Source organism: Spermophilus citellus (genome assembly GCF_964194105.1).
Source record: "Spermophilus citellus genome assembly, chromosome: 14".
NCBI classification, from domain to species: domain Eukaryota; kingdom Metazoa; phylum Chordata; class Mammalia; order Rodentia; family Sciuridae; genus Spermophilus; species Spermophilus citellus.
In genome coordinates, this window is record NC_138194.1 from 18,991,802 (window position 1) to 19,063,890 (window position 72,089).

Here is a 72,089-nt window from a genome sequence, read left to right on the forward strand (position 1 = left end):
CAGTTCGTTGGCAGTAACAGTTTTAATTTTTAGGTTTCACTCTGTTTTCTCCTATATGGATATATGCATTTGGAACTTTAAATCAAAGATGGTTTGTGCTAGCTCTTTGAAACTTGAAACAATAAAGTAGTTCCAAGTTCTATTTCTATGGTTTGTTTCCTATTGATGTAGCCCTAAGCAGAAACTGGGGAAATCACTTCCATGGAAAGGGGTTGCCAAGCTTCCAAAAATCTACGAGTTTCCTGAAATCTCAGCACACATTTTTTCACACAGCCTTGATGACACTTTCAGGTAATGATCAGTACCCCAATCCCACTTGGCACACCAAATTTCGTTCTTCTAGGTTAAAGCGTTCATTGGCAGTAACAGTTTTAATTTTTAGGTTTCACTCTGTTTTCTCCTATATGGGTGCATGTAGTTGGAACTCTAAATCAAAGATGGTTTGTGCTAGCTCTTTGAAACATGACACAATAAAGTAGTTCCAAGTTCTATCTCTATGGTTGTTTCCTATTAATGTAGCCCTAAGCAGAGACTGGCGAAAATCACTTTCATGGATAGGGGTTGCCAAGCTTCCAAAAAACTACGAGTTTCCTGAAATCTCAGCACACATTTTTTCACCCAATCTTGATGACACTTTCAAGTAATGATCAGTACCCCAATACCACTTGGCTCACCAAGTTTTATTCTTCTAGGTTAAACCGTTCGTTGGCAGTAACAGTTTTAATTTTTAGGTTTCACTCTGTTTTCTCCTATATGGATACATGTACTTGGAACTCTAAATCAAACAAGGTTTGTGCTAGCTCTTTGAAACTTGACACAATAAAGTAGTTCCAAGTTCTATCTCTATGATTGTTTCCTATTGATGTAGCCCTAAGCAGAGACTGGCGCAAATCACTTTCATGGAAAGGGGTTGCCAAGCTTCCAGAAAAATACGAGTTTCCTGAAATCTCAGCACACATTTTTTCACCCAGCCTTGATGACACTTTCATGTAATGATCAGTACCCCAATGTCACTTGGCTCACCAAATTTCGTTCTTTTAGGTTAAAGCGTTTCTTGGCAGTAACAGTTTAAATTTTTAGGTTTCACTCAGTTTTCTCCTATATGGATACATGTACTTGGAACTCTAAATCAAACACGGGTTGTGCTAGCTCTTTCAAACTTGACACAATAAATTAGTTCCAAGTTCTATCTCTATGGTTTGTTTCCTATTGATGTAGCCCTAAGCAGAGACTGGTGCAAATCACTTTCATGGAAAGGGGTTGCCAAGCTTCCAAAAAACTACGAGTTTCCTGAAATCTCAGCACACATTTTTTCATCCAACATTGATGACACTTTCAGGTAATGATCAGTACCCAAATCCCACTTGGCACACCAAATTTCGTTCTTCTAGGTTAAAGCATTTGTTGGCAGTAACAGTTTAAATTTTTAGTTTTTACTCTGTTTTCTCCTATATGGATACATGTATTTGGAACTCGAAATCAAACACGGGTTTTCCTAGCTCTTTGAAACTTGACAAAATAAAGTAGTTCCAAGTTCTATCTCTATGGTTTGTTTCCTATTGATGTAGCCCTAAGCAGGGACTGGCGCAAATCACTTTCATGGAAAGGAGTTGCCCAGCTTCCAAAACACTATGAGTTTCCTGCAATCTCAGCACACATTTTTTCACCCAATCTTGATGACACTTTGAGGTAATGATCAGTACCCCAATCCCACTTGGCTCACCAAGTTTCATTCCTCTAGGTTAAACCGTTCGTTGGCACTAACAGTTTTAATTTTTGGGTTTCACTCAGTTTTCTCCTATATGGATACATATATTTGGAACTCTAAATCAAAGACGATTTGTGCTAGCTCTTTGAAACTTGAAAAAATAAAGTAGTTCCATGTTCTATCTCTATGGTTTGTTTCCTATTGATGTAGCCCTAAGCAGAGACTGGCGCAAATCACTTTCATGGAAAGGGGTTGCCAAGCTTCCAAAAAACTACGAGTTTCCTGAAATCTCAGCACACATGTTTTCACCCAATCTTGATGACACTTTCAGGTAATGATCAGTACCCCAATCCCACTTGGCACACCAAATTTCGTTCTTCTAGGTTAAAGCGTTCGTTGGCAGTAACAGTTTTAATTTTTAGGTTTCACTCTGTTTTCTCCTATATGTATACATGTAGTTGGAACACTAAATCAAAGACCGTTAGTGCTAGCTCTTTGAAACTTGACAAAATAAAGTAGTTCCATGTTCTATCTCTATGGTTGTTTCCTATTGATGTAGCCCTAAGCAGAGACTGGCGCAAATCACTTTCATGTAAAGGGGTTGCCAGGCTTCCAAAAAACTACGAGTTTCCTGAAATCTCAGCACGCATTTTTTCACCCAATCTTGATGACACTTTCAGGTAATGATCAGTACCCCAATCCCACTTGGCTCACCAAATTTCATTCTTCTAGGTTAAACAGTTCGTTGGCAGTAACAGTTTTAATTTTTAGGTTTCACTCTGTTTTCTCCTATATGGATATATGCATTTGGAACTTTAAATCAAAGATGGTTTGTGCTAGCTCTTTGAAACTTGAAACAATAAAGTAGTTCCAAGTTCTATTTCTATGGTTTGTTTCCTATTGATGTAGCCCTAAGCAGAAACTGGGGAAATCACTTCCATGGAAAGGGGTTGCCAAGCTTCCAAAAATCTACGAGTTTCCTGAAATCTCAGCACACATTTTTTCACACAGCCTTGATGACACTTTCAGGTAATGATCAGTACCCCAATCCCACTTGGCACACCAAATTTCGTTCTTCTAGGTTAAAGCGTTCATTGGCAGTAACAGTTTTAATTTTTAGGTTTCACTCTGTTTTCTCCTATATGGGTGCATGTAGTTGGAACTCTAAATCAAAGATGGTTTGTGCTAGCTCTTTGAAACATGACACAATAAAGTAGTTCCAAGTTCTATCTCTATGGTTGTTTCCTATTAATGTAGCCCTAAGCAGAGACTGGCAAAAATCACTTTCATGGATAGGGGTTGCCAAGCTTCCAAAAAACTACGAGTTTCCTGAAATCTCAGCACACATTTTTTCACCCAATCTTGATGACACTTTCAAGTAATGATCAGTACCCCAATACCACTTGGCTCACCAAGTTTTATTCTTCTAGGTTAAACCGTTCGTTGGCAGTAACAGTTTTAATTTTTAGGTTTCACTCTGTTTTCTCCTATATGGATACATGTACTTGGAACTCTAAATCAAACAAGGTTTGTGCTAGCTCTTTGAAACTTGACACAATAAAGTAGTTCCAAGTTCTATCTCTATGATTGTTTCCTATTGATGTAGCCCTAAGCAGAGACTGGCGCAAATCACTTTCATGGAAAGGGGTTGCCAAGCTTCCAGAAAAATACGAGTTTCCTGAAATCTCAGCACACATTTTTTCACCCAGCCTTGATGACACTTTCATGTAATGATCAGTACCCCAATGTCACTTGGCTCACCAAATTTCGTTCTTTTAGGTTAAAGCGTTTCTTGGCAGTAACAGTTTAAATTTTTAGGTTTCACTCAGTTTTCTCCTATATGGATACATGTACTTGGAACTCTAAATCAAACATGGGTTGTGCTAGCTCTTTCAAACTTGACACAATAAATTAGTTCCAAGTTCTATCTCTATGGTTTGTTTCCTATTGATGTAGCCCTAAGCAGAGACTGGTGCAAATCACTTTCATGGAAAGGGGTTGCCAAGCTTCCAAAAAACTACGAGTTTCCTGAAATCTCAGCACACATTTTTTCATCCAACATTGATGACACTTTCAGGTAATGATCAGTACCCAAATCCCACTTGGCACACCAAATTTCGTTCTTCTAGGTTAAAGCATTTGTTGGCAGTAACAGTTTAAATTTTTAGTTTTTACTCTGTTTTCTCCTATATGGATACATGTATTTGGAACTCGAAATCAAACACGGGTTTTCCTAGCTCTTTGAAACTTGACAAAATAAAGTAGTTCCAAGTTCTATCTCTATGGTTTGTTTCCTATTGATGTAGCCCTAAGCAGGGACTGGCGCAAATCACTTTCATGGAAAGGAGTTGCCCAGCTTCCAAAACACTATGAGTTTCCTGCAATCTCAGCACACATTTTTTCACCCAATCTTGATGACACTTTGAGGTAATGATCAGTACCCCAATCCCACTTGGCTCACCAAGTTTCATTCCTCTAGGTTAAACCGTTCGTTGGCACTAACAGTTTTAATTTTTGGGTTTCACTCAGTTTTCTCCTATATGGATACATATATTTGGAACTCTAAATCAAAGACGATTTGTGCTAGCTCTTTGAAACTTGAAAAAATAAAGTAGTTCCATGTTCTATCTCTATGGTTTTTTTCCTATTGATGTAGCCCTAAGCAGAGACTGGCGCAAATCACTTTCATGGAAAGGGGTTGCCAAGCTTCCAAAAAACTACGAGTTTCCTGAAATCTCAGCACACATTTTTTCACCCAATCTTGATGACACTTTCAGGTAATGATCAGTACCCCAATCCCACTTGGCACACCAAATTTCTTTCTTCTAGGTTAAAGCGTTCGTTGGCAGTAACAGTTTTAATTTTTAGGTTTCACTCTGTTTTCTCCTATATGTATACATGTAGTTGGAACACTAAATCAAAGACCGTTAGTGCTAGCTCTTTGAAACTTGACAAAATAAAGTAGTTCCATGTTCTATCTCTATGGTTGTTTCCTATTGATGTAGCCCTAAGCAGAGACTGGCGCAAATCACTGACATAGAAAGGGGTTACCAAGCTTCCAAAAAACTACGAGTTTCCTGAAATCTCAGCATACATTTTTTCATCCAATTTTGATGGCACTTACAGGTAATGATCAGTACCACAATGCCACTTGGCTCACCAAATTCCGTTTTTCTAGATTAAACCGTTCGTTGGCAGTAACAGTTTTCATTTTTAGGTTTCACTCTGTTTTCTCCTATATGGATACATGTAGTTGGAACTCTAAATCAAACACGGTTTGTGCTAGCAGTTTGAAACTTGACACAATAAAGTAGTTCCAAGTTCTATCTCTATGGTTTGTTTCCTATTGATGTAGCTCTAAGCAGAGACTGGCGCAAATCACTTTCATGGAAAGGGGTTGCCAAGCTTTCAAAAAACTACGAGTTTCCTGAAATCTCAGCACACATTTTTTCAACAAATCTTGATGACACTTTCAGGTAATGATCAGTATCGCAATGCGACTTGGCTCACCAAATTTCGTTCTTCTAGGTTAAACCGTTCGTTGGCAGTAACAGTTTTAATTTTTAGGTTTCACTCTGTTTTCTCTTATATGGATACATGTAGATGGAACTTTAAATCAAACACGGTTTGTGCTATCTCTTTGAAACTTGACACAATAAAGTAGTTCCAAGTTCTATCTCTATGTTTTGTTTTCTATTGATGTAGACCTAAGCAGAGACTGGCGCAAATCACTTTCATGGAAAGGGTTTGCAAGCTACCAAAAAACTACGAGTTTCCTGAAATCTCAGCACACATTTTTTCACCCTATCCTGATGACACTTTCAGGTAATGATCAGTACCCCAATCCCACTTGGCTCACCAAATTTCATACTTCTAGGTTAAACCGTTCGTTGGCAGTAACAGTTTTAATTTTTAGGTTTCACTCTGTTTTCTCCTTTATGGATACATGTAGTGGAACTCTAAATCAAACACGGTTTCTGCTAGCTCTTTGAAACTTGACACAATAAAGTAGTTCCAAGTTCTATCTCTATGGTTTGTTTCCTATTGATGTAGCCCTAAGCAGAGACGGTGCAAATCACTTTCATGGAAACGGGTTGCCAAGCTTCCAAAAAACTTCGAATTTCCTGAAATCTCAGCAAACTATTTTCACCCAATCTTTATGACGCTTTCAGGAAATGATCAGTACCCCAATCCCACTTGGCTCACCAAACTTCGTTCTTCTAGGTTAAACCGATCGTTGGCAGTAACAGTTTTAATTTTTAGGTTTCACTCTGTTTTCTCCTGTATGGATACATGTAGTTGGAACTCTAAATCAAACACGGTTTGTGCTAGCTCTTTGAAACTGGACACAATAAAGTACTTCCAAGTACTATGTCTATGTTTTGTTTCCTATTGATGTAGACCTAAGCAGAGACTGGCGCAAATCACTTTCATGGAAAGGGTTTGCCAAGCTTCCAAAAAACTATGAGTTTCCTGAAATCTCAGCACACATTTTTTCACCCTATCTTGATGACACTTTCAGGTAATTATCAGTACCCCAATGTCACTTGGCTCACCAAATTTCGTTCTTCTAGGTTAAACCGTTCGTTGGCAGTAACAGTTTTAATTTTTAGGTTTCACTCTGTTTTCTCTTATATGGATACATGTAGATGGAACTCTAAATCAAACACGGTTTGTGCTAGCTCTTTGAAACTTGACACAATAAAGTAGTTCCAAGTTCTATCTCTATGTTTTGTTTCCTATTGATGTAGACCTAAGCAGAGACTGGCGCAAATCACTTTCATGGAAAGGGTTTGCAAGCTTCCAAAAAACTACGAGTTTCCTGAAATCTCAGCACACATTTTTTCCCCCAATCTTGATGACACTTTCAGGTAATGATCAGTACCCCAATCACACTTGGGTCACCAAATTTCGTTCTTCTAGGTTAAACCGTTCGTTGGCAGTAACAGTTTTAATTTTTAGGTTTCACTCTGTTTTCTCCTATATGTATACATGTAGTTGGAACTCTAAATCAAACACGGATTGTGCTAGCTCTTTGAAACTTGACACAATAAAGTAGTTCCAAGTTCTATCTCTATGGTTTGTTTCCTATTGATGTAGCCCTAAGCAGAGACTGGCGCAAATCACTTTCATAGAAAGGGGTTGCCAAGCTTCCAAAAAACTACGAGTTTCCTGAAATCTCAGCACACATTTTTCCACCCAATCTTGATGGCACTTACATGTAATGATCAGTACCACAATGCCACTTGGCTCACCAAATTTCGTTCTTCTATGTTAAACCGTTAGTTGGCAGTAACAGTTTTAAATTTTAGGTTTCACTCTGTTTTCTCCTATATGGATACATGTAGTTGGAACACTAAATCAAACACGGTTTGTGCTAGCTCTTTGAAACTTGACACAATAAAGTAGTTCCAAGTTCTATCTCTACGGTTTATTTCCTATTAATGTAGCCCTAAGCACAGTCCGGCGCAAATCACTTTCATGGAAAGGGGTTGCCAAGCTTCCAAAAAGTACCAGTTTCCTGAAATCTCAGCACACATTTTTTCACCCAAATTTGATGACACTTTCAGGTAATGATCATTACCCCAATGCCACTTGGCTCACCAAATTTCGTTCTTCTAGGTTAAACCGTTCGTTGCCAGTAACAGTTTTAATTTTTAGGTTTCACTCTGTTTTCTCCTATATGGATACATGTACTTGGAACTCTAAATCAAACACGGTTTGTGCTAGCTCTTTGAAACTTGACACAATAAAGTAGTTCCAAGTTCTATCTCTATGGTTTGTTTCTTATTGATGAAGACCTAAGCAGAGACTGGCGCAAATCACTTTCATGGAAAGGGTTTGCAAGCTTCCAAAAAACTACGAGTTTCCTGAAATCTCAGCACACATTTTTTCACCCAATCTTGATGACACTTTCAGGTAATGATCAGTATCGCAATGCGACTTGGCTCACCAAATTTCGTTCTTCTAGGTTAAACCGTACGTTGGCAGTAACAGTTTAAATTTTTAGGTTTCACTCTGTTTTCTCCAATGAGGATACATATACTTAATGATCAGTACCCCAATCCCACATGGCTCACCAAATTTCGTTCTTCTAGGTTAAACCGTTCGTTGGCAGTAACAGTTTTAATATTTAGGCTTCACTATGTGTTCTCCTCTATGGATACATGTAGTTGGAACTCTAAATCAAACACGGTTTGTGCTAGCTCTTTGAAACTTGACACAATAAAGTAGTTCCAAGTTCTATCTCTATGGTTTGTTTCCTATTAATGTAGCCCTAAGCAGAGACTGGCGCAAATCACTTTCATAGAAAGGTGTTGCCAAGCTTCCAAAAAACTACGAGTTTCCTGAAATCTCAGCACACATTTTTTCACCCAATTTTGATGGCACTTACAGGTAATGATCAGTACCCCAATGTCACTTGGCTCACCAAATTTCGTTCTTCGAGGTTAAACCGTTCGTTGGCAGTAACAGTTTTAATTTTTAGGTTTCACTCTGTTTTCTCCTATGAGGATACATATACTTGGAAGTCTAAATCAAACACGGTTTGTGCTAGCTCTTTGAAACTTGACACAATAAAGTAGTTCCAAGTTCTATCTCTATGGTTTGTTTCCTATTGATGTAGCCCTAAGCAGAGACTGGTGCAAATTACTTTCATGGAAAGGGGTTGCCACGCTTCCAAAAAACTTCGAGTTTCCTGAAATCTCAGCAAACTATTTTCACCCAATCTTTATGACGCTTTCAGGTAATGATCCGTACCCCAATCCCACTTGGCTCACCAAATTTCGTTCTTCTAGGTTAAACCGATCGTTGGCAGTAACAGTTTTAATTTTTAGGTTTCACTCTGTTTTCTCCTGTATGGATACATGTAGTTGGAACTCTAAATCAAACACGGTTTGTGCTAGCTCTTTGAAACTGGACACAATACAGTACTTCCAAGTACCCTCTCTATGTTTTGTTTCCTATTGATGTAGACCTAAGCAGAGACTGGCGCAAATCACTTTCATGGAAAGGGTTTGCCAAGCTTCCAAAAAACTATGAGTTTCCTGAAATCTCAGCACACATTTTTTCACCCTATCTTGATGACACTTTCAGGTAATGATCAGTACCCCAATCCCACTTGGCTCACCAAATTTCGTTCTTCTAGGTTAAACCGTTCGTTGGCAGTAACAGTTTAAATTTTTAGGTTTCACTCTGTTTTCTTCTATATGGATACATGTAGTTGGAACTCTAAATCAATCACGGTTTGTGCTAGCTCTTTGAAACTTGACACGATAAAGTAGTTCCAAGTTCTATCTCTATGGTTTGTTTCCTATTGATGTAGCCCTAAGCAGAGACTGGCACAAATCACTTGAATGGAAGGGGGTTGCCAAGCTTCCAAAAAAATTCGAGTTTCCTGAAATCTCAGCACACATTTTTTCACACTATCTTGATGACACTATCAGGTAATGATCAGTACCCCAATCCCACTTGGCTCACCAAATTTCGTTCTTCTAGGTTAAACCGTTCGTTGGCAGTAACAGTTTTAATTTTTAGGCTTCAGTCTTTTTCTCCTATATGGATACATGTAGGTGGAACTCTAAATCAAACATGGTTTGTGCTAGCTCTTTGAAACTTGACACAATAAAGTAGTTCCAAGTTCTATCTCTATGGTTTGTTTCCTATTGATGTAGCCCTAAGCAGAGACTGGTGCAAATCACTTACATGGAAAGGGGTTGCCAAGCTTCGAAAAAACTACGAGTTTCCTGAAATCTCATCACACATTTTTTTCCCCCAATCTTGATGACATTTTCAGGTAATGATCAGTACCCCAATCCAACTTGGCTCACCTAATTTCGTTCTTCTAGGTTAAACCGTTCATTGGCAGTAACACTTTTAATTTTTAGGCTTCACTCTGTTTTCTCCTATATGGGTACATGTAGTTGGAACTCTAAATCAAACACGGTTTGTGCTAGCTCTTGAAACTTGACACAATAAAGTAGTTCCAAGTTCTATCTCTATGGTTTGTTCCTATTGATGTAACCCTAAGCAGAGACTGGCGCAAATCACTTTAATGGAAAGGGGTTGCCAAGCGTCCAAAAAACTTCGAGTTTCCAGAAATCTCAGCACACATTTTTTCACCCAATCTTGATGACACTTACAGGTAATTATCAGTACCCCAATGCCACTTGGCTCACCAAATTTCGTTCTTCTAGGTTAAACCGTTCGTTGGCAGTAACAGTTTTAATTTTTAGGTTTCACTCTGTTTTCTCTTATATGGATACATGTAGATGGAACTTTAAATCAAACACGGTTTGTGCTATCTCTTTGAAACTTGACACAATAAAGTAGTTCCAAGTTCTATCTCTATGTTTTGTTTTCTATTGATGTAGACCTAAGCAGAGACTGGCGCAAATCACTTTCATGGAAAGTGTTTGCAAGCTACCAAAAAACTACGAGTTTCCTGAAATCTCAGCACACATTTTTTCACCCTATCTTGATGACACTTTCAGGTAATGATCAGTACCCCAATCCCACTTGGCTCACCAAATTTCATACTTCTAGGTTAAACCGTTCGTTGGCAGTAACAGTTTTAATTTTTAGGTTTCACTCTGTTTTCTCCTTTATGGATACATGTAGTGGAACTCTAAATCAAACACGGTTTCTGCTAGCTCTTTGAAACTTGACACAATAAAGTAGTTCCAAGTTCTATCTCTACGGTTTATTTCCTATTAATGTAGCCCTAAGCACAGTCCGGCGCAAATCACTTTCATGGAAAGGGGTTGCCAAGCTTCCAAAAAGTACCAGTTTCCTGAAATCTCAGCACACATTTTTTCACCCAAATTTGATGACACTTACAGGTAATGATCATTACCCCAATGCCACTTGGCTCACCAAATTTCGTTCTTCTAGGTTAAACCGTTCGTTGCCAGTAACAGTTTTAATTTTTAGGTTTCACTCTGTTTTCTCCTATATGGATACATGTACTTGGAACTCTAAATCAAACACGGTTTGTGCTAGCTCTTTGAAACTTGACACAATAAAGTAGTTCCAAGTTCTATCTCTATGGTTTGTTTCTTATTGATGAAGACCTAAGCAGAGACTGGCGCAAATCACTTTCATGGAAAGGGTTTGCAAGCTTCCAAAAAACTACGAGTTTCCTGAAATCTCAGCACACATTTTTTCACCCAATCTTGATGACACTTTCAGGTAATGATCAGTATCGCAATGCGACTTGGCTCACCAAATTTCGTTCTTCTAGGTTAAACCGTACGTTGGCAGTAACAGTTTAAATTTTTAGGTTTCACTCTGTTTTCTCCAATGAGGATACATATACTTAATGATCAGTACCCCAATCCCACATGGCTCACCAAATTTCGTTCTTCTAGGTTAAACCGTTCGTTGGCAGTAACAGTTTTAATATTTAGGCTTCACTATGTGTTCTCCCCTATGGATACATGTAGTTGGAACTCTAAATCAAACACGGTTTGTGCTAGCTCTTTGAAACTTGACACAATAAAGTAGTTCCAAGTTCTATCTCTATGGTTTGTTTCCTATTAATGTAGCCCTAAGCAGAGACTGGCGCAAATCACTTTCATAGAAAGGTGTTGCCAAGCTTCCAAAAAACTACGAGTTTCCTGAAATCTCAGCACACATTTTTTCACCCAATTTTGATGGCACTTACAGGTAATGATCAGTACCCCAATGTCACTTGGCTCACCAAATTTCGTTCTTCGAGGTTAAACCGTTCGTTGGCAGTAACAGTTTTAATTTTTAGGTTTCACTCTGTTTTCTCCTATGAGGATACATATACTTGGAAGTCTAAATCAAACACGGTTTGTGCTAGCTCTTTGAAACTTGACACAATAAAGTAGTTCCAAGTTCTATCTCTATGGTTTGTTTCCTATTGATGTAGCCCTAAGCAGAGACTGGTGCAAATCACTTTCATGGAAAGGGGTTGCCACGCTTCCAAAAAACTTCGAATTTCCTGAAATCTCAGCAAACTATTTTCACCCAATCTTTATGACGCTTTCAGGTAATGATCCGTACCCCAATCCCACTTGGCTCACCAAATTTCGTTCTTCTAGGTTAAACCGATCGTTGGCAGTAACAGTTTTAATTTTTAGGTTTCACTCTGTTTTCTCCTGTATGGATACATGTAGTTGGAACTCTAAATCAAACACGGTTTGTGCTAGCTCTTTGAAACTGGACACAATAAAGTACTTCCAAGTACCCTCTCTATGTTTTGTTTCCTATTGATGTAGACCTAAGCAGAGACTGGCGCAAATCACTTTCATGGAAAGGGTTTGCCAAGCTTCCAAAAAACTATGAGTTTCCTGAAATCTCAGCACACATTTTTTCACCCTATCTTGATGACACTTTCAGGTAATGATCAGTACCCCAATCCCACTTGGCTCACCAAATTTCGTTCTTCTAGGTTAAACCGTTCGTTGGCAGTAACAGTTTAAATTTTTAGGTTTCACTCTGTTTTCTTCTATATGGATACATGTAGTTGGAACTCTAAATCAATCACGGTTTGTGCTAGCTCTTTGAAACTTGACACGATAAAGTAGTTCCAAGTTCTATCTCTATGGTTTGTTTCCTATTGATGTAGCCCTAAGCAGAGACTGGCACAAATCACTTGAATGGAAGGGGGTTGCCAAGCTTCCAAAAAAATTCGAGTTTCCTGAAATCTCAGCACACATTTTTTCACACTATCTTGATGACACTATCAGGTAATGATCAGTACCCCAATCCCACTTGGCTCACCAAATTTCGTTCTTCTAGGTTAAACCGTTCGTTGGCAGTAACAGTTTTAATTTTTAGGCTTCAGTCTTTTTCTCCTATATGGATACATGTAGTTGGAACTCTAAATCAAACATGGTTTGTGCTAGCTCTTTGAAACTTGACACAATAAAGTAGTTCCAAGTTCTATCTCTATGGTTTGTTTCCTATTGATGTAGCCCTAAGCAGAGACTGGTGCAAATCACTTACATGGAAAGGGGTTGCCAAGCTTCGAAAAAACTATGAGTTTCCTGAAATCTCATCACACATTTTTTTCCCCCAATCTTGATGACATTTTCAGGTGATGATCAGTACCCCAATCCAACTTGGCTCACCTAATTTCGTTCTTCTAGGTTAAACCGTTCATTGGCAGTAACACTTTTAATTTTTAGGCTTCACTCTGTTTTCTCCTATATGGATACATGTAGTTGGAACTCTAAATCAAACACGGTTTGTGCTAGCTCTTGAAACTTGACACAATAAAGTAGTTCCAAGTTCTATCTCTATGGTTTGTTCCTATTGATGTAACCCTAAGCAGAGACTGGCGCAAATCACTTTAATGGAAAGGGGTTGCCAAGCGTCCAAAAAACTTCGAGTTTCCAGAAATCTCAGCACACATTTTTTCACCCAATCTTGATGACACTTACAGGTAATTATCAGTACCCCAATGCCACTTGGCTCACCAAATTTCGTTCTTCTAGGTTAAACCGTTCGTTGGCAGTAACAGTTTTAATTTTTAGGTTTCACTGTTTTCTCTTATATGGATACATGTAGATGGAACTTTAAATCAAACACGGTTTGTGCTATCTCTTTGAAACTTGACACAATAAAGTAGTTCCAAGTTCTATCTCTATGTTTTGTTTTCTATTGATGTAGACCTAAGCAGAGACTGGCGCAAATCACTTTCATGGAAAGGGTTTGCAAGCTACCAAAAAACTACGAGTTTCCTGAAATCTCAACACACATTTTTTCACCCTATCTTGATGACACTTTCAGGTAATGATCAGTACCCCAATCCCACTTGGCTCACCAAAATTCATACTTCTAGGTTAAACCGTTCGTTGGCAGTAACAGTTTTAATTTTTAGGTTTCACTCTGTTTTCTCCTTTATGGATACATGTAGTGGAACTCTAAATCAAACACGGTTTCTGCTAGCTCTTTGAAACTTGACACAATAAAGTAGTTCCAAGTTCTATCTCTATGGTTTGTTTCCTATTGATGTAGCCCTAAGCAGAGACGGTGCAAATCACTTTCATGGAAACGGGTTGCCAAGCTTCCAAAAAACTTCGAATTTCCTGAAATCTCAGCAAACTATTTTCACCCAATCTTTATGACGCTTTCAGGAAATGATCAGTACCCCAATCCCACTTGGCTCACCAAACTTCGTTCTTCTAGGTTAAACCGATCGTTGGCAGTAACAGTTTTAATTTTTAGGTTTCACTCTGTTTTCTCCTGTATGGATACATGTAGTTGGAACTCTAAATCAAACACGGTTTGTGCTAGCTCTTTGAAACTGGACACAATAAAGTACTTCCAAGTACTATCTCTATGTTTTGTTTCCTATTGATGTAGACCTAAGCAGAGACTGGCGCAAATCACTTTCATGGAAAGGGTTTGCCAAGCTTCCAAAAAACTATGAGTTTCCTGAAATCTCAGCACACATTTTTTCACCCTATCTTGATGACACTTTCAGGTAATGATCAGTACCCCAATCCCACTTGGCTCACCAAATTTCGTTCTTCTAGGTTAAACCGTTCGTTGGCAGTAACAGTTTAAATTTTTAGGTTTCACTCTGTTTTCTCCTATATGGATACATGTAGTTGGAACTCTAAATCAATCACGGTTTCTGCTAGCTCTTTGAAACTTGACACGATAAAGTAGTTCCAAGTTCTATCTCTATGGTTTGTTTCCTATTGATGTAGCCCTAAGCAGAGACTGGCACAAATCACTTGAATGGAAAGGGGTTGCCAAGCTTCCAAAAAATTTCGAGTTTCCTGAAATCTCAGCAAACATTTTTTCACCCTATCTTGATGACACTTTCAGGTAATGATCAGTACCCCAATCCCACTTGGCTCACCAAATTTCGTTCTTCTATGTTAAACCGTTCGTTGGCAGTAACAGTTTTAATTTTTAGGCTTCAGTCTTTTTCTCCTATATGGATACATGTAGGTGGAACTCTAAATCAAACATGGTTTGTGCTAGCTCTTTGAAACTTGACACAATAAAGTAGTTCCAAGTTCTATCTCTATGGTTTGTTTCCTATTGATGTAGCCCTAAGCAGAGACTGGTGCAAATCACTTACATGGAAAGGGGTTGCCAGGCTTCGAAAAAACTACGAGTTTCCTGAAATCTCATCACACATTTTTTCCCCCAATCTTGATGACATTTTCAGGTAATGATCAGTACCCCAATCCAACTTGGCTCACCTAATTTTGTTCTTCTAGGTTAAACCGTTCATTGGCAGTAACACTTTTAATTTTTAGGCTTCACTCTGTTTTCTCCTATAAGGATACATGTAGTTGGAACTCTAAATCAAACACGGTTTGTGCTAGCTCTTTGAAACTTGACACAATAAAGTAGTTCCAAGTTCTATCTCTATGGTTTGTTTCCTATTGATGTAGACCTAAGCAGAGACTGGCGCAAATCACTTTAATGTAAAGGGGTTGCCGAGCTTCCAAAAAACTTCGAGTCTCCTGAAATCTCAGCACACATTTTTTCACCCTATCTTGATGACACTTTCAGGTAATGATCAGTACCCCAATCCCACTTGGCTCACCAAATTTCGTTATTCTAGGTTAAACCGTTCGTTGGCAGTAACAGTTTAAATTTTTAGGTTTCACTCTGTTTTCTCCTATATGGATACATGTAGTTGGAACTCTAAATCAAACACGGATTGTGCTAGCTCTTTGAAACTTGACACAATAAAGTAGTTCCAAGTTCTATCTCTATGGTTTGTTTCCTATTGATGTAGCCCTAAGCAGAGACTGGCGCAAATCACTTTCATAGAAAGGGGTTGCCAAGCTTCCAAAAAACTACGAGTTACCTGAAATCTCAGCACACATTTTTTCACCCAATCTTGATGACACTTTCAGGTAATGATCAGTACCCCAATACCACTTGGCTCACTAAATTTCGTTCTTCTAGGTTAAACCAATCGTTGGCAGTAACAGTTTTAATTTTTAGGTTTCACTCTGTTTTCTCCTATATGGATACATGTATTTGGAACTCTAAATCAAACACGGTTTGTGCTATCTCTTTGAATCTTGACACAATAAAGTACTTCCAAGTTCTATCTCTATGATTTGTTTCCTATTAATGTAGCTGTAAGCACAGACCAGCAAAAATCACTTTCATGGAAAGGGGTTGCCAAGCTTCCAAAAATTACGAGTTTCCTTAAATCTCAGCACAAATGTTTTTAACCCAATCTTGATTACACTTTTAGGTAATGATCAGTACCCCAATCCCACTTGGCTCACCAAATTTCATTCTTCTAGGTTATACTGTTCGTTGGCAGTAACAGTTTTAATTTTTAGGTTTCACTCTGTTTTCTCCTATATGGATACATGTAGTTGGAACTCTAAATCAAACACGGTTTGTGCTAGCTCTTTGAAACCTGACACAATAAAGTAGTTCCAAGTTCTATCTCTATGTTTTGTTTCCTATTGATGTAGACCTAAGATGAGACTGGCGCAAATCACTTTCATGGAAAAGGTTTGCCAAGCTTCCAAAAAACTACGAGTTTCCTGAAATCTCAGCACACATTTTTTCACCCTATCTTGATGACACTTTCAGTTAATGATCAGTACCCCAATCCCACTTGGCTCACCAAATTTCGTTCTTCTAGGTTAAACCATTCGTTGGCAGTAACAGTTTAAATTTTTAGGTTTCACTCTGTTTTCTCCTATATGGATACATGTAGGTGGAACTCTAAATCAAACACGGTTTGTGCTCGCTCTTTGAAACTTCACACAATAAATTAGTTCCATGTTCTATCTCTATGTTTTGTTTCCTATTGATGTAGCCCTAAGCAGAGACTGGCCCCAATCACTTTGTTGGAAAGGGGTTGCCAAGCTTCCAAAAAACTACGAGTTTCCTGAAATCTCAGCACACATTTTTTCACCCAATCTTGATGACACTTTCCGGTAATGATCAGTACCCCAATCCCACTTGGCTCACCAAATTTCGTTCTTCTAGGTTAAACCGTTCGTTGGCAGTAACAGTTTTAATTTTTAGGTTTCACTCTGTTTTCTCCTATATGGATACATGTAGTTGGAACTCTAAATCGAACACGGTTTGTGCTCGCTCTTTGAAACTTGACACGATAAAGTAGTTCCAAGTTCTATCTCTATGGTTTGTTTCCTATTGATATAGCCCTAAGCAGAGACTGGCGCAAATCACTTTCATGGAAAGGGGTTGCCAAGCTTTCAAAAAACTACGAGTTTCCTGAAATCTCAGCACACATTTTTTCACAAAATCTTGATGACACTTACAGGTAATGATCAGTACCACAATGCCACTTGGCTCACCAAATTTCGTTCTTCTAGGTTAAACCATTCGTTGGCAGTAACAGTTTTAATTTTTAGGTTTCACTCTGTTTTCTTCTATATGGATACATGTAGTTGGAACTCTAAATCAAACACGGTTTGTGCTAGCAGTTTGAAACTTGACACAATAAAGTAGTTCCAAGTTCTATTTCCATGGTTTGTTTCCTATTGATGTAGCCCTTAGCAGAGACTGGCGCAAATCACTTTAATAGAAAGGGGTTGCCCAGATTCCAAAAAACTACGAGTTTCCTGAAATCTCAGCACACATTTTTTACCCAATCTTGGTGGCACTTACAGGTAATGATCAGTACCCCAATGCCACTTGACTCACCAAATTTCGTTCTTCTAGGTTAAACCGTTAGTTGGCAGTAACAGTTTTAATTTTTAGGTTTCACTCTGTTTTCTCCTATATGGATACATGTAGTTGGAACTCTAAATCAAACACGGTGTTGGCTAGCTTTTTGAAACTTGACACAATAAAGTACTTCCAAGTCCTATCTCTATGGTTTGTTTCCTATTCATGTAGCCCTAAGCAGATACTGGCGCAAATCACTTTAATGGAAAGGGTTTGCCAAGCTTCCAAAAAACTAGGAGTTTCCTGAAATTTCAGCACACATTTTTTCACCCAATCTTGATGACACTTACAGGTAATGATCAGTACCCCAATGCCACTTGGCTCACCAAATTTCTTTCTTCTAGGTTAAACCGTTCGTTGGCAGTAACAGTTTTAATTTTTAGGTTTCACTCTGTTTTCTCCTATATGGATACATGTTTTTGGAACTCTAAATCGAACACGGTTTGTGCTAGCTCTTTGAAACTTGACACAATAAAGTAGTTCCAAGTTCTATCTCTATGTTTTGTTTCCTATTGATGTAGCCCTAAGCAGAGACTGGCGCAAATCACTTTCATGGAAAGGGTTTGCAAGCTTCCAAAAAACTACGAGTTTCCTGAAATCTCAGCACACATTTTTTCACCCTATCTTGATGACACTTTCAGGTAATGATCAGTACCCCAATCCCACTTGGCTCACCAAATTTCATTCTTCTAGGTTAAACCGTTAGTTGTCAGTAACACTTTTAATTTTTAGGTTTCACTCTGTTTTCTCCTATATGGATACATGTAGTTGGAACTCTAAATCAAACACGGTTTCTGCTAGCTCTTTGAAACTTGACACAATAAAGTAATTCCAAGTTCTATCTCTATGGTTTGTTTCCTATTGATGTAGCCCTAAGCAGAGACTGGCGCAAATCACTGACATAGAAAGGGGTTACCAAGCTTCCAAAAAACTACGAGTTTCCTGAAATCTCAGCACACATTTTCTCATCCAATTTTGATGGCACTTACAGGTAATGATCAGTACCCCAATGTCACTTGGCTCACCAAATTTCGTTCTTCTAGATTAAACCGTTCGTTGGCAGTAACAGTTTTCATTTTTAGGTTTCACTCTGTTTTCTCCTATATGGATACATGTAGTTGGAACTCTAAATCAAACACGGTTTGTGCTAGCAGTTTGAAACTTGACACAATAAAGTAGTTCCAAGTTCTATCTCTATGGTTTGTTTCCTATTGATGTAGCCCTAAGCAGAGACTGGCGCAAATCACTTTCATAGAAAGGGGTTGCCAAGCTTCCAAAAAACTACGAGTTTCCTGAAATCTCAGCACACATTTTTTCACCCAATTTTGATGGCACTTACAGGTAATGATCAGTACCCCAAAGTCACTTGGCTCACCAAATTTCGTTCTTCTAGGTTAAACCGTTCGTTGGCAGTAACAGTTTTAATTTTTAGGTTTCACTCTGTTTTCTCCTATGAGGATACAAATACTTGGAAGTCTAAATCAAACACGGTTTGTGCTAGCTCTTTGAAACTTGACACAATAAAGTAGTTCCATGATCTATCTCTATGGTTTGTTTCCTATTGATGTAGACCTAAGCAGAGACTGGTGCAAATCACTTACATGGAAAGGGGTTGCCAAGCTTCCAAAAAACTTCGAGTTTCCTGAAATCTCAGCAACCTATTTTCACCCAATCTTGATGACGCTTTCAGGTAATGATCAGTACCCCAAAGTCACTTGGCTCACCAAATTTCGTTCTTCTAGGTTAAACCGTTCGTTGGCAGTAACAGTTTTAATTTTTAGGTTTCACTCTGTTTTCTCCTATGAGGATACATATACTTGGAAGTCTAAATCAAACACGGTTTGTGCTAGCTCTTTGAAACTTGACACAATAAAGTAGTTCCATGATCTATCTCTATGGTTTGTTTCCTATTGATGTAGACCTAAGCAGAGACTGGTGCAAATCACTTTCATGGAAAGGGGTTGCCAAGCTTCCAAAAAACTTCGAGTTTCCTGAAATCTCAGCAACCTATTTTCACCCAATCTTGATGACGCTTTCAGGTAATGATCAGTACCCCAATCTCACTTGGCTCACCAAATTTCGTTCTTCTAGGTTAAACCGATCGTTGGCAGTAACAGTTTTAATTTTTAGGTTTCACTCTGTTTTCTCCTATATGGATACATGTAGTTGGAACTCTAAATCAAACACGGTTTGTGCTAGCTCTTTGAATCTTGACACAATAAAGTACTTCCAAGTTCTATCTCTATGATTTGTTTCCTATTAATGTAGCCGTAAGCACAGACCAGCAAAAATCACTTTTATGGAAAGGGGTTGCCAAGCTTCCAAAAAGTACGAGTTTCCTAAATCTCAGAACAAATTTTTTCACGCTATCTTGATGACACTTTCAGGTAATGATCAGTACCCCAATCCCACTTGGCTCACCAAATTTCATTCTTCTAGGTTATACTGTTCGTTGGCAGTAACAGTTTTAATTTTTAGGTTTCACTCTGTTTTCTCCTGTATGGATACATGTAGTTGGAACTCTAAATCAAACACGGTTTGTGCTAGCTCTTTGAAACTTGACACAATAAAGTAGTTCCAAGTTCTATCTCTATGTTTTGTTTCCTATTGATGTAGCCCTAAGCAGAGACTGGCACAAATCACTTTCATAGAAAGGGGTTGCCAAGCTTCCAAAAAACTACGAGTTTCCTGAAATCTCAGCACACAATTTTTCACCCAATCTTGATGGCACTTACAGTTAATGATCAGTACCCCAATGCCACTTGGCTCACCAAATTTCGTTCTTCTAGGTTAAACCCTTCGTTTGCAGTAACAGTTTAAATTTTTAGGTTTCACTCTGTTTTCTCCTATATGGATACATATATTTGGAATTCTAAATCAATCACGGTTTGTGCTAGCTCTTTGAAACTTGACACAATAAAGTAGTTCCAAGTTCTATCTCTATGGTTTGTTTCTTTTTAATGTAGCCCTAAGCACAGACCGTGGCAAATCACTTTCATGGAAAGGGGTTGCCAAGCTTCAAAAAAGTACGAGTTTCCTGAAATCTCAGCACACATTTTTTCACCCAATCTTGATGACACTTACAGGTAATGATCAGTACCCCAATGCCACTTGGCTCACCAAATTTCGTTCTTCTAGGTTAAACCGTTCATTGGCAGTAACAGTTTTAATTTTTAGGTTTCACTCTGTTGTCTCCTATATGGATACATGTAGTTGGAACTCTAAATCAAACACGGTTTGTGCTAGCTCTTTGAATCTTGACACAATAAAGTACTTCCAAGTTCTATCTCTATGGTTTGTTTCCTATTAATGTAGCCCTAAGCACAGACCGGCACAAATCACTATCATGGAAAGGGGTTGCCAAGCTTCCAAAAAGTACGAGTTTCCTTAAATCTCACCACAAATTTTTTCACCCAATTATGATGACACTTTCAGGTAATGATCAGTACCCCAATCCCACTTGGCTCACCAAATTTCGTTCTTCTAAGTTGTACTGTTCTTTGGCAGTAACAGTTTTAATTTTTAGGTTTCACTCTGTTTTCTCCAATATGGATACATGTACTTGGAACTCTAAATCAAACACGGTTTGTGCTAGCTCTTTGAAACCTGACACAATAAAGTAGTTCCAAGTTGTATCTCTATGTTTTGTTTCCTATTGATGTAGACCTAAGCTGAGACTGGCGCAAATCACTTTCATGGAAAAGGTTTGCCAAGCTTCCAAAAAACTACGAGTTTCCTGAAATCTCAGCACACATTTTTTCACCCTATCTTGATGACACTTTCAGGTAATGATCAGTACCCCAATCCCACTTGGCTCACCAAATTTCGTTCTTCTAGGTTAAACCGTTCGTTGGCAGTAACAGTTTAAATTTTTAGGTTTCACTCTGTTTTCTCCTATATGGATACATATAGTTGGAACTCTAAATCAAACACGGTTTGTGCTCGCTCTTTGAAACTTCACACAATAAAGTAGTTCCAAGTTCTATCTCTATGTTTTGTTTCCTATTGATGTAGCCCTAAGCAGATACTGGCCCCAATCACTTTGTTGGAAAGGGGTTGCCAAGCTTCCAAAAAACTACGAGTTTCCTGAAATCTCAGCACACATTTTTTCACCCAATCTTGATGACACTTTCCGGTAGTAATCAGTACCCCAATCCCACTTGGCTCACCAAATTTCGTTCTTCTAGGTTTAACCGTTCGTTGGCAGTAACAGTTTTAATTTTTAGGTTTCACTCTGTTTTCTCCTATATGGATACATGTAGTTGGAACTCTAAATCGAACACGGTTTGTGCTCGCTCTTTGAAACTTGACACGATAAAGTAGTTCCAAGTTCTATCTCTATGGTTTGTTTCCTATTGATGTAGCCCTAAGCAGAGACTGGCGCAAATCACTTTCATGGAAAGGGTTTGCCAAGCTTTCAAAAAACTACGAGTTTCCTGAAATCTCAGCACACATTTTTTCACCAAATCTTGATGACACTTACAGGTAATGATCAGTACCACAATGCCACTTGGCTCACCAAATTTCGTTCTTCTAGGTTAAACCATTCGTTGGCAGTAACAGTTTTAATTTTTAGGTTTCATTCTGTTTTCTTCTATATGGATACATGTAGTTGGAACTCTAAATCAAACACGGTTTGTGCTAGCTGTTTGAAACTTGACAGAATAAAGTAGTTCCAAATTCTATTTCCATGGTTTGTTTCCTATTGATGTAGCCCTTAGCAGAGACTGGCGCAAATCACTTTAATAAAAAGGGGTTGCCCAGATTCCAAAAAACTACGAGTTTCCTGAAATCTCAGCACACATTTTTTACCCAATCCTGGTGGCACTTACAGGTAATGATCAGTACCCCAATGCCACTTGACTCACCAAATTTCGTTCTTCTAGGCTAAACCGTTAGTTGGCAGTAACAGTTTTAATTTTTAGGTTTCACTCTGTTTTCTCCTATATGGATACATGTAGTTGGAACTCTAAATCAAACACGGTGTTGGCTAGCTTTTTGAAACTTGACACAATAAAGTACTTCCAAGTCCTATCTCTATGGTTTGTTTCCTATTCATGTAGCCCTAAGCAGATACTGGCGCAAATCACTTTAATGGAAAGGGTTTGCCAAGCTTCCAAAAAACTACGGGTTTCCTGAAATCTCAGCACACATTTTTTCAACCAATCTTGATGACACTTACAGGTAATGATCAGTACCCCAATGCCACTTGGCTCACCAAATTTCTTTCTTCTAGGTTAAACAGTTCGTTGGCAGTAACAGTTTTAATTTTTAGGTTTCACTGTGTTTTCTCCTATATGGATACATGTTTTTGGAACTCTAAATCGAACACGGTTTGTGCTAGCTCTTTGAAACTTCACACAATAAAGTAGTTCCAAGTTCTATCTCTATGTTTTGTATCCTATTGATGTAGCCCTAAGCAGAGACTGGCGCAAATCACTTTCATGGAAAGGGTTTGCAAGCATCCAAAAAACTACGAGTTTCCTGAAATCTCAGCACACATTTTTTCACCCTATCTTGATGACACTTTCAGGTAATGATCAGTACCCCAATCCCACTTGGCTCACCAAATTTCATTCTTCTGGGTTAAACCGTTAGTTGTCAGTAACACTTTTAATTTTTAGGTTTCAATCTGTTTTCTCCTATATGGATACATGTAGTTGGAACTCTAAATCAAACACGGTTTCTGCTAGCTCTTTGAAACTTGACACAATAAAGTAGTTCCAAGTTCTATCTCTATGGTTTGTTTCCTATTGATGTAGCCCTAAGCAGAGACTGGCGCAAATCACTGACATAGAAAGGGGTTACCAAGCTTCCAAAAAACTACGAGTTTCCTGAAATCTCAGCACACATTTTTTCACCTAATCTTGATGACACTTACAGGCAATGATCAGTACCCCAATCCCACTTGGCTCACCGAATTTCATTCTTCTAGGTTAAACAGTTCGTTGGCAGTAGCAGTTTTAATTTTTAGGTTTCACTCGGTTTTCACCTATATGGACACATGTAGTTGGAACTCTAAATCAAACACGGTTTGTCTAGCTCTTTGAAACTTGACACAATAAAGTAGTTCAAAGTTCTATCTCTATGGTTTGTTTCCTATTGATGTAGCCCTAAGCAGAGACTGACGCAAATCACTTTCAAGGAAAGGGATTGCCAAGCTTCCAAAAGGTACGAGTTTCCTGAAATCTCAGCACATATTCTTTCACCCAATCTTGATGACACTTTCAGGTAATGATCAGAACCCCAATGCCACTTGGCTCACCAAATTTCGTTCTTCTAGGTTAAACCGTTCGTTGGCAGTAACAGTTTTAATTTTTAGGTTTCACTCTGTTTTCTCCTATATGGATACATGTAGTTGGAACTCTAAATCAAACACGGTTTGTGCTAGCTCATTGAAACTTGACACAATAAAGTAGTTCCAAGTTCTATCTCTATGGTTTTTTTCCTATTAATGTAGCCCTAAGCACAGACCCGCGCAAATCTCTTTCATGGAAAGGGATGGCGAAGCTTCCAAAAAGTACGAGTTTCCTGAAATCTCAGCACACATTTTTTCACCCAATCTTGATGACACTTTCATGTAATGATCAGTACCCCAATGCCACTTTGCTCACCAAATTTCGTTCTTCTAGGTTAAACCGTTCTTGGCAGTAAGTTTTAATTTTTAGGTTTCACTCTGTTTTCTCCTATAATGATACATATACTTGGAAGTCTAAATCAAACACGGTTTGTGCTAGCTCTTTGAAACTTGACACAATAAAGTAGTTCCAAGTTCTATCTGTTGGTTTCATTCCTATTGATGTAGCCCTAAGGAGAGACTGGCGCAAATCACTTTCATGAAAAGGGGTTGCCAAGCTTCCAAAAAAACTACGAGTATCCTGAAATCTCAGCACACATTTTTTCACCCAATATTGATGACACTTTAAGGTAATGATCAGTACCCCATTCCCACTTGGCTCACCAAATTTCGTTCTTCTAGGTTAAACCGTTCATTGGCAGTAACAGTTTTAATTTTTAGGTTTCACTCTGTTTTCTCCTATATGGATACATGTTGTTGGTACTCTAAATCAAACAGGGTTTGTGCTAGCTCTTTGAAACTTGACACAATAAAGTAGTTCCAAGTTCTATCTCTATGGTTTGTTTCCTATTGATGTAGCCCTAAGCCGAGACTGGCGCAAATCACTTTCATAGAAAGGGGTTGCCAAGCTTCCAAAAAACTACGAGTTTCCTGAAATCTCAGCACACATTTCTTCAGCCAATCTCGATGGCACTTAAAGGTAATGATCAATTCCCCTATGCCACTTGGCTAACCAAATTTCGTTCTTCTAGGTTAAATCGTTCTTTGGCAGTAACAGTTTTAATTTTTAGGTTTCACTCTGTTTTCTCCTATATGGATACATGTAGTTGGAACTCTAAATCAAACACGGTTTGTGCTAGCTCTTTGAAACTTGACACAATAAAGTAGTTCCCAGTTCTATCTCTATGTTTTGTTTCCTATTTATGTAGACCTAAGCAGAGACTGGCACAAATCACTTTCAAGGAAAGGGTTTGCCAAGCTTCCAAAAAAAACTACGAGTTGCCTGAAATCTCAGCACACATTTTTTCACCCTATCTTGATGACACTTTCAGGTAATGATCAGTACCCCAATCCCACTTGGCTCACCAAATTTCGTTCTTCTAGGTTAAACCGTTCGTTGGCAGTAACAGTTTTAATTTTTAGGCTTCACTCTGTGTTCTCCTATATGGATACATGTAGTTGGAACTCTAAATCAAAGATGGTTTGTTCTAGCTCTTTGAAACTTGACACAATAAAGTAGTTCCAAGTTCTATCTCTATGGTTTGTTTCCTATTGATGTAGCCATTAGCAGAGACTGGCGCAAATCACTTTCATAGAAAGGGGTTGCCAAGCTTCCAAAAAACTACGAGTTTCCTGAAATCTCAGCACACATTTTTACCCAATCTTGGTGGCACTTACAGTAAATGATCAGTACCCCAATCCCACTTGGCTCACCAAATTTCGTTCTTCTAGATTAAACCGTTCGTTGGCAGTAACAGTTTTAATTTTTAGGTTTCACACTGTTTTCTCCTATATGGATACATGTAGTTGGAACTCTAAATCAAACACGGTTTGTGCTAGCTCTTTGAAACTTGACACAATAAAGTAGTTCCAAGTTCTATCTCTATGTTTTGTTTCCTATTGATGTAGCCCTAAGCAGAGACTGGCACAAATCTCTTTCATGGAAAGGGGTTGCCAAGCTTTCAAAAAACTATGAGTTTCCTGAAATCTCAGCACACATTTTTTCACCCAATCTTGATGACACTTTCAGTAAATGATCACTATCCCAATCCCACTTGGCTCACCAATTTCGTTCTTCTAGGTTAAACCGTTCGTTGGCAGTAACAGTTTTAATTTTTAGGCTTCACTCTGTTTTCTCCTATATTGATACATGTAGATGGAACTCTAAATCAAACACGGTTTGTGCTAGCTCTTTGAAACTTGACACAATAAAGTAGTTCCAAGATCTATCTCTATGGTTTGTTTCCTATTGATATAGCCCTAAGCAGAGACTGGCGCAAATCACTTTCATGGAAAGGGGTTGCCAAGCTTTCAAAAAACTACGAGTTTCCTGAAATCTCAGCACACATTTTTTCACAAAATCTTGATGACACTTACAGGTAATGATCAGTACCACAATGCCACTTGGCTCACCAAATTTCGTTCTTCTAGGTTAAACCATTCGTTGGCAGTAACAGTTTTAATTTTTAGGTTTCACTCTGTTTTCTTCTATATGGATACATGTAGTTGGAACTCTAAATCAAACACGGTTTGTGCTAGCAGTTTGAAACTTGACACAATAAAGTAGTTCCAAGTTCTATTTCCATGGTTTGTTTCCTATTGATGTAGCCCTTAGCAGAGACTGGCGCAAATCACTTTAATAGAAAGGGGTTGCCCAGATTCCAAAAAACTACGAGTTTCCTGAAATCTCAGCACACATTTTTTACCCAATCTTGGTGGCACTTACAGGTAATGATCAGTACCCCAATGCCACTTGACTCACCAAATTTCGTTCTTCTAGGTTAAACCGTTAGTTGGCAGTAACAGTTTTAATTTTTAGGTTTCACTCTGTTTTCTCCTATATGGATACATGTAGTTGGAACTCTAAATCAAACACGGTGTTGGCTAGCTTTTTGAAACTTGACACAATAAAGTACTTCCAAGTCCTATCTCTATGGTTTGTTTCCTATTCATGTAGCCCTAAGCAGATACTGGCGCAAATCACTTTAATGGAAAGGGTTTGCCAAGCTTCCAAAAAACTAGGAGTTTCCTGAAATTTCAGCACACATTTTTTCACCCAATCTTGATGACACTTACAGGTAATGATCAGTACCCCAATGCCACTTGGCTCACCAAATTTCTTTCTTCTAGGTTAAACCGTTCGTTGGCAGTAACAGTTTTAATTTTTAGGTTTCACTCTGTTTTCTCCTATATGGATACATGTTTTTGGAACTCTAAATCGAACACGGTTTGTGCTAGCTCTTTGAAACTTGACACAATAAAGTAGTTCCAAGTTCTATCTCTATGTTTTGTTTCCTATTGATGTAGCCCTAAGCAGAGACTGGCGCAAATCACTTTCATGGAAAGGGTTTGCAAGCTTCCAAAAAACTACGAGTTTCCTGAAATCTCAGCACACATTTTTTCACCCTATCTTGATGACACTTTCAGGTAATGATCAGTACCCCAATCCCACTTGGCTCACCAAATTTCATTCTTCTAGGTTAAACCGTTAGTTGTCAGTAACACTTTTAATTTTTAGGTTTCACTCTGTTTTCTCCTATATGGATACATGTAGTTGGAACTCTAAATCAAACACGGTTTCTGCTAGCTCTTTGAAACTTGACACAATAAAGTAATTCCAAGTTCTATCTCTATGGTTTGTTTCCTATTGATGTAGCCCTAAGCAGAGACTGGCGCAAATCACTGACATAGAAAGGGGTTACCAAGCTTCCAAAAAACTACGAGTTTCCTGAAATCTCAGCACACATTTTCTCATCCAATTTTGATGGCACTTACAGGTAATGATCAGTACCCCAATGTCACTTGGCTCACCAAATTTCGTTCTTCTAGATTAAACCGTTCGTTGGCAGTAACAGTTTTCATTTTTAGGTTTCACTCTGTTTTCTCCTATATGGATACATGTAGTTGGAACTCTAAATCAAACACGGTTTGTGCTAGCAGTTTGAAACTTGACACAATAAAGTAGTTCCAAGTTCTATCTCTATGGTTTGTTTCCTATTGATGTAGCCCTAAGCAGAGACTGGCGCAAATCACTTTCATAGAAAGGGGTTGCCAAGCTTCCAAAAAACTACGAGTTTCCTGAAATCTCAGCACACATTTTTTCACCCAATTTTGATGGCACTTACAGGTAATGATCAGTACCCCAAAGTCACTTGGCTCACCAAATTTCGTTCTTCTAGGTTAAACCGTTCGTTGGCAGTAACAGTTTTAATTTTTAGGTTTCACTCTGTTTTCTCCTATGAGGATACAAATACTTGGAAGTCTAAATCAAACACGGTTTGTGCTAGCTCTTTGAAACTTGACACAATAAAGTAGTTCCATGATCTATCTCTATGGTTTGTTTCCTATTGATGTAGACCTAAGCAGAGACTGGTGCAAATCACTTACATGGAAAGGGGTTGCCAAGCTTCCAAAAAACTTCGAGTTTCCTGAAATCTCAGCAACCTATTTTCACCCAATCTTGATGACGCTTTCAGGTAATGATCAGTACCCCAAAGTCACTTGGCTCACCAAATTTCGTTCTTCTAGGTTAAACCGTTCGTTGGCAGTAACAGTTTTAATTTTTAGGTTTCACTCTGTTTTCTCCTATGAGGATACATATACTTGGAAGTCTAAATCAAACACGGTTTGTGCTAGCTCTTTGAAACTTGACACAATAAAGTAGTTCCATGATCTATCTCTATGGTTTGTTTCCTATTGATGTAGACCTAAGCAGAGACTGGTGCAAATCACTTTCATGGAAAGGGGTTGCCAAGCTTCCAAAAAACTTCGAGTTTCCTGAAATCTCAGCAACCTATTTTCACCCAATCTTGATGACGCTTTCAGGTAATGATCAGTACCCCAATCTCACTTGGCTCACCAAATTTCGTTCTTCTAGGTTAAACCGATCGTTGGCAGTAACAGTTTTAATTTTTAGGTTTCACTCTGTTTTCTCCTATATGGATACATGTAGTTGGAACTCTAAATCAAACACGGTTTGTGCTAGCTCTTTGAATCTTGACACAATAAAGTACTTCCAAGTTCTATCTCTATGATTTGTTTCCTATTAATGTAGCCGTAAGCACAGACCAGCAAAAATCACTTTTATGGAAAGGGGTTGCCAAGCTTCCAAAAAGTACGAGTTTCCTAAATCTCAGAACAAATTTTTTCACGCTATCTTGATGACACTTTCAGGTAATGATCAGTACCCCAATCCCACTTGGCTCACCAAATTTCATTCTTCTAGGTTATACTGTTCGTTGGCAGTAACAGTTTTAATTTTTAGGTTTCACTCTGTTTTCTCCTGTATGGATACATGTAGTTGGAACTCTAAATCAAACACGGTTTGTGCTAGCTCTTTGAAACTTGACACAATAAAGTAGTTCCAAGTTCTATCTCTATGTTTTGTTTCCTATTGATGTAGCCCTAAGCAGAGACTGGCACAAATCACTTTCATAGAAAGGGGTTGCCAAGCTTCCAAAAAACTACGAGTTTCCTGAAATCTCAGCACACAATTTTTCACCCAATCTTGATGGCACTTACAGTTAATGATCAGTACCCCAATGCCACTTGGCTCACCAAATTTCGTTCTTCTAGGTTAAACCCTTCGTTTGCAGTAACAGTTTAAATTTTTAGGTTTCACTCTGTTTTCTCCTATATGGATACATATATTTGGAATTCTAAATCAATCACGGTTTGTGCTAGCTCTTTGAAACTTGACACAATAAAGTAGTTCCAAGTTCTATCTCTATGGTTTGTTTCTTTTTAATGTAGCCCTAAGCACAGACCGTGGCAAATCACTTTCATGGAAAGGGGTTGCCAAGCTTCAAAAAAGTACGAGTTTCCTGAAATCTCAGCACACATTTTTTCACCCAATCTTGATGACACTTACAGGTAATGATCAGTACCCCAATGCCACTTGGCTCACCAAATTTCGTTCTTCTAGGTTAAACCGTTCATTGGCAGTAACAGTTTTAATTTTTAGGTTTCACTCTGTTGTCTCCTATATGGATACATGTAGTTGGAACTCTAAATCAAACACGGTTTGTGCTAGCTCTTTGAATCTTGACACAATAAAGTACTTCCAAGTTCTATCTCTATGGTTTGTTTCCTATTAATGTAGCCCTAAGCACAGACCGGCACAAATCACTATCATGGAAAGGGGTTGCCAAGCTTCCAAAAAGTACGAGTTTCCTTAAATCTCACCACAAATTTTTTCACCCAATTATGATGACACTTTCAGGTAATGATCAGTACCCCAATCCCACTTGGCTCACCAAATTTCGTTCTTCTAAGTTGTACTGTTCTTTGGCAGTAACAGTTTTAATTTTTAGGTTTCACTCTGTTTTCTCCAATATGGATACATGTACTTGGAACTCTAAATCAAACACGGTTTGTGCTAGCTCTTTGAAACCTGACACAATAAAGTAGTTCCAAGTTGTATCTCTATGTTTTGTTTCCTATTGATGTAGACCTAAGCTGAGACTGGCGCAAATCACTTTCATGGAAAAGGTTTGCCAAGCTTCCAAAAAACTACGAGTTTCCTGAAATCTCAGCACACATTTTTTCACCCTATCTTGATGACACTTTCAGGTAATGATCAGTACCCCAATCCCACTTGGCTCACCAAATTTCGTTCTTCTAGGTTAAACCGTTCGTTGGCAGTAACAGTTTAAATTTTTAGGTTTCACTCTGTTTTCTCCTATATGGATACATATAGTTGGAACTCTAAATCAAACACGGTTTGTGCTCGCTCTTTGAAACTTCACACAATAAAGTAGTTCCAAGTTCTATCTCTATGTTTTGTTTCCTATTGATGTAGCCCTAAGCAGATACTGGCCCCAATCACTTTGTTGGAAAGGGGTTGCCAAGCTTCCAAAAAACTACGAGTTTCCTGAAATCTCAGCACACATTTTTTCACCCAATCTTGATGACACTTTCCGGTAGTAATCAGTACCCCAATCCCACTTGGCTCACCAAATTTCGTTCTTCTAGGTTTAACCGTTCGTTGGCAGTAACAGTTTTAATTTTTAGGTTTCACTCTGTTTTCTCCTATATGGATACATGTAGTTGGAACTCTAAATCGAACACGGTTTGTGCTCGCTCTTTGAAACTTGACACGATAAAGTAGTTCCAAGTTCTATCTCTATGGTTTGTTTCCTATTGATGTAGCCCTAAGCAGAGACTGGCGCAAATCACTTTCATGGAAAGGGTTTGCCAAGCTTTCAAAAAACTACGAGTTTCCTGAAATCTCAGCACACATTTTTTCACCAAATCTTGATGACACTTACAGGTAATGATCAGTACCACAATGCCACTTGGCTCACCAAATTTCGTTCTTCTAGGTTAAACCATTCGTTGGCAGTAACAGTTTTAATTTTTAGGTTTCATTCTGTTTTCTTCTATATGGATACATGTAGTTGGAACTCTAAATCAAACACGGTTTGTGCTAGCTGTTTGAAACTTGACAGAATAAAGTAGTTCCAAATTCTATTTCCATGGTTTGTTTCCTATTGATGTAGCCCTTAGCAGAGACTGGCGCAAATCACTTTAATAAAAAGGGGTTGCCCAGATTCCAAAAAACTACGAGTTTCCTGAAATCTCAGCACACATTTTTTACCCAATCCTGGTGGCACTTACAGGTAATGATCAGTACCCCAATGCCACTTGACTCACCAAATTTCGTTCTTCTAGGCTAAACCGTTAGTTGGCAGTAACAGTTTTAATTTTTAGGTTTCACTCTGTTTTCTCCTATATGGATACATGTAGTTGGAACTCTAAATCAAACACGGTGTTGGCTAGCTTTTTGAAACTTGACACAATAAAGTACTTCCAAGTCCTATCTCTATGGTTTGTTTCCTATTCATGTAGCCCTAAGCAGATACTGGCGCAAATCACTTTAATGGAAAGGGTTTGCCAAGCTTCCAAAAAACTACGGGTTTCCTGAAATCTCAGCACACATTTTTTCAACCAATCTTGATGACACTTACAGGTAATGATCAGTACCCCAATGCCACTTGGCTCACCAAATTTCTTTCTTCTAGGTTAAACAGTTCGTTGGCAGTAACAGTTTTAATTTTTAGGTTTCACTGTGTTTTCTCCTATATGGATACATGTTTTTGGAACTCTAAATCGAACACGGTTTGTGCTAGCTCTTTGAAACTTCACACAATAAAGTAGTTCCAAGTTCTATCTCTATGTTTTGTATCCTATTGATGTAGCCCTAAGCAGAGACTGGCGCAAATCACTTTCATGGAAAGGGTTTGCAAGCATCCAAAAAACTACGAGTTTCCTGAAATCTCAGCACACATTTTTTCACCCTATCTTGATGACACTTTCAGGTAATGATCAGTACCCCAATCCCACTTGGCTCACCAAATTTCATTCTTCTGGGTTAAACCGTTAGTTGTCAGTAACACTTTTAATTTTTAGGTTTCAATCTGTTTTCTCCTATATGGATACATGTAGTTGGAACTCTAAATCAAACACGGTTTCTGCTAGCTCTTTGAAACTTGACACAATAAAGTAGTTCCAAGTTCTATCTCTATGGTTTGTTTCCTATTGATGTAGCCCTAAGCAGAGACTGGCGCAAATCACTGACATAGAAAGGGGTTACCAAGCTTCCAAAAAACTACGAGTTTCCTGAAATCTCAGCACACATTTTTTCACCTAATCTTGATGACACTTACAGGCAATGATCAGTACCCCAATCCCACTTGGCTCACCGAATTTCATTCTTCTAGGTTAAACAGTTCGTTGGCAGTAGCAGTTTTAATTTTTAGGTTTCACTCGGTTTTCACCTATATGGACACATGTAGTTGGAACTCTAAATCAAACACGGTTTGTCTAGCTCTTTGAAACTTGACACAATAAAGTAGTTCAAAGTTCTATCTCTATGGTTTGTTTCCTATTGATGTAGCCCTAAGCAGAGACTGACGCAAATCACTTTCAAGGAAAGGGATTGCCAAGCTTCCAAAAGGTACGAGTTTCCTGAAATCTCAGCACATATTCTTTCACCCAATCTTGATGACACTTTCAGGTAATGATCAGAACCCCAATGCCACTTGGCTCACCAAATTTCGTTCTTCTAGGTTAAACCGTTCGTTGGCAGTAACAGTTTTAATTTTTAGGTTTCACTCTGTTTTCTCCTATATGGATACATGTAGTTGGAACTCTAAATCAAACACGGTTTGTGCTAGCTCATTGAAACTTGACACAATAAAGTAGTTCCAAGTTCTATCTCTATGGTTTTTTTCCTATTAATGTAGCCCTAAGCACAGACCCGCGCAAATCTCTTTCATGGAAAGGGATGGCGAAGCTTCCAAAAAGTACGAGTTTCCTGAAATCTCAGCACACATTTTTTCACCCAATCTTGATGACACTTTCATGTAATGATCAGTACCCCAATGCCACTTTGCTCACCAAATTTCGTTCTTCTAGGTTAAACCGTTCTTGGCAGTAAGTTTTAATTTTTAGGTTTCACTCTGTTTTCTCCTATAATGATACATATACTTGGAAGTCTAAATCAAACACGGTTTGTGCTAGCTCTTTGAAACTTGACACAATAAAGTAGTTCCAAGTTCTATCTGTTGGTTTCATTCCTATTGATGTAGCCCTAAGGAGAGACTGGCGCAAATCACTTTCATGAAAAGGGGTTGCCAAGCTTCCAAAAAAACTACGAGTATCCTGAAATCTCAGCACACATTTTTTCACCCAATATTGATGACACTTTAAGGTAATGATCAGTACCCCATTCCCACTTGGCTCACCAAATTTCGTTCTTCTAGGTTAAACCGTTCATTGGCAGTAACAGTTTTAATTTTTAGGTTTCACTCTGTTTTCTCCTATATGGATACATGTTGTTGGTACTCTAAATCAAACAGGGTTTGTGCTAGCTCTTTGAAACTTGACACAATAAAGTAGTTCCAAGTTCTATCTCTATGGTTTGTTTCCTATTGATGTAGCCCTAAGCCGAGACTGGCGCAAATCACTTTCATAGAAAGGGGTTGCCAAGCTTCCAAAAAACTACGAGTTTCCTGAAATCTCAGCACACATTTCTTCAGCCAATCTCGATGGCACTTAAAGGTAATGATCAATTCCCCTATGCCACTTGGCTAACCAAATTTCGTTCTTCTAGGTTAAATCGTTCTTTGGCAGTAACAGTTTTAATTTTTAGGTTTCACTCTGTTTTCTCCTATATGGATACATGTAGTTGGAACTCTAAATCAAACACGGTTTGTGCTAGCTCTTTGAAACTTGACACAATAAAGTAGTTCCCAGTTCTATCTCTATGTTTTGTTTCCTATTTATGTAGACCTAAGCAGAGACTGGCACAAATCACTTTCAAGGAAAGGGTTTGCCAAGCTTCCAAAAAAAACTACGAGTTGCCTGAAATCTCAGCACACATTTTTTCACCCTATCTTGATGACACTTTCAGGTAATGATCAGTACCCCAATCCCACTTGGCTCACCAAATTTCGTTCTTCTAGGTTAAATCGTTCGTTGGCAGTAACAGTTTTAATTTTTAGGCTTCACTCTGTGTTCTCCTATATGGATACATGTAGTTGGAACTCTAAATCAAAGATGGTTTGTTCTAGCTCTTTGAAACTTGACACAATAAAGTAGTTCCAAGTTCTATCTCTATGGTTTGTTTCCTATTGATGTAGCCATTAGCAGAGACTGGCGCAAATCACTTTCATAGAAAGGGGTTGCCAAGCTTCCAAAAAACTACGAGTTTCCTGAAATCTCAGCACACATTTTTACCCAATCTTGGTGGCACTTACAGTAAATGATCAGTACCCCAATCCCACTTGGCTCACCAAATTTCGTTCTTCTAGATTAAACCGTTCGTTGGCAGTAACAGTTTTAATTTTTAGGTTTCACACTGTTTTCTCCTATATGGATACATGTAGTTGGAACTCTAAATCAAACACGGTTTGTGCTAGCTCTTTGAAACTTGACACAATAAAGTAGTTCCAAGTTCTATCTCTATGTTTTGTTTCCTATTGATGTAGCCCTAAGCAGAGACTGGCACAAATCTCTTTCATGGAAAGGGGTTGCCAAGCTTTCAAAAAACTATGAGTTTCCTGAAATCTCAGCACACATTTTTTCACCCAATCTTGATGACACTTTCAGTAAATGATCACTATCCCAATCCCACTTGGCTCACCAATTTCGTTCTTCTAGGTTAAACCGTTCGTTGGCAGTAACAGTTTTAATTTTTAGGCTTCACTCTGTTTTCTCCTATATTGATACATGTAGATGGAACTCTAAATCAAACACGGTTTGTGCTAGCTCTTTGAAACTTGACACAATAAAGTAGTTCCAAGATCTATCTCTATGGTTTGTTTCCTATTGATGTAGCCCTAAGCAGAGACTGGAGCAAATCACTTTCATGGAAATGGTTTGCCAAGCTTTCAAAAAACTACGAGTTTCCTGAAATCTCAGCACACGTTTTTTCACCCTATCTTGATGACACTTTCAGGTAATGATCAGTACCCCAATCCCACTTGGCTCACCAAATTTCGTTCTTCTAGGTTAAACCGTTCGTTGGCAGTAACAATTTTAATTTTTAGGCTTCACTCTGTTTTCTCCTATGTGGATACATGTAGTTGGAACTCTATGTCAAACACGGTTTGTGCTAGCTCTTTGAAACTTGACACAATAAAGTAGTTCCAAGTTCTATCTCTATGTTTTGTTTCCTATTGATGTAGCCCTAAGCAGAGACTGGCACAAATCACTTTCATAGAAAGGGGTTGCCAAGCTTCCAAAAAACTAAGAGTTTCCTGAAATCTCAGCACACATTTTTTCACCCAATCTTGATGACACTTTCAGGTAATGATCAGGACCCCAATCGCTCTTGGCTCACCAAATTTTGTTCTTCTAGATTATACTGTTCGTTGGCAGTAACAGTTTTAAATTTAGGTTTCACTCTGTTTTCTCCTATATGGATACATGTAGTTGGAACTCTAAATCAAACACGGTTTGTGCTAGCTCTTTGAAACTTGACAAAATAAAGTAGTTCCAAGTTCTATCTCTATGGTTTGTTTCCTATTGATGTAGCCCTAAGCAGAGACCAGCACAAATCACATTCATGGAAAGGGTTGCCAAGCTTTCAAAAAACTACGAGTTTCCTGAAATCTCAGTACACATTTTTTCACCCAATCTTGATGACAGTTTCAGGTAATGATCAGTATCCAAATGCCACTTGGCTCACCAAATTTCGTTCTTCTAGGTTAAACCGTTCGTTGGCAGTAACAGTTTTAATTTTTAGGCTTCACTCTGTTTTTTCCTATATTGATACATGTAGTTGGAACTCTAAATCAAACACGGTTTGTGCTAGCTCTTTGAAACTTGACACAATAAAGTAGTTCCAAGTTCTATCTCTATGGTTTGTTTCCTATTGACGTAGCCCTAAGCAGAGACTGGCGCAAATCACTTTCATAGAAAGGGGTTGTCAAGCTTCCAAAAAACTACGAGTTTCCTGAAATCTCAGAACACATTTTTTAACCCAATCTTGATGGCACTTTCAGGTAATGATCAGTACCCCAATGCCACTTGGATCACCAAATTTCTTTCTTCAAGGTCAAACCGTTCATTGGCAGTAACAGTTTTAATTTTTAGGTTTCACTCTTTTTCTCCTATATGGATACATGTAGTTGGAACTCTAAATCAAACACGGTTTGTGCTAGCTCTTTGAAACTTGACACAATAAAGTAGTTCCAAGTTCTATCTCTATGGTTTGTTTCCTATTGATGTAGCCCTAAGCAGAGACTGGCGCAAATCACTTTCATGGAAAGGGTTTGCCAAGCTTTCAAAAAACTACGAGTTTCCTGAAATCTCAGCACACATTTTTTCACCCAAACTTGATGACACTTACAGGTAATGATCAGTACCCCAATGCCACTTGGCTCACCAAATTTCGTTCTTCTAGGTTAAACCGTTCGTTTGCAGTAACAGTTTAAATTTTTAGGTTTCACTGTGTTTTCTCCTATGAGGATACATATACTTGGAAGTCTAAATCAAACACGGTTTGTGCTAGCTCTTTGAAACTTGACACAATAAAGTAGTTCCAAGTTCTATCTCTATGGTTTGTTTCCTATTGATGTAGCCCTAAGCAGAGACTGGCGCAAATCACTTTCATGGAAAGGGTTTGCCAAGCTTCCAAAAAAATACGAGTTTCCTGAAATCTCAGCACATATTTTTTCACCCAATCTTGATGACACTTACAGGTAATGATCAGTATCCATATGCCACTTGGCTCACCAAATTTTGTTCTTCTAGTTTAAACCGTTCGTTGGCAGTAACAGTTTTAATTTTTAGGCTTCACTCTGTTTTCTCCTATATTGATACATGTAGTTGGAACTCTAAATCAAACACGGTTTGTGCTAGATCTTTGAGACTTGACACAATAAAGTAGTTCCAAGTTCTATCTCTATGGTTTGTTTCCTATTGATGTAGCCCTAAGCACAGACCGGAGCAAATCACTTTCATGGAAAGGGGTTGCCAAGCTTCCAAAAAACTAGGAGTTTCCTGAAATCTCAGCACACATTTTTTCACCCAATCTCAATGGCAGTTACAGGTAATGATCTGTTCCCCAATGCCTCTTGGCTCACCAAATTTTGTTCTTCTAGGTTAAACCGTTCGTTGGCAGTAACAGTTTTAATTTTTAGGTTTCACTCTGTTTTCTCCTATATGGATACATGTAGTTGGAACTCTAAATCAAACACGGTTTGTGCTAGCTCTTTGAAACTTGACACAATAAAGTAGTTCCAAGTTCTATATCTATGTTTTGTTTCCTATTGATGTAGACCTAAGCCGAGACTGGCGCAAATCACTTTCATGGAAAAGGTTTGCCAAGCTTCCAAAAAACTACGAGTTTCCTGAAATCTCAGCACACATTTTTTCACCCAATCTTGATGACACTTTCAGGTAATGATCAGTACTCCAATCCCACTTGGCTCACCAAATTTCGTTCTTCTAGGTTAAATCGATCGTTGGCAGTAACAGTTTTAATTTTTAGGTTTCACTCTGTTTTCTCCTATATGGATACATGTAGTTGGAACTCTAAATCAATCACGGTTTCTGCTAGCTCTTTGAAACTTGACATGATAAAGTAGTTCCAAGTTCTATCTCTATGGTTTGTTTCCTATTGATGTAGCCATAAGCAGACTGGCGCAAATCACTTTAATGGAAAGGGGTTGCCAAGCTTCCAAAAAACTTCGAGTTTCCTGAAATCTCAGCACACATTTTTTCACCCAATCTTGATGACACTTACAGGTAATGATCTGTATCCAAATGCCACTTGGATCACCAAATTTCGTTCTTCTAGGTTAAACCGTTCGTTGGCAGTAACAGTTTAAATTTTTAGGTTTCACTCTGTTTTCTATTTATGGATACATATATTTGAAACTCTAAATCAAACACGGTTTGTGCTAGGTCTTTGAATCTTGACAGAATAAAGTAGTTCCAAGTTCTATCTCTATGGTTTGTTTCCTATTGATGTAGCCCTAAGCAGAGACTGGCGCAAATCACTTTCATGGAAAGGGTTTGCCAAGCTTTCAAAAAACTACGAGTTTCCTGAAATCTCAGCACACATTTTTTCACCCAATCTTGATGACACTTACAGGTAATGATCAGTACCCCAATGCCACTTGGCTCACCAAATTTCGTTCTTCTAGGTTAAACCGTTCGTTGGCAGTAACAGTTTTAATTTTTAGGTTTCACTCTGTTTTCTCCTATATGGATATATAGTTGAAACTCTAAATCAAACACGGTTTGTGCTAGCTCTTTGAAGCTTGACGCAATAAAGTAGTTCCAAGTTCTATCTCTATGGTTTGTTTCCTATTGATGTAGACCTAAGCACAGACCGGAGCAAATCACTTTCATGGAAAGGGGTTGCCAAGCTTCCAAAAAACTACGAGTTTCCTGAAATCTCAGCACACATTTTTTCACCCAATCTTGATGACACTTTCAGGTAATGATCAGGACCCCAATCGCTCTTGGCTCACCAAATTTCGTTCTTCTAGATTATACTGTTCGTTGGCAGTAACAGTTTTAAATTTAGGTTTCACTCTGTTTTCTCCTATATGGATACATGTAGTTGGAACTCTAAATCAAACACGGTTTGTGCTAGCTCTTTGAAACTTGACACAATAAAGTAGTTCCAAGTTCTATATCTATGTTTTGTTTCCTATTGATGTAGACCTAAGCAGAGACTGGCGCAAATCACTTTCATGGAAAAGGTTTGCCAAGCTTCCAAAAAACTACGAGTTTCCTGAAATCTCAGCACATATTTTTTCACCCAATCTTGATGACACTTTCAGGTAATGATCAGTACTCCAATCCCACTTGGCTCACCACATTTCGTTCTTCTAGGTTAAACCGTTCGTTGGCAGTAACAGTTTTAATTTTTAGGTTTCACTCTGTTTTCTCCTATATGGATACATGTAGTTGGAACTCTAAATCAATCACGGTTTGTGCTAGCTCTTTGAAACTTGACATGATAAAGTAGTTCCAAGTTCTATCTCTATGGGTTGTTTCCTATTGATGTAGCCCTAAGCAGAGACTGGCGCAAATCACTTTAATGGAAAGGAGTTGCCAAGCTTCCAAAAAACTTCGAGTTTCCTGAAATCTCAGCACACATTTTTTCACCCAATCTTGATGACACTTACAGGTAATGATCAGTATCCAAATGCCACTTGGATCACCAAATTTCGTTCTTCTAGGTTAAACCGTTCGTTGGCAGTAACAGTTTTAATTTTTAGGTTTCACTCTGTTTTCTCCTATATGGATACATATAGTTGAAACTCTAAATCAAACATGGTTTGTGCTAGCTCTTTGAAACTTGACACAATAAAGTAGTTCCAAGTTCTATCTCTATGGTTTGTTTCCTATTGATGTAGCCCTAAGCAGAGACTGGCGCAAATCACTTTCATGGAAAGAGTTTGCCAAGCTTTCAAAAAACTACGAGTTTCCTGAAACCTCAGCACACATTTTTTCACCCAATCTTGATGACACTTTCAGGTAATGATCAGTATCCAAATGCAACTTGGCTCACCAAATTTCGTTCTTCTAGGTTAAACCGTTCGTTGGCAGTAACAGTTTTAATTTTTAGGCTTCACTCTGTTTTCTCCTATATTGATACATGTAGTTGGAACTCTAAATCAAACACGGTTTGTGCTAGCTCTTTGAAACTTGACACAATAAAGTAGTTCCAAGTTCTATCTCTATGGTTTTTTTCCTATTGATGTAGCCCTAAGCAGAGAGTGGCGCAAATCACTTTAATAGAAAGGGGTTGTCAAGCTTCCAAAAAACTACGAGTTTCCTGAAATCTCAGCACACATTTTTTAACCCAATCTTGATGGCACTTTCAGGTAATGATCAGTACCCCAATGCCACTTGGCTCACCAAATTTCTTTCTTCAAGGTCAAACCGTTCATTGGCAGTAAAAGTTTTAATTTTTAGGTTTCACTCTTTTTCTCCTATATGGATACATGTAGTTGGAACTCTAAATCAAACACGGTTTGTGCTAGCTCTTTGAAACTTGACACAATAATGTAGTTCCAAGTTCTATATCTATGGTTTCTTTCCTTTTGATGTAGCCCTAAGCAGAGACTGGCGCAAATCACTTTCATGGAAAGGGTTTGCCAAGCTTTCAAAAAACTACGAGTTTCATGAAATCTCAGCACACATTTTTTCACCCAATCTTGATGACACTTACAGGTAATGATCAGTACCCCAATGCCACTTGGCTCACCAAATTTCGTTCTTCTACGTTAAACCGTTCGTTGGCAGTAACAGTTTAAAATTTTAGGTTTCACTGTGTTTTCTCCTATGAGGATACATATACTTGGAAGTCTAAATCAAACACGGTTTGTGCTAGCTCTTTGAAACTTGACACAATAAAGTAGTTCCAAGTTCTATCTCTATCGTTTGTTTCCTATTGATGTAGCCCTAAGCAGAGACTGGCGCAAATCACTTTCATGGAAAGGGTTTGCCAAGCTTTCAAAAAACTACAAGTTTCCTGAAATCTCAGCACATATTTTTTCACCCAATCTTGATGACACTTTCAGGTAATGATCAGTATCCATATGCCACTCTACTCACCAAATTTCGTTCTTCTAGGTTAAACCGTTCGTTGGCAGTAACAGTTTTAATTTTTAGGCTTCACTCTGTTTTCTCCTATATTGATACATGTAGTTGGAACTCTAAATCAAACACGGTTTGTGCTAGATCTTTGAGACTTGACACAATAAAGTAGTTCCAAGTTCTATCTCTATGGTTTGTTTCCTATTGATGTAGCCCTAAGCACAGACCGGAGCAAATCACTTTCATGGAAAGGGGTTGCCAAGCTTCCAAAAAACTAGGAGTTTCCTGAAATCTCAGCACACATTTTTTCACCCAATCTCAATGGCAGTTACAGGTAATGATCAGTTCCCCAATGCCTCTTGGCTCACCAAATTTCGTTCTTCTAGGTTAAACCGTTCATTGGCAGTAACAGTTTTAATTTTTAGGTTTCACTCTGTTTTCTCCTATATGGATACATGTAGTTGGAACTCTAAATCAAACACGGTTTGTGCTAGCTCTTTGAAACTTGACACAATAAAGTAGTTCCAAGTTCTATATCTATGTTTTGTTTCCTATTGATGTAGACCTAAGCAGAGACTGGCGCAAATCACTTTCATGGAAAAGGTTTGCCAAGCTTCCAAAAAACTACGAGTTTCCTGAAATCTCAGCACACATTTTTTCACCCAATCTTGATGACACTTACAGGTAATGATCTATATCCAAATGCCACTTGGATCACCAAATTTCGTTCTTCTAGGTTAAACCGTTCGTTGGCAGTAACAGTTTTAATTTTTAGGTTTCACTCTGTTTTCTCCTATATGGATACATGTAGTTGGAACTCTAAATCAATCACGGTTTGTGCTAGCTCTTTGAAACTTGACACAATAAAGTAGTTCCAAGTTCTATCTCTATGGTTTGTTTCCTATTGATGTAGACCTAAGCACAGACCGGAGCAAATCACTTTCATGGAAAGGGGTTGCCAAGCTTCCAAAAAACTAGGAGTTTCCTGAAATCTCAGCACACATTTTTTTACCCAATCTTGATGACACTTTCAGGTAATGATCAGGACCCCAATCGCTCTTGGCTCACCAAATTTCGTTCTTCTAGATTATACTGTTCGTTGGCAGTAACAGTTTTAAATTTAGGTTTCACTCTGTTTTCTCCTATATGGATACATGTATTTGGAACTCTAAATCAAACACGGTTTGTGCTAGCTCTTTGAAACTTGACACAATAAAGTAGTTCCAAGTTCTATATCTATGTTTTGTTTCCTATTGATGTAGACCTAAGCAGAGACTGGCGCAAATCACTTTCATGGAAAAGGTTTGCCAAGCTTCCAAAAAACTACGAGTTTCCTGAAATCTCAGCACACATTTTTTCACCCAATCTTGATGACACTTTCAGGTAATGATCAGTACTCCAATTCCACTTGGCTCACCACATTTCGTTCTTCTAGGTTAAACCGTTCGTTGGCAGTAACAGTTTTAATTTTTAGGTTTCACTCTGTTTTCTCCTATATGGATACATGTAGTTGGAACTCTAAATCAATCACGGTTTGTGCTAGCTCTTTGAAACTTGACACAATAAAGTAGTTCCAAGTTCTATCTCTGTGGTTTGTTTCCTATTGATGTAGCCCTAAGCAGAGACTGGCGCAAATCACTTTCATGGAAAGGTGTTGCTAAGCTTCAAAAAAACTTCGAGGTTCCTGAAATCTCAGCACACATTTTTCACCCTATTTTGATGACACTTTCAGGTAATGATCAGTACCCCAATCCCACTTGGCTCACCAAATTTCTTTCTTCTATGTTAAACCTTTGGTTGGCAGTAACAGTTTTAATTTTTAGGCTTCTATCTGTTTTCTCCTATGTTGATACATGTAGTTGGAATTCTAAATCAATCACGGTTTGTGCTAGCTCTTTGAAACTTGACACAATAAAGTAGTTCCAAGTTCTATCTCTATGGTATGTTTCCTATTGATATAGCCCTAAGCACGGACCGGCGCAAATCAAGATTCCAAAAAACTAGGAGTTTCGTGAAATCTCAGCACACATTTTTTCACCCAATCTTGATGACACTTTCAGGTAATGATCAGTACCCCATCCCACTTGGCTCACCAAATTTCGTTCTTCTAGGTTAAACCGTTCATTGGCAGTAACAGTTTTAATTTTTAGGCTTCACTCTCTTTTCTTCTATATGGATACATGTAGTTGGAACTCTAAATCAAACACGGTTTGTGCTAGCTCTTTGAAACCTGACACAATAAAGTAGTTCCAAGTTCTATCTCTATGGTTTGTTTCCTATTGATGTAGCCCTAAGCAGAGTCTGGCGCAAATCACTTTCATGGAAAGGGGTTGCCAAGCTTCCAAAAAACTACGAGTTTCCTCAAATCTCAGCAAAATATTTTCACCCAAGCTAGATGACACTGTCAGGTAATGATCAGTACCCCAATCCCACTTGGCTCACCAAATTTCATTCTTCTATGTTAAACCGTTCGTTGGCAGTAACAGTTTTAATTTTTAGGTTTCACTCTGTTTTCTCCTATATGGATACATATAGTTGGAACTCTAAATCAAACACGGTTTGTGCTAGCACTTTGAAACTTGACACAGTAAAGTAGTTCAAAGTTCTCTCTCTATGGTTTGTTTCCTATTGATGTAGCCCTAAGCAGAGACTGGCGCAAATCACTTTCATAGAAAGGGGTTGCCAAGCTTCCAAAAAACTACGAGTTTCCTGAAATCACAGCACACATTTTTTCAACCAATCTCGATGGCACTTACAGGTAATGATCAGTACCCAATGCCACTTGGCTAACCAAATTTCGTTCTTCTAGGTTAAATCGTTCTTAGGCAGTAACAGTTTTAATTTTTAGGTTTCACTCTGTTTTCTCCTATATGGATACATGTATTTGGAACTCTAAATCAAACACGGTTTGTGCTAGCTCTTTGAAACTTGACACAATAAAGTAGTTCCAAGTTCTATCTCTATGTTTTGTTTCCTATTGCTGTAGACCTAAGCCGAGACTGGCGCAAATCACTTTCAAGGAAAGGGTTTGCCAAGCTTCCAAAAAACTACGAGTTTCCTGAAATCTCAGCACAGATTTTTTCACCCTATCTTGATGACACTTTCAGGTAATGATCAGTACCCCAATCCCACTTGGCTCACCAAATTTCGTTTTTCTAGGTTATACCGTTCGTGGCAGTAACAGTTTTAATTTTTAGGCTTCACTCTGTTTTCTCCTATATGGATACATGTAGTTGGAACTCTAAATCAAACACGGTTTGTGCTAACTCTTTGAAACTTGACACAATAAAGTAGTTCCAAGTTCTATCTCTATGGTTTGTTTCCTATTGATGTAGACCTAAGCAGAGACTGGGGCAAATCACTTTCATGGAAAGGGGTTGCCAAGCTTCCAAAAAACTACGAGTTTCCTGAAATCTCAGCACACATTTTTTCACCCAATCTTGATGACACTTTCAGGTAATGATCAGTACCGCAATGCTACTTGGCTCACCAGATTTCGTTCTTCTAGATTAAACCGTTCGTTGGCAGTAACAGTTTAAATTTTTAGGTTTCACTCTGTTTTCTCCTATGAGGATACATATACTTGGAAGTTTAAATCAAACACGGTTTGTGCTAGCTCTTTGAAACTTGACACAATAAAGTAGTTCCATGATCTATCTCTATGGTTTGTTTTCTATTGATGTAGCCCTAAGCAGAGACTTGCGCAAATCACTTTCATAGAAAGGGGTTGCCAAGCTTCCAAAAAACTACGAGTTTCCTGAAATCTCAGCACACATTTTTTCAGCCAATCTCGATGGCCCTTACAGGAAATGATCAGTTCCCCAATCCCACTTGGCTCACCAAATTTCGCTCTTCTATGTTAAACCGTTCGTTGGCAGTAACAGTTTTAATTTTTAGGCTTCACTCTGTTTTCTCCTATATTGATACATGTAGTTGGAACTCTAAATCAAACACGGTTTGTGCTAGCTCTTTGAAACTTGACATAATAAAGTAGTTCCAAGTTTTATCTCTATGGTTTGTTTCCTATTGATGTAGCCCTAAGCACAGACCGGCAGAAATCACTTTCATGGAAAGGGGTTGCCAAGATTCCAAAAAACTAGGAGTTTCGTGAAATCTCAGCACACATTTTTTCCCCCAATCTTGATGACACTTTCAGGTAATGATCAGTACCCCATCCCACTTGGCTCACCAAATTTCGTTCTTCTAGGTTAAACCGTTCATTGGCAGTAACAGTTTTAATTTTTAGCCTTCACTCTGTTTTCTCCTATATGGATACATGTAGTTGGAACTCTAAATCAAACACGGTTTGTGCTATCTCTTTGAAACTTGACACAATAAAGTAGTACCATGATCTATTTCTATGGTTTGTTTCCTATTGATGTAGCCCTAAGCAGAGACTGGCGCAAATCACTTTCATGGAAAGGGGTTGCCAAGCTTCCAAAAAACTTCGAGTTTCCTGAAATCTCAGCAAACTATTTTCACTCAATCTTGATGACACTGTCAGGTAATGATCAGTACCCCAATCCCACTTGGCTCACCAAATTTCGTTCTTCTAGGTTAAACCGTTCGTTGGCAGTAACAGTTTTAATTTTTAGGCTTCACTCTGTGTTCTTCTATATGGATACATGTAGTTGGAACTCTAAATCAAAGATGGTTTGTTCTAGCTCTTTGAAACTTGACACAATAAAGTAGTTCCAAGTTCTATCTCTATGGTTTGTTGCCTATTGATGTAGCCCTTAGCAGAGACTGGCGCAAATCACTTTCATAGAAAGGGGTTGCCACTTGGCTCACCAAATTTCGTTCTTCTAGGTTAAACTGTTCGTTGGCAGTAACAGTTTTAATTTTTAGGTTTCACTCTGTTTTCTCCTATATGGATACATGTAGTTGGAACTCTAAATCAAACACGGTTTGTGCTAGCTCTTTGAACTTGACACAATAAAGTAGTTCCAAGTTCTATCTCTACGTTTTGTTTCCTATTGATGTAGCCCTAAGCAGAGACTGGCACAAATCACTTTCATGGAAAGGGGTTGCCAAGCTTTCAAAAAACTACGAGTTTCCTGAAATCTCAGCACACATTTTTTCACATAATCTTGATGACACTTTCAGTAAATGATCACTATCCAAATCCCACTTGGCTCACCAAATTTCGTTCTTCTAGGTTAAACCGTTCCTTGGCAGTAACAGTTTTAATTTTTAGGCTTCACTCTGTTTTCTCCTATGTTGATACATGTAGTTGGAACTCTAAATCAAACACAGTTTGTGCTAGCTCTTTGAAACTTGACACAATAAAGTAGTTCCATGTTCTACCTCTATGGTTTGTTTCCTATTGATGTAGCCCTAAGCAGATACTGGAGCAAATCACTTTCATGGAAAGGGGTTGCCAAGCTTCCAAAAAACTACGAGTTTTATGAAATCTCAGCACACGTTTTTTCACCCTATCTTGATGACACTTCCATGTAATGATCAGTACCCCAATCCCACTTGGCTCACCAAATTTCGTTCTTCTAGTTTAAACCATTCGTTGGCAGTAACAATTTTAATTTTTAGGCTTCACTCTGTGTTCTCCTATGTGGATACATGTAGTTGGAACTCTATATCAAACACGGTTTGTGCTAGCTCTTTGAAACTTCACACAATAAAGTAGTTCCAAGTTCTATCTCTATGTTTTGTTTCCTATTGATGTAGCCCTAAGCAGAGACTGGCACAAATAACTTTCATGGAAAGGGGTTCCCAAGCTTCCAAAAAACTACGAGTTTCCTGAAATCTCAGCACACATTTTTTCCCCCAAACTTGATGACACTTACAGGTAATGATCAGTACCGCAATGCCACTTGGCTCACCAAATTTCGTTCTTCTAGGTTAAACCGTTCGTTGGCAGTAACAGTTTTAATTTTTAGGCTTCACTCTGTTTTCTCCTATATGGATACATGTAGTTGGAACTCTAAATGAAACACGGTTTGTGCTAACTCTTTGAAACTTGACACAATAAAGTAGTTCCAAGTTCTATCTCTATGGTTTGTTTCCTATTGATGTAGACCTAAGCAGAGACTGGGGCAAATCACTTTCATGGAAAGGGGTTGCCAAGCTTCCAAAAAACTACGAGTTTCCTGAAATCTCAGCACACATTTTTTCACCCAATCTTGATGACACTTTCAGGTAATGATCAGTACCGCAATGCTACTTGGCTCACCAAATTTCGTTCTTCTAGATTAAACCGTTCGTTGGCAGTAACAGTTTAAATTTTTAGGTTTCACTCTGTTTTCTCCTATGAGGATACATATACTTGGAAGTTTAAATCAAACACGGTTTGTGCTAGCTCTTTGAAACTTGACACAATAAAGTAGTTCCATGATCTATCTCTATGGTTTGTTTTCTATTGATGTAGCCCTAAGCAGAGACTGGCGCAAATCACTTTCATAGAAAGGGGTTGCCAAGCTTCCAAAAAACTACGAGTTTCCTGAAATCTCAGCACACATTTTTTCAGCCAATCTCGATGGCCCTTACAGGAAATGATCAGTTCCCCAATCCCACTTGGCTCACCAAATTTCGCTCTTCTATGTTAAACCGTTCGTTGGCAGTAACAGTTTTAATTTTTAGGCTTCACTCTGTTTTCTCCTATATTGATACATGTAGTTGGAACTCTAAATCAAACACGGTTTGTGCTAGCTCTTTGAAACTTGACATAATAAAGTAGTTCCAAGTTTTATCTCTATGGTTTGTTTCCTATTGATGTAGCCCTAAGCACAGACCGGCAGAAATCACTTTCATGGAAAGGGGTTGCCAAGATTCCAAAAAACTAGGAGTTTCGTGAAATCTCAGCACACATTTTTTCCCCCAATCTTGATGACACTTTCAGGTAATGATCAGTACCCCATCCCACTTGGCTCACCAAATTTCGTTCTTCTAGGTTAAACCGTTCATTGGCAGTAACAGTTTTAATTTTTAGGTTTCACTCTGTTTTCTCCTATATGTATACATGTAGTTGGAACTCTAAATCAAACACGGTTTGTGCTATCTCTTTGAAACTTGACACAATAAAGTAGTACCATGATCTATTTCTATGGTTTGTTTCCTATTGATGTAGCCCTAAGCAGAGACTGGCGCAAATCACTTTCATGGAAAGGGGTTGCCAAGCTTCCAAAAAACTTCGAGTTTCCTGAAATCTCAGCAAACTATTTTCACCCAATATTGATGACACTGTCACGTAATCATCAGTACCCCAATCCCACTTGGCTCACCAAATTTCGTTCTTCTGGTTTAAACCGTTCGTTGGCAGTAACAGTTTTAATTTTTAGGTTTCACTCTGTTTTCTCCTATATGGATCCATGTAGTTGGAACTCTAAATCAAACACGGTTTGTGCTAGCTCTTTGAAACTTGACACAGTAAAGTAGTTCCAAGTTCTATCTCTATGGTTTGTTTCCTATTGATGTAGCCCTAAGCAGAGACTGGCGCAAATCACTTTCATATAAAGGGGTTGCCAAGCTTCCAAAAAACTACGAGTTTCCTGAAATCTCAGCACACATTTTTTCACCCAATCTCAATGGCACTTACAGGTAATGATCAGTTCCCCAATGCCTCTTGGCTCACCAAATTTCCTTCTTCTAGGTTAAACCGTTCGTTGGCAGTAACAGTTTTAATTTTTAGGTTTCACTCTGTTTTCTCCTATATGGATACATGTAGTTGGAACTCTAAATCAAACACGGTTTGTGCTACCTCTTTGAATCTTGACACTATAAAGTACTTCCAAGTTCAATCTCTATGGTTTGTTTCCTATTAATGTAGCCCTAAGCACAGACCGGCACAAATCACTTTTATGGAAAGGGGTTGCCAAGCTTCCAAAAAGTACGAGTTTCCTTAAATCTCAGCACAAATTTTTTCACCCAATCATGATGAGACTTTCAGGTAATGATCAGTACCCCAATCCCACTTGGCTCACCAAATTTCGTTCTTCTAGATTATACAGTTCGTTGGCAGTAACAGTTTTAATTTTTAGGTTTCACTCTGTTTTCTCATATATGGATACATGTAGTTGGAATTCTAAATCAAACACGGTTTGTGCTAGCTCTTTGAAACTTGACACAATAAAGTAGTTCCAAGTTCTATCTCTATGTTTTGTTTCCTATTGATGTAGACCTAAGAGAGACTGGTGCAAATCACTTTCATGGAAAAGGTTTGCCAAGCTTCCAAAAAACTACGAGTTTCCTGAAATCTCAGCACACATTTTTTCACCCAAACTTGATGACACTTTTAGGAAATGATCAGTACTCCAATCCCACTTGACTCACCAAATTTCGTTCTTCTAGGTTAAACCGTTCGTTGGCAGTAACAGTTTTAATTTTTAGGTTTCACTCTGTTTTCTCCTATATGGATACATGTAGTTGGAACTCTAAATCAAACACGGTTTGTGCTAGCTCTTTGAAACTTGACATAATAAAGTAGTTCCAAGTTCTTTCTCTATGGCTTGTTTCCTACTGATGTAGCCCTAAGCAGAGCCTGGCGCAAATCACTTACATAGAAAAAGGTTGCCAAGCTTCCAAAAAACTAAGGTTTTCCTGAAATCTCAGCACACATTTTTACCCAACCTGGTGGCACTTACATGTAATGATCAGTACCCCAATGCCACTTGGCTCACCAAATTTCGTTCTTCTAGGTTAAACCGTTCGTTGGCAGTAACAGTTTTAATTTTTAGGTTTCACTCTGTTTTCTCCTATATGGATACATGTAGTTGGAACTCTAAATCAAACACGGTTTGTGCTAGCTCTTTGAAACTTGACACAATAAAGTAGTTCCAAGTTCTATCTCTATGTATTGTTTCCTATTGATGTAGCCCTAAGCATAGACTGGCACAAATCACTTTCATGGAATGGGGTTGCCAAGCTTTCAAAAAACTACGAGTTTCCTGAAATCTCAGCACACATTTTTTCACCCAATCTTGATGACACTTTCTGTAAATGATCACTATCCCAATCCCACTTGGCTCACCAAATTTCGTTCTTCTAGGTTAAACCGTTCGTTGGCAGTAAGAGTTTTAATTTTTAGGCTTCACTCTGTTTTCTCCTATATTGATACATGTAGTTGGAACTCTAAATCAAACACGGTTTGTGCTAGCTCTTTGAAACTTGACACAATAAAGTAGTTCCAAGTTCTATCTCTATGTTTTGTTTCCTATTGATGTAGCCCTAAGCAGAGACTGGCACAAATCACTTTCATGGAAAGAGGTTGCCAAGCTTCCAAAAAACTACGAGTTTCCTGAAATCTCAGCACACATATTTTAACCCAAACTTGATGACACTTACAGGTAATGATCAGTACCGCAATGCCACTTGACTCACCAAATTTCGTTCTTCTAGGTTAAACCGTTCGTTGGCAGTAACAGTTTTAATTTTTATGTTTCACTCTGTTTTCTCCTATATGGATACATGTAGTTGGAACTCTAAATCAAACACTGTTTGTGCTAGCTCTTTGAAACTTGACACAATAAAGTAGTTCCAAGTTCTATCTCTATGTTTTGTTTCCTATTCATGTAGCCCTAAGCAAGACTGGCGCTAATCACTTTCATGGAAAAGTGTTGCCAAGCTTCCAAAAAACTATGAGTTTCCTGAAATCACAGCACATATTTTTTCAACCAATCTCGATGGCACTTACAGGTAATGATCAGTTCCCCAATGCCACTTGGCTCCCCAATTTTCGTTCTTCTATGTTAAACCGTTCATTGGCAGTAACAGTTTTAATTTTTAGGTTTCACTCTGTTTTCTCCTATATGGATACATGTAGTTGGAACTCTAAATCAAACACGGTTTGTGCTAGCTCATTGAAACTTGACACAATAAAGTAATTCCAAGTTCTATCTCTATGGTTTGTTTCCTATTGATGTAGCCCTAAGCAAGACTGGCGCTAATCACTTTCATGGAAAAGGGTTGACAAGCTTCCAAAAAACTACGAGGTTCCTGAAATCTCAGCACACCTTTTTTTCACCCAATGTTGATGACACTTTTCGGTAATGATCAGTACCCCAATCCCACTTGGCTCACCAAATTTCGTTCTTCTAGGTTAAACCGTTCCTTGGCTGTAACAGTTTTAATTTTTAGGTTTCACTCTGTTTTCTCCTATATGGATACATGTATTTGGAACGCTAAATCAAACACGGTTTGTGATAGCTCTTTGAAACTTGACACAATAAAGTAGTTCCAAGTTCTATCTCTATGGTTTGTTTCCTATTGATGTAGCCCTAAGCATAGACTGGCGCAAATCACTTTCATGGAAAGTGGTTGCCAATCTTCCAAAAAACTACGAGTTTCCTGAAATCTCAGCACACGTTTTTTAACCCAGTCGTGATGACACTTTCAGGTAATGATCAGTACCCGAATCCCACTTGGTTCCCCAAATTTCATTCTTCTAGTTTAAACCGTTTGTTGGCAGTAACACTTTTAAATTTCAGGTTTCACTCTGTTTTCTCCTATATGGATACATGTAGTTGGAACTCTAAATCAAACACGGTTTGTGCTAGCTCTTTGAAACTTGACACAATAAAGTAGTTCCAAGTTCTATCTATATGGTTTCTTTCCTATTGATGTAGCCCTAAGCAGTGACCAGCGCAAATCACTTTCATGGAATGGGGTTGCCAAGCTTCCAAAAAACTACGAGTTTCCTGAAATCTCAGCACACATTTATTCACCCAATCTTGATTAACTTTCAGTTAATGATCAGTACCCCAATCCCACTTGGCTCACCAAATTTCGTTCTGCTAGTTTTAACTGTTTGTTGGCAGTAACAGTTTTAATTTTTAGGTTTCACTCTGTTTTCTCTTTTATGAATACATGTATTTGGAACTCTAAATCAATCACGGTTTGTGCTAGCTCTTCTTCAACTTGACACAATAAAGTAGTTCCAAGTTCTATCTCTATTTTTTGTTTCCTATTGATGTAGCCCTAAGCAGAGACTGGCGCAAATCACTTTCATGGAAAGGGGTTGCGAAGCTTCCAAAAAACTACGAGTTTCCTGAAATCTCAGCACACATTTTTTCACCCAATCTTGATGACACTTTCAAGTAATGATCAGTACCCGAATCCCATTTGGCTCAACAAATTTCGTTCTTCTAGGCTAAACCGATCGTTGGAAGTAACAGTTTTAATTTTTAGCTTTCACTCTGTTTTCTCCTATATGGATACATGTTTTTGGAACTCTAAATCAAACACGGTTTGTGCTAGCTCTTTGAAACTTGACACAATAAATAGTTCCAATTTCTATCTCTATGGTTTTATTTCTATTGATGTAGCCCTAAGCAGAGACTGATGCAAATCACTTTCATGGAAAGGGGTTGCCAAGCTTCCAAAAAACTACGAGTTTCCTGAAATCTCAGTGCACATTTTTTCACCCAATCTTAAAGACACTTTCAGGTAATGATCAGTATCCCAATCCCACTTGGCACACCAAATTTCGTCCTTCTAGGTTAAACCGTTTGTTGGCAGTAACAGTTTAAATTTTTAGGTTTCACTCTGTTTTCTCCTCTATGGATACCTGTACTTGGAAGTCTAAATCAAACACGGTTTGTGCTAGCTCTTTGTAACTTGACACAATAAAGTAGTTCCAAGTTCTATCTCTATGGATTGTTTCCTATTGATGTAGCCCTAAGCAGAGACTGGCACAAATCACGTTCATGGAAAGGGGTTGCCAAGCTTCCAAAAAACTAGGAGTTTCCTGAAATGTCAGCACACATTTTTTCACCCAATCTTGATGAACTTTCAGGTAATGATCAGTACCCTAATCCCACTTGGCTCACCAAATTTCGTTCTTCTAGTTTTAACTGTTCGTTGGCAGTAACACTTTTAATTTTTAGGTTTCACTGTGTTTTCTCTTATATGGATACATGTATTTGGAACTCTATATCAAACACGGTTTGTGCTAGCTCTTTGAAACTTGACACAATAAAGTAGTTCCAAGTTCTATCTCTATGGTTTGTTTCCTATTGATGTAGCCCTAAGCAGAGACTGGCGCAAATCCCTTTCATGGAAAGGGGTTGCCAAGATTCCAAAAAACTACGAATTTCCTGAAATCTCAGCACAATTTTTTCACCCAATCCTGATGGCACTCTCAGGTAATGATCAGTACCCCAATCCCACTTGGCTCACCAAAGTTCGTTCTTCTAGGTTAAAGGATTCGTTGGCAGTAACAGTTTTAATTTTTAGGTTTCACTCTGTTTTCTCCTATATGGATACATTTAGTTGGGACACTAAATCACAAACGGTTTGTGCTAGCTCTTTGAAACTTGACACAATAAAGTACTTCCAAGTTCTATCTCTATGATTTGTTTCCTATTGATGTAGCCATAAGCAGAGACTGGCGCAAATCACTTTCATGGAAAGGGGTTGCCAAGCTTCCAAAAAACTACGAGTTTCCTGAAATCTCAGCACACATTTTTTTACCCAATCTTGATGACACTTTCAGGTAATGATCAGTACCCCAATCCCACTTGGCTCACCAAATTTCGTTCTTCTAGGTTAAACCGTTCGTTGGCAGTAACAGTTTTAATTTTTAGGTTTCACTCTGTTTTCTCCTATATGGATACATGTAGTTGGAACTCTAAATCAAAAACGGTTTCTGCTAGCTCTTTGAAACTTGACACAATAAAGTAGTTCCAAGTTCTATCTCTATGGTTTGTTTTTTATTGATGTAGCCCTAAGCAGAGAAAGGTGAAAATCACTGTCATGGAAAGGGTTTGCCAAGCTTCCAAAAAACTACGAGTTTCCTGAAATCTCAGTGCACATTTTTTCACACAATTTTAAAGACACTTTCAGGTAATGATCATTATCCCAATCCCACTTGGCACACCAAATTTCGTTCTTCAAGGTTAAACCGTTTGTTGGCAGTAACAGTTTTAATTTTTAGGTTTCACTCTGTTTTCTCCTCTATGGATACATGTACTTGGAAGTCTAAATAAAACACGGTTTGTGCTAGCTCTTTGAAACTTGACACAATAAAGTAGTTCCAAGTTCTATCTCTATGGATTGTTTTCTATTGATGTAGCCCTAAGCAGAGACTGGCACAAATCACGTTCATGGAAAGGGGTTGCCAAGCTTCCAAAAAACTCCGAGTTTCCTGAAATGTCAGCACACATTTTTTCACCCAATCTTGATGAACTTTCAGGTAATGATCAGAACCCTAATCCCACTTGGCTCACCAAATTTCGTTCTTCTAGTTTTAACTGTTCGTTGGCAGTAACACTTTTAATTTTTAGGTTTCACTCTGTTTTCTCTTATATGGATACATGTATTTGGAACTCTAAATCAAACACGGTTTGTGCTAGCTCTTTGAAACTTGACACAATAAAAAGTTCCAAGTTCTATCTCTATTTTTTGTTACTTATTGATGTAGCCCTAAGCAGGGACTGGCGCAAATCACTTTCATGGAAAGGGGTTGCCAAGCTTCCAAAAACTACGAGTTTCCTGAAATCTCAGCACCCATTTTTTCACCCAATCTTGGTGACACTTTCAGGTAATGATCAGTACCCCAATCCCACTTGTCACACCAAATTTCGTTCTTCTAGGTAAAACCGTTCATTGGCAGTAACAGTTTTAATTTTTAGTTTTCACTCTGTTTTCTCCTATATGGATACATGTAGTTGGAACGCTAAATCAAACATGGTTTGTGCTAGCTCTTTGAAACTTGACACAATAAAGTAGTTCCAAGTTCTATCACTATGGTTTCTTTCCTATTGATGTAGCCCTAAGCAGAGACAGGTGCAAATCACTTTCATGGAAAGGGGTTGCCAAGCTTCCAAAAACTACGAGTTTCCTGAAATCTCAGCACACATTTTTTTACCCAAACTTGGAGACACTTTCAGGCAATGATCATTACCCAAATCCCACTTGGCTCACAAAATTTCGTTCTTCTAGGTTAAACCGTTCGTTGGCAGTAACAGTTTTAATTTTTAGGTTTCACTCTGTTTTCTCCTATAGGGATACATGTAGTTGGAACTCTAAATCAAACACGGTTTGTGCTAGCTCTTTGAAACATGACACAATAAAGTAGTTCCAAGTTCTATCTCTATGGTTTGTTTCCTATTGATGTAGCCCTAAGTAGAGACTGGCGCAAATTACTTTCATGGAAAGTGGTTGCCAAGATTCCAAAAAACTACGAATTTCCTGAAATCTCAGCACACATTTTTTCACCCAATCTTGATGACACTTTCAGGTAATGATCAGTACCCCAATCCCACTTGGCTCATCAAATTTCGTTATTCTAGGTTACACCGTTCGTTGTCAGTAACGGTTTTAATTTTTAGGTTTCACTCTGTTTTCTCCTATATGGATACATGTAGTTGGAACTCTAAATCAAACACGGTTTGTGCTAGCTCTTTGAAACTTGACACAATAATGTAGTTCCAAGTTCTATCACCATGGTTTGTTTCCTTTTAATGTAGCCCTAAGCAGAGAGTGGCGCAAGTCACTTTCACGGAAAGGGGTTGCCAAGCGTCCAAAAAACTACGAGTTTCCTGGAATCTCAGCACACATTTTATCACCCAGTCTTGATGACACTTTCAGGTAATGATCAGTACACCTATCCCACTTAGCCCACCAAATTTCGTTCTTCTAGGTTAAACCGTTCGTTGGCAGTAACAGTTTTAATTTTTAGGTTTCACTCTGTTTTCTCCTATAGGGATACATGTAGTTGGTACTCTAAATCAAACACGGTTTGTGCTAGCCCTTTGAAACTTGGCACAATAAAGTAGTTCCAAGTTCTATCACTATGGTTTGTTTCCTATTGATGTAGACCTAAGCAGAGACTGGCACAAATCACTTTCATGGAAAGGGGTTGCCAAGCTTCCAAAAAACTACGAGTTTCCTGAAATCTCAACAAACATTTTTTCACCCAATCTTGATGACAGTTTCAGGTAATGATCAGTACCCCAATCCCACAGGCAAACCAAATTTCGTTCTTCTAGGTTAAACCGTTTGTTGGCAGTAACAGTTTAAATTTTTGGTTTCACTCTGTTTTCTCCTATATGGATACATGTAGTTGGAACTCTAAATCAAACAAGGTTTGTGCTAGCTCTTTGAAACTTGACACAATAAAGTAGTTCCCAGTTCTATCTCTATGGTTTGTTTCCTATTGATGTAGCCCTAAGCAGAGACTGGTGCAAATCACTTTCATTGAAAGGGGTTGCCAAGCTTCCAAAAAACTACGAGTTTCCTGAAATCTCAGCACACATTTCTTCACCCAATCTTGAAGACACTTTAAGGTAATGATCAGTACCCCAATCCCACTTGGCACACCAAATTTCGTCCTTCTAGTTTAAACCGTTTGTTGGCAGTAACAGTTTAAAATTTTAGGTTTCACTCTGTTTTCTCCTGTATGGATACATGTATTTGGAACTCTAAATCAAAGACGGTTTGTGCTAGCTCTTTGAAACTTGACACAATAAAGTAGTTACAAGTTCTATCTCTATGGTTTGTTTCCTATTGATGTAGCCCTAAGTAGAGACTGGCGCAAATCACTTTCATGGAAAGGGGTTGCCAAGCTTCCAAAAAACTACGAGTTTCCTGAAATCTCAGCACACATTTTTTTCACCCAATCTTGATGACACTTTCAGTGAATGATCAGTACCCAATCCCACTTGGCACACCAAATTTCGACCTTCTAGGTTAAACCGTTTGTTGGCAGTAACAGTTTAAATTTTTAGGTTTCACTCTGTTTTCTCCTATATGAATACATGTAGTTGGAACACTAAATCAAAGACGGTTTTTGCTAGCTATTTGAAACTTTACACAATAAAGTAGTTACAAGTTCTATCTCTATGATTTGTTTCCTATTGATTTAGCCCTAAGTAGAGACTGGCGCAGATCACTTTCATGGAAAGGGTTTTCCAAGCTTCCAAAAAACTACGAGTTTCCTGAAATCTCAGCACACATTTTTTCACCCAATCTTGATGACACTTTCACGTAATGATCAGTACCCCAGTCCTACTTGGCTCACCAAATTTCGTTCTTCTAGGTTAAAGCGTTCGTTGGCAGTAACAGTTTTAATTTTTAAGTTTCACTCTGTTTTCTCCTATATGAATACATGTAGTTGGAACTCTAAATCAAAGACGGTTTGTGCTAGCTCTTTGAAACTTGACACAATAAAGTAGTTCCAAGTTCTATCTCTATGGTTTGTTTCCTATTGATGTAGCCCTAAGCAGAGACTGGTGCAAATCACTTTCTTGGAAAGGGGTTGCCAAGCTTCCAAAAAACTACGAGTTTCCTGAAATCTCAGCACACATTTTTTCACCCAATCTTGATGACACTTTCAGGTATTGATCAGTACCCCAATCCCACTTGGCTCACCAAATTTCATTCTTCTAGGTTAAACAGTTCGTTGGCAGTAACAGTTTTAAATTTTAGGTTTCACTCAGTTTTCTCCTATATGGATACATGTACTTGGAACTCTAAATCAAACACTTGTTGTACTAGCTCTTTGAAACTTGACACAATAAATTAGTTCCAAGTTCTATCTCTATGGTTTGTTTCCTATTGATGTAGTCCTAAGCAGAGACTGGCGCAAATCACTTTCATGGAAAGGGGTTGCCCAGCTTCCAAAAAACTACGAGTTTCCTGAAATCTCAGCACACATTTTTTCACCCAATCTTGATGACACTTTCACGTAATGATCAGTACCCCAGTCCTACTTGGCTCACCAAATTTCGTTCTTCTAGGTTAAAGCGTTTGTTGGCAGTAACAGTTTAAATTTTTAGGTTTCACTCTGTTTTCTCCTACATGGATACATGTAGTTGGAACTCAAAATCAAACACGGGTTTTGCTAGCTCTTTGAAACTGACAAAATATAGTAGTTCCAACTTCTATCTCTATGGTTTGTTTCCTATTGATGTAGCCCTAAGCAGAGACTGGCGCAAATCACTTTCACGGAAAGGGGTTGCTAAGCTTCCAAACAACTACGAGTTTCCTGAAATCTCAGCACACATTTTTCCACCCGATCTTGATGACACTTTCAGGTAATGATCAGTACTCCAATCCCATTTGGCTCACCAAATTTCGTTCTTCTAGGTTAAACTGTCCGTTGGCAGTAACAGTTTTAATTTTTAGGTTTCACTCTGTTTTCTCCTACATGGATAAATGTAGTTGGAACTCTAAATCAAACTCGGTTTATGCTAGCACTTTGAAACTTGACACAACCAAGTAGTTCCAAGTTCTATCTCTATGGTTTGTTTCCTATTGATGTAGCCCTAAGCAGAGACTGGTGCAAATCACTTTCATGGAAAGGGGTTGCCAAGCTTCCAAAAAACTACCAGTTTCCTGAAACCTCAGCACACATTTTTTCACCCAATCTTGATGACACGTTCAGGTGATGATCAGTACCCCAATCCCACTTGGCTCACCAAATTTCTTTCTTCTAGTTTAAACAGTTCATTGGCAGTAACAGTTTAAATTTTTAGGTTTCAATCTGTTTTCTCCTATATGGATACATGTAGTTGGAAGTGTAAATCAAACACTGTTTGTGCTAGCTCTTTGAAACTTGACACAATAAAGTAGTTCCAAGTTTTATCTCTATGGATGTTTCCTATTGATGTAGCCCTAAGCAGAAACAGGCGCAAATCACTTTCATGGAAAGGGTTTGCCAAGCTTCCAAAAAAATACGAGTTTCCTGAAATCTCAGCACAAATTTTTTCACCCAATCTTGATGACACTTTCAGGTAATGATCCGTACCCCAATCCAACTTGACTCACCAAATTTCATTCTTCTAGGTTAAACCGTTCGTTGGAAGTAACAGTTTTAATTTTTAGGTTTCACTCTGTTTTCTCCTATATGGATACATGTAGTTGGAACTCTAAATCAAACACGGTTTGTGCTAGCTCTTTGAAACTTGACACAATAATGTAGTTCCAAGTTCTATCTCTATGGTTTGTTTCCTATTGATGTAGCCCTAAGCAGAGACTGGCGCAAATCACTTTCATGGAAAGTGGTTGCCAAGCTTCCAAAAAACTACGAGTTTCCTGAAATCTCAGCACAAATTTTTTCACCCAATCTTGATGACACTTTCAGGTAATGATCCGTACCCCAATCCACCTTGACTCACCAAATTTCATTCTTCTAGGTTAAACCGTTCAATGGAAGTAACAGTTTTAATTTTTAGGTTTCACTCTGTTTTCTCCTATATGGATACATGTAGTTGGAACACTAAATCAAAGACCGTTTGTGCTAGCTCTTTGAAACTTGACAAAATAAAGTAGTTCCAAGTTCTATCTCTATGGTTTGTTTCCTATTGTTGTAGCCCTAAGCAGATGCCGGGGAAATCACTTCCATGGAAAGGGGTTGCCAAGCTTCCAAAAAACTACGAGTTTCCTGAAGTCTCAGCACACATTTTTTCACCCCATCTTGATGACACTTTCAGGTAATGATCAGTACCCCAATACCACTTGGCTCACCAAGTTTCATTCCTCTAGGTTAAACCGTTCGTTGGCACTAACAGTTTTAATTTTTAGGTTTCACTCAGTTTTCTCCTATATGGATACATGTAGTTGGAACTCTAAATCAAAGACGATTTGTGCTAGCTCTTTGAAACTTGACACAATAAAGTAGTTAAAAGTTCCATCTCTATGGTTTGTTTCCTATTGATGTAGCCCTAAGCAGAGACTGGCGCAAATCACTTTCATGGAAAGTGGTTGCCAAGCTTCCAAAAAACTACGAGTTTCCTGAAATCTCAGCACACATTTTTTCACCCAATCTTGATGACACTTCCAGGTAATGATCAGTACCCCAATCCCACTTGGCTCACCAAGTTTCATTCCTCTGGGTTAAACCGTTCGTTGGCACTAACAGTTTTAATTTTTAGGTTTCACTCAGTTTTCTCCTATATGGATACATGTAGTTGGAATTCTAAATCAAAGACGATTTGTGCTAGCTCTTTGAAACTTGACACAATAAAGTAGTTAAAAGTTCTATCTCTATGGTTTGTTTCCTATTGATGTAGCCCTAAGCAGAGACTGGCGCAAATCACTTTCATGGAAAGGGGTTGCCAAGCTTCCAAAAAACGACGAATTTCCTGAAATCTGAGCACACATTTATTCACCCAGTTTTTTTGACACTTTCAGGTAATGATCAGTACCCCAATCGTACTTGGCACACCAAATTTCGTTCTTCTAGGTTAAAGCATTTGTTGGCAGTAACAGTTTAAATTTTTAGGTTTCACTCTGTTTTCTCTTATATGGATACATGTAGTTGGAACTCTAAATGAAACACGGTTTGTGCTAGCTCTTTGAAACTTGACTCAATAAAGTAGTTAGAAGTTCTATCTCTATGTTTTGTTTCCTATTGATGTAGTCCTAAGTAAAAACTGGCGCAAATCACTTTCATATAAAGTGGTTGCCAGGCTTCCAAAAAACTACGAGTTTCCTGAAATCTCAGCACACATTTTTTCACCCTATCTTGATGACACTTTCAGGTAATGATCAGTACGCCAATCCCACTTGGCACACCAAATTTCGTACTTCTAGGTTAAAGTGTTCGTTGGCAGTAACAGTTTTAAGTTTTAGGTTTCACTCTGTTTTCCCCTATACGGATACATGTAGTTGGAACACTAAATCAAAGACCTTTAGTGCTAGCTCTTTGAAACTTGACAAAATAAAGTAGTTCCATGTTCTATCTCTATGGTTGTTTCCTATTGATGTAGCCCTAAGCAGAGACAGGCGCAAATCACTTTCATGTAAAGGGGTTGCCAGGCTTCCAAAAAACTACGAGTTTCCTGAAATCTCAGCACACATTTTTTCACCCAATCCTGATGACACTTTCAGGTAATGATCAGTACCCCAATCCCACTTGGCTCACCAAATTTCATTCTTCTAGGTTAAACCGTTCGTTGGCAGTAACAGTTTTAATTTTTAGGTTTCACTCTGTTTTCTCCTATATGGATACATGTATTTGGAACTCTAAATCAAAGACGGTTTGTGCTAGCTCTTTGAAACTTGACACAATAAAGTAGTTCCAAGTTCTATCTCTATGGTTTGTTTCCTATTGATGTAGCCCTAAGCAGAGACTGGCGCAAATCACTTCCATAGAAAGGGGTTGCCAAGCTTTCAGAAAACTACGAGTTTCCTGAAATCTCAGCACACATTTTTTCACCAAAACTTGATTACACTTTCAGGTAATGATCAGTACCCCAATACCAGTTGGCTTACCAAATTTCGTTCTTCTAGGTTAAACCGTTCGTTGGCAGTAACAGTTTTAATTTTTAGGTTTCACTCTGTTTTCTCCTATATGGATACATGTAGTTGGAACTCTAAATCAAACACGGTTTGTGCTAGCTCTTTGTAACTTGACACAATAAAGTAGTTCCAAGTTCTATCTCTATGGTTTGTTTTCTATTGATGTAGTCCTAAGTAGAGACTGGCGCAAATCACTTTCATGGAAAGGGGTTGCCAAGCTTCCAAAAAATATGAGTTTCCTGAAATCTCAGCACACATTTTTTCACCCAGCCTTTTTGACACTTTCAGGTAATGATCAGTACCCCAATCCCACTTGGCACACCAAATTTCATTCTTCTAGGTTAAAGCGTTGTTGGCAGGAACAGTTTAAATTTTAAGGTTTCACTCTGTTTTCTCCTATATGGATACATGTAGTTGGAACTCTAAATCAAACACGGTTTGTGCTAGCTCTTTGAAACTTGACACAATAAAGTAGTTAGAAGTTCTATCTCTATGTTTTCTTTCCTATTGATGTAGTCCTAAGTAGAGACTGGCGCAAATCACTTTTATGGAAAGGGGTTGCCAAGCTTCCAAAAAACTACGAGTTTCCTGAAATCTCAGCACACATTTTTTCACACAGCCTTGATGACACTTTCAGGTAATGATCAGTACCCCAATCCCACTTGGCACACCAAATTTTGTTCTTCTAGGTTAAAGCGTTCGTTGGCAGTAACAGTTTTAATTTTTAGGTTTCACTCTGTTTTCTCCTATATTTATACATGTAGTTGGAACTCTAAATCAAAGATGGTTTGTGCTAGCTCTTTGAAACTGAAACAATAAAGTAGTTCCAAGTTCTATTTCTATGGTTTGTTTCCTATTGATGTAGCCCTAAGCAGAAACTGGGGAAATCACTTCAATTGAAAGGGGTTGCCAACCTTCCAAAAAACTACGAGTTTCCTGAAATCACAGCACACATTTTTTTCACCCAATCTTGATGACACTTTCAGGTAATGATCAGTACCCCAATCCCACTAGGCTCACCAAATTTCATTCTTCTAGGTTAAAACGTTCGTTGGCAGTAACAGTTTTAATTTTTAGGTTTCACTCTGTTTTCTCCTATATGGGTGCATGTAGTTGGAACTCCAAATCAAAGACGGTTTGTGCTAGCTCTTTGAAACATGACACAATAAAGTAGTTCCAAGTTCTATCTCTATGGTTGTTTCCTCTTAATGTAGCCCTAAGCAGAGACTGGCGCAAATCACTTTCATGGATAGGGGTTGCCAAGCTTCCAAAAAACTACGAGTTTCCTGAAATCTCAGCACACATTTTTTCACCCAATCTTGATGACACTTTCAAGTAATGATCAGTACCCCAATACCACTTGGCTCACCAAGTTTCGTTCTTCTAGGTTAAACCGTTCGTTGGCATTAACAGTTTTAATTTTTAGGTTTCACTCTGTTTTCTCCTATATGGATACATGTAGGTGGATATCGAAATCAAACACGGTTTGTGCAAGCTCTTTGAAACTTGAAACAATAAAGTAGCTCCAAGTTCTATCTCTATGGTTTGTTTCCTATTGATGACGCCCTAAGCAGAGACTGGCACAAATCACTTACATGGAAAGGGGTTGCCAAGCTTCCAAAAAACTACGAGTTTCCTGAAATGTCAGCACACATTTTTTCACCAATCTGAATGACACTTTCAGGTAATGATCAGTACCCCAATCCCACTTGGCTCACCAAATTTCGTTCTTCTAGGTTAAACCGTTCGTTGGCAGTAAGTGTTTTAATTTTTAGGTTTCACTCTGTTTTCTTCTATATGGATACATGTAGTTGGAACTCTAAATCAAAGACGGTTTGTGGTAGCTCTTTGAAACTTGACACAATAAAATAGTTCCAAGTTCTATCTCTATGGTTTGTTTCCTATTGATGTAGCCCTGAACAGTGACTGGCGCAAATCACTTTCATGGAAAGGGGTTGCCAAGCTTCCAAAAAACTACGCGTTTCCTGAAATCTCAGCACACATTTTTTCACCCAATCTTGATGACACTTTCAGGTAATGATCAGTACACCAATCCCACTTGGCTCACCAAATTTCGTTCTTCTAGGTTAAACCGTTCGTTCGCAGTAACACTTTTAATTTTTAGGTTTTACTCTGTTTTGTCCTACATGGATACATGTATTTGGAACTCTAAATCAAACACGGTTTGTGCTACCTCTTTGAATCTTGACACAATAAAGTAGTTCCAAGTTCTATCTCTATGGTTTGTTTCCTATTGATGTAGCCCTAAGAGGAGACTGGCGCAAATCACTTTCATGGAAAGGGGTTGACAAGCCTCCAAAAAACTATGAGTTTCCTGAAATCTCAGCACACATTTTTTCACCCAATCTTGATGACACTTTCAGGTAATGATCAGTACCCAAATCCCACTTGGCTCACCAAATTTCGTTCTTCTAGGTTAAACCGTTCGCTGGCAGTAACAGTTTTAATTTTTAAGTTTCACTATGTTTTTTCCTATATGAATACATGTAGTTGGAACTCTAAATCAAACAGGGTTTGTGCTAGCTCTTTGAAACTTGACACAATAATGAAGTTCCAGGTTCTATCTCTGTGGTTTGTTTCCTATTGATGTAGCCCTAAGCAGAGCCTGGCGCAAATCACTTTCGTGGAAGAGTGTTGCCAAGCTTCCAAAAAACTACCAGTTTCCTGAAATCGCAGAACACATTTTTTCACCCAATCTTGATGACATTTTCAGGTAATGATCACTACCCCAATCCCACTTGGCTCACCAAATTTCGTTCTTCTGGGTTAAACCGTTCGTTGGCAGTAACAGTTTAAATTTTTAGGTTTCACTCTGTTTGCTCCTATATGGATACATGTAGTTGGAACTCTAAATCAAGCCAGTTTGTGCTAGCTCTTTGAAATTTTACACAATAAAGTAGTTCCAAGTTCTATCTCTATGGTGTGTTTCCTATTGATGTAGCACTAAGCAAAGACTGGCGCAAATCACTTTCATGGAAAGGGGTTGCCAAGCTTCCAAAAAACTACGAGTTTCCTGAAATCTCAGCACACATTTTTTCACCCAATCTGGATGACACTTTCAGGTAATCATCAGTACCCCAATCCCACTTGGCTCACCAAATTTCGTTCTTCTAGGTTAAACCGTTCATTGGCAGTAACACTTTTAATTTTTAGGCTTCACTCTGTTTTCTCCTATATGGATACATGTAGTTGGAACTCTAAATCAAACACGGTTTGTGCTACCTCTTTGAATCTTGACACTATAAAGTACTTCCAAGTTCAATCTCTATGGTTTGTTTCCTATTAATGTAGCCCTAAGCACAGACCGGCACAAATCACTTTTATGGAAAGGGGTTGCCAAGCTTCCAAAAAGTACGAGTTTCCTTAAATCTCAGCACAAATTTTTTCACCCAATCATGATGAGACTTTCAGGTAATGATCAGTACCCCAATCCCACTTGGCTCACCAAATTTCGTTCTTCTAGATTATACAGTTCGTTGGCAGTAACAGTTTTAATTTTTAGGTTTCACTCTGTTTTCTCCTATATGGATACATGTAGTTGGAACTCTAAATCAAACACGGTTTGTGCTAGCTCTTTGAAACTTGACACAATAAAGTAGTTCCAAGTTCTATCTCTATGTTTTGTTTCCTATTGATGTAGACCTAAGAGAGACTGGTGCAAATCACTTTCATGGAAAAGGTTTGCCAAGCTTCCAAAAAACTACGAGTTTCCTGAAATCTCAGCACACATTTTTTCACCCAAACTTGATGACACTTTTAGGAAATGATCAGTACTCCAATCCCACTTGACTCACCAAATTTCGTTCTTCTAGGTTAAACCGTTCGTTGGCAGTAACAGTTTTAATTTTTAGGTTTCACTCTGTTTTCTCCTATATGGATACATGTAGTTGGAACTCTAAATCAAACACGGTTTGTGCTAGCTCTTTGAAACTTGACATAATAAAGTAGTTCCAAGTTCTATCTCTATGGCTTGTTTCCTACTGATGTAGCCCTAAGCAGAGCCTGGCGCAAATCACTTACATAGAAAAAGGTTGCCAAGCTTCCAAAAAACTAAGGTTTTCCTGAAATCTCAGCACACATTTTTACCCAACCTGGTGGCACTTACATGTAATGATCAGTACCCCAATGCCACTTGGCTCACCAAATTTCGTTCTTCTAGGTTAAACCGTTCGTTGGCAGTAACAGTTTTAATTTTTAGGTTTCACTCTGTTTTCTCCTATATGGATACATGTAGTTGGAACTCTAAATCAAACACGGTTTGTGCTAGCTCTTTGAAACTTGACACAATAAAGTAGTTCCAAGTTCTATCTCTATGTATTGTTTCCTATTGATGTAGCCCTAAGCATAGACTGGCACAAATCACTTTCATGGAATGGGGTTGCCAAGCTTTCAAAAAACTACGAGTTTCCTGAAATCTCAGCACACATTTTTTCACCCAATCTTGATGACACTTTCTGTAAATGATCACTATCCCAATCCCACTTGGCTCACCAAATTTCGTTCTTCTAGGTTAAACCGTTCGTTGCCAGTAACAGTTTTAATTTTTAGGCTTCACTCTGTTTTCTCCTATATTGATACATGTAGTTGGAACTCTAAATCAAACACGGTTTGTGCTAGCTCTTTGAAACTTGACACAATAAAGTAGTTCCAAGTTCTATCTCTATGTTTTGTTTCCTATTGATGTAGCCCTAAGCAGAGACTGGCACAAATCACTTTCATGGAAAGAGGTTGCCAAGCTTCCAAAAAACTACGAGTTTCCTGAAATCTCAGCACACATATTTTAACCCAAACTTGATGACACTTACAGGTAATGATCAGTACCGCAATGCCACTTGACTCACCAAATTTCGTTCTTCTAGGTTAAACCGTTCGTTGGCAGTAACAGTTTTAAATTTTATGTTTCACTCTGTTTTCTCCTATATGGATACATGTAGTTGGAACTCTAAATCAAACACTGTTTGTGCTAGCTCTTTGAAACTTGACACAATAAAGTAGTTCCAAGTTCTATCTCTATGTTTTGTTTCCTATTCATGTAGCCCTAAGCAAGACTGGCGCTAATCACTTTCATGGAAAAGTGTTGCCAAGCTTCCAAAAAACTATGAGTTTCCTGAAATCACAGCACATATTTTTTCAACCAATCTCGATGGCACTTACAGGTAATGATCAGTTCCCCAATGCCACTTGGCTCCCCAATTTTCGTTCTTCTATGTTAAACCGTTCATTGGCAGTAACAGTTTTAATTTTTAGGTTTCACTCTGTTTTCTCCTATATGGATACATGTAGTTGGAACTCTAAATCAAACACGGTTTGTGCTAGCTCATTGAAACTTGACACAATAAAGTAATTCCAAGTTCTATCTCTATGGTTTGTTTCCTATTGATGTAGCCCTAAGCAAGACTGGCGCTAATCACTTTCATGGAAAAGGGTTGACAAGCTTCCAAAAAACTACGAGGTTCCTGAAATCTCAGCACACCTTTTTTTTCACCCAATGTTGATGACACTTTTCGGTAATGATCAGTACCCCAATCCCACTTGGCTCACCAAATTTCGTTCTTCTAGGTTAAACCGTTCCTTGGCTGTAACAGTTTTAATTTTTAGGTTTCACTCTGTTTTCTCCTATATGGATACATGTATTTGGAACGCTAAATCAAACACGGTTTGTGATAGCTCTTTGAAACTTGACACAATAAAGTAGTTCCAAGTTCTATCTCTATGGTTTGTTTCCTATTGATGTAGCCCTAAGCATAGACTGGCGCAAATCACTTTCATGGAAAGTGGTTGCCAATCTTCCAAAAAACTACGAGTTTCCTGAAATCTCAGCACACGTTTTTTAACCCAGTCTTGATGACACTTTCAGGTAATGATCAGTACCCGAATCCCACTTGGTTCCCCAAATTTCATTCTTCTAGTTTAAACCGTTTGTTGGCAGTAACACTTTTAAATTTCAGGTTTCACTCTGTTTTCTCCTATATGGATACATGTAGTTGGAACTCTAAATCAAACACGGTTTGTGCTAGCTCTTTGAAACTTGACACAATAAAGTAGTTCCAAGTTCTATCTATATGGTTTCTTTCCTATTGATGTAGCCCTAAGCAGTGACCAGCGCAAATCACTTTCATGGAATGGGGTTGCCAAGCTTCCAAAAAACTACGAGTTTCCTGAAATCTCAGCACACATTTATTCACCCAATCTTGATTAACTTTCAGTTAATGATCAGTACCCCAATCCCACTTGGCTCACCAAATTTCGTTCTGCTAGTTTTAACTGTTTGTTGGCAGTAACAGTTTTAATTTTTAGGTTTCACTCTGTTTTCTCTTTTATGAATACATGTATTTGGAACTCTAAATCAATCACGGTTTGTGCTAGCTCTTCTTCAACTTGACACAATAAAGTAGTTCCAAGTTCTATCTCTATTTTTTGTTTCCTATTGATGTAGCCCTAAGCAGAGACTGGCGCAAATCACTTTCATGGAAAGGGGTTGCGAAGCTTCCAAAAAACTACGAGTTTCCTGAAATCTCAGCACACATTTTTTCACCCAATCTTGATGACACTTTCAAGTAATGATCAGTACCCGAATCCCATTTGGCTCAACAAATTTCGTTCTTCTAGGCTAAACCGATCGTTGGAAGTAACAGTTTTAATTTTTAGCTTTCACTCTGTTTTCTCCTATATGGATACATGTTTTTGGAACTCTAAATCAAACACGGTTTGTGCTAGCTCTTTGAAACTTGACACAATAAATAGTTCCAATTTCTATCTCTATGGTTTTATTTCTATTGATGTAGCCCTAAGCAGAGACTGATGCAAATCACTTTCATGGAAAGGGGTTGCCAAGCTTCCAAAAAACTACGAGTTTCCTGAAATCTCAGTGCACATTTTTTCACCCAATCTTAAAGACACTTTCAGGTAATGATCAGTATCCCAATCCCACTTGGCACACCAAATTTCGTCCTTCTAGGTTAAACCGTTTGTTGGCAGTAACAGTTTAAATTTTTAGGTTTCACTCTGTTTTCTCCTCTATGGATACCTGTACTTGGAAGTCTAAATCAAACACGGTTTGTGCTAGCTCTTTGTAACTTGACACAATAAAGTAGTTCCAAGTTCTATCTCTATGGATTGTTTCCTATTGATGTAGCCCTAAGCAGAGACTGGCACAAATCACGTTCATGGAAAGGGGTTGCCAAGCTTCCAAAAAACTAGGAGTTTCCTGAAATGTCAGCACACATTTTTTCACCCAATCTTGATGAACTTTCAGGTAATGATCAGTACCCTAATCCCACTTGGCTCACCAAATTTCGTTCTTCTAGTTTTAACTGTTCGTTGGCAGTAACACTTTTAATTTTTAGGTTTCACTGTGTTTTCTCTTATATGGATACATGTATTTGGAACTCTATATCAAACACGGTTTGTGCTAGCTCTTTGAAACTTGACACAATAAAGTAGTTCCAAGTTCTATCTCTATGGTTTGTTTCCTATTGATGTAGCCCTAAGCAGAGACTGGCGCAAATCCCTTTCATGGAAAGGGGTTGCCAAGATTCCAAAAAACTACGAATTTCCTGAAATCTCAGCACAATTTTTTCACCCAATCCTGATGGCACTCTCAGGTAATGATCAGTACCCCAATCCCACTTGGCTCACCAAAGTTCGTTCTTCTAGGTTAAAGGATTCGTTGGCAGTAACAGTTTTAATTTTTAGGTTTCACTCTGTTTTCTCCTATATGGATACATTTAGTTGGGACACTAAATCACAAACGGTTTGTGCTAGCTCTTTGAAACTTGACACAATAAAGTACTTCCAAGTTCTATCTCTATGATTTGTTTCCTATTGATGTAGCCATAAGCAGAGACTGGCGCAAATCACTTTCATGGAAAGGGGTTGCCAAGCTTCCAAAAAACTACGAGTTTCCTGAAATCTCAGCACACATTTTTTCACCCAATCTTGATGACACTTTCAGGTAATGATCAGTACCCCAATCCCACTTGGCTCACCAAATTTCGTTCTTCTAGGTTAAACCGTTCGTTGGCAGTAACAGTTTTAATTTTTAGGTTTCACTCTGTTTTCTCCTATATGGATACATGTAGTTGGAACTCTAAATCAAAAACGGTTTCTGCTAGCTCTTTGAAACTTGACACAATAAAGTAGTTCCAAGTTCTATCTCTATGGTTTGTTTTTTATTGATGTAGCCCTAAGCAGAGAAAGGTGAAAATCACTGTCATGGAAAGGGTTTGCCAAGCTTCCAAAAAACTACGAGTTTCCTGAAATCTCAGTGCACATTTTTTCACACAATTTTAAAGACACTTTCAGGTAATGATCATTATCCCAATCCCACTTGGCACACCAAATTTCGTTCTTCAAGGTTAAACCGTTTGTTGGCAGTAACAGTTTTAATTTTTAGGTTTCACTCTGTTTTCTCCTCTATGGATACATGTACTTGGAAGTCTAAATAAAACACGGTTTGTGCTAGCTCTTTGAAACTTGACACAATAAAGTAGTTCCAAGTTCTATCTCTATGGATTGTTTTCTATTGATGTAGCCCTAAGCAGAGACTGGCACAAATCACGTTCATGGAAAGGGGTTGCCAAGCTTCCAAAAAACTCCGAGTTTCCTGAAATGTCAGCACACATTTTTTCACCCAATCTTGATGAACTTTCAGGTAATGATCAGAACCCTAATCCCACTTGGCTCACCAAATTTCGTTCTTCTAGTTTTAACTGTTCGTTGGCAGTAACACTTTTAATTTTTAGGTTTCACTCTGTTTTCTCTTATATGGATACATGTATTTGGAACTCTAAATCAAACACGGTTTGTGCTAGCTCTTTGAAACTTGACACAATAAAAAGTTCCAAGTTCTATCTCTATTTTTTGTTACTTATTGATGTAGCCCTAAGCAGGGACTGGCGCAAATCACTTTCATGGAAAGGGGTTGCCAAGCTTCCAAAAACTACGAGTTTCCTGAAATCTCAGCACCCATTTTTTCACCCAATCTTGGTGACACTTTCAGGTAATGATCAGTACCCCAATCCCACTTGTCACACCAAATTTCGTTCTTCTAGGTAAAACCGTTCATTGGCAGTAACAGTTTTAATTTTTAGTTTTCACTCTGTTTTCTCCTATATGGATACATGTAGTTGGAACGCTAAATCAAACATGGTTTGTGCTAGCTCTTTGAAACTTGACACAATAAAGTAGTTCCAAGTTCTATCACTATGGTTTCTTTCCTATTGATGTAGCCCTAAGCAGAGACAGGTGCAAATCACTTTCATGGAAAGGGGTTGCCAAGCTTCCAAAAACTACGAGTTTCCTGAAATCTCAGCACACATTTTTTTACCCAAACTTGGAGACACTTTCAGGCAATGATCATTACCCAAATCCCACTTGGCTCACAAAATTTCGTTCTTCTAGGTTAAACCGTTCGTTGGCAGTAACAGTTTTAATTTTTAGGTTTCACTCTGTTTTCTCCTATAGGGATACATGTAGTTGGAACTCTAAATCAAACACGGTTTGTGCTAGCTCTTTGAAACATGACACAATAAAGTAGTTCCAAGTTCTATCTCTATGGTTTGTTTCCTATTGATGTAGCCCTAAGTAGAGACTGGCGCAAATTACTTTCATGGAAAGTGGTTGCCAAGATTCCAAAAAACTACGAATTTCCTGAAATCTCAGCACACATTTTTTCACCCAATCTTGATGACACTTTCAGGTAATGATCAGTACCCCAATCCCACTTGGCTCATCAAATTTCGTTATTCTAGGTTACACCGTTCGTTGTCAGTAACGGTTTTAATTTTTAGGTTTCACTCTGTTTTCTCCTATATGGATACATGTAGTTGGAACTCTAAATCAAACACGGTTTGTGCTAGCTCTTTGAAACTTGACACAATAATGTAGTTCCAAGTTCTATCACCATGGTTTGTTTCCTTTTAATGTAGCCCTAAGCAGAGAGTGGCGCAAGTCACTTTCACGGAAAGGGGTTGCCAAGCGTCCAAAAAACTACGAGTTTCCTGGAATCTCAGCACACATTTTATCACCCAGTCTTGATGACACTTTCAGGTAATGATCAGTACACCTATCCCACTTAGCCCACCAAATTTCGTTCTTCTAGGTTAAACCGTTCGTTGGCAGTAACAGTTTTAATTTTTAGGTTTCACTCTGTTTTCTCCTATAGGGATACATGTAGTTGGTACTCTAAATCAAACACGGTTTGTGCTAGCCCTTTGAAACTTGGCACAATAAAGTAGTTCCAAGTTCTATCACTATGGTTTGTTTCCTATTGATGTAGACCTAAGCAGAGACTGGCACAAATCACTTTCATGGAAAGGGGTTGCCAAGCTTCCAAAAAACTACGAGTTTCCTGAAATCTCAACAAACATTTTTTCACCCAATCTTGATGACAGTTTCAGGTAATGATCAGTACCCCAATCCCACAGGCAAACCAAATTTCGTTCTTCTAGGTTAAACCGTTTGTTGGCAGTAACAGTTTAAATTTTTGGTTTCACTCTGTTTTCTCCTATATGGATACATGTAGTTGGAACTCTAAATCAAACAAGGTTTGTGCTAGCTCTTTGAAACTTGACACAATAAAGTAGTTCCCAGTTCTATCTCTATGGTTTGTTTCCTATTGATGTAGCCCTAAGCAGAGACTGGTGCAAATCACTTTCATTGAAAGGGGTTGCCAAGCTTCCAAAAAACTACGAGTTTCCTGAAATCTCAGCACACATTTCTTCACGCAATCTTGAAGACACTTTAAGGTAATGATCAGTACCCCAATCCCACTTGGCACACCAAATTTCGTCCTTCTAGTTTAAACCGTTTGTTGGCAGTAACAGTTTAAAATTTTAGGTTTCACTCTGTTTTCTCCTGTATGGATACATGTATTTGGAACTCTAAATCAAAGACGGTTTGTGCTAGCTCTTTGAAACTTGACACAATAAAGTAGTTACAAGTTCTATCTCTATGGTTTGTTTCCTATTGATGTAGCCCTAAGTAGAGACTGGCGCAAATCACTTTCATGGAAAGGGGTTGCCAAGCTTCCAAAAAACTACGAGTTTCCTGAAATCTCAGCACACATTTTTTTCACCCAATCTTGATGACACTTTCAGTTAATGATCAGTACCCAATCCCACTTGGCACACCAAA